We start from the raw sequence: 72,089 nt of genomic DNA on the forward strand, positions 1-72,089 counted from the left end.
CGTTGCTGATAGTCAGTGGGTAAGTCATGTCCATTGTGTCCCTAAGAAGGGAGGTATTACTGTCATTCCTAATGATAAATATGAATTGATTCTGCAAAGAATTATTACAGGTTATAGGATGGTAATTGATTTCCGCAGATTAAATAAAGCTACTAAAAAGGATCATTACCCCTTGCCATTCATTGATCAAATGCTAGAAAGATTGTCCAAACACACACATTTTTGCTTTCTAGATGGTTATTCTTGTTTCTCTCAAATACCCGTGTCAGCTGATGATCAAGCTAAGACCACATTTACTTGTCCTTTCGGTACTTTTGCTTATAGACGTATGCCTTTTGGTTTATGTAATGCACCTGCTACCTTTCAAAGATGCATGATGGCTATATTCTTTGGTTTTTGTGAAAGATTTGTGAGGTTTTCATGGACGATTTCTCCGTCTATGGATCCTCTTTTGATGATTGCTTAAGCAACCTTGATCGAGTTTTGCAAAGATGTGAAGAAACTAACCTTGTCTTGAATTGGGAGAAGTGCCACTTTATGGTTAATGAAGGCATTGTCTTGGGGCACAAAATTTCTGAAAGAGGTATTGAAGTTGATAAAGCTGAAGTTGATGCTATTGAAAAGATGCCATGTCCCAAGGACATCAAAGGTATAAGAAGTTTCCTTGGTCACGCCGGATTTTATAGGAGGTTCATTAAGGACTTCTCAAAAATTTCTCGGCCTCTGACTAATTTATTACAAAAGATATACCATTTGTCTTTGATGATGATTGTGTAGAAGCATTTGAAATACTTAAGAAAGCATTGATTTCTGCACCTATTGTTCAGCCACCTGATTGGAATTTACCCTTTGAAATTATGTGTGATGCTAGTGATTATGCTGTAGGTGTTGTTCTAGGAACAAGAGTTGATAAGAAATTAAATGTTATTCAATATGCTAGTAAAACTCTAGACAATGCCCAGAGAAATTATGCCACTACTGAAAAAGAATTTTTAGCAGTTGTATTTGCTCGTGATAAGTTCAGACCTTATATTGTTGATTCTAAAGTAACTATTCACACCGATCATGCTGCTATTAAATATCTTATGGAAAAGAAAGATGCTAAACCTAGACTTATTAGATGGGTTCTCTTGCTGCAAGAATTTGATTTGCATATTATTGATAGAAAGGGAGCTGAGAACCCCGTTGCAGACAACTTGTCTAGGTTAGAAAATGTTCTTGATGACCCACTACCTATTGATGATAGCTTTCCTGATGAACAATTAAATGTCATAAATGCTTCTCGTACTGCTCCTTGGTATGCTGATTATGCTAATTACATTGTTGCTAAATTTATACCACCTAGTTTCACATACCAGCAAAAGAAAAAGTTTTTCTATGATTTGAGACATTACTTCTGGGATGACCCACATCTTTATAAAGAAGGAGTAGATGGTGTTATTAGACGTTGTGTACCTGAGCATGAACAGGAACAGATCCTACACAAGTGTCACTCCAAGGCTTATGGAGGACACCACGCTGGAGATAGAACTGCACATAAGGTATTGCAATCTGGTTTTTATTGGCCTACTCTCTTCAAGGATGCTCGTAAGTTTGTCTTATCTTGTGATGAATGTCAAAGAATTGGTAATATTAGTATACGTCAAGAAATGCCTATGAATTATTCACTTGTTATTGAACCATTCGATGTTTGGGGCTTTGATTATATGGGAGCGTTTCCTGCATCTAATAGATATACACATATTTTAGTTGCTGTTGATTACGTTACTAAGTGGGTAGAAGCTATTCCAACTAGTAGTGCTGATCATAACACCTCTATTAAGATGCTTAAAGAAGTTATTTTTCCGAGGTTTGGAGTCCCTAGATATTTAATGAATGATGGTGGTTCACATTTTATTCATGGTGCTTTCCGTAAAATGCTCGCTAAATATGATGTTAATCATAGAATTGCATCTCCTTATCATCCGCAGTCTAGTGGTCAAGTAGAATTGAGTAATAGAGAACTCAAATTAATTTTGCAAAAGACTGTTAATAGGTCTAGAAAGAATTGGTCCAAGAAACTTGATGATGCATTATGGGCCTATAGAACTGCATATAAAAATCCCATGGGTATGTCTCCGTATAAAATGGTTTATGGAAAAGCTTCTCACTTACCTCTCGAACTGGAACATAAGGCATATTGGGCAATTAAAGAACTCAATTATGATTTCAAACTTGCCGGTGAGAAGAGGCTTTTTGACATTAGCTCACTTGATGAATGGAGAACCCAAGCCTATGAAAATGCCAAGTTGTTTAAAGAAAAAGTTAAAAGATGGCATGACAAAAGGATACAAAAGCGTGAGTTTAATGTAGGTGATTATGTGTTGCTATACAACTCTTGTTTAAGGTTTTTTGCAGGAAAATTTCTCTCTAAATGGGAAGGTCCTTATGTTATCGAGGAGATCTATCGTTCCGGTGCCATAAAAATCAACAACTTCGAAGGCACAAATCCGAAGGTGGTGAACGGTCAAAGAATCAAACATTATATTTCAGGTAATCCTATAAATGTTGAAACCAATGTTATTGAAACCGTAACCCTAGAGGAATACATAAGAGACACTTTCCAGAACGTTTCAGACTCCGAAAAGAAATAGGTACGTGGTACGGTAAGTAAACCGACTCCAAAACAGTTCTAATGGCAATTTTTCTCCGTTTTGGAATATTTAGAAAAATAGAAAAATAAGAAGCAGTCCGGGAAGGACATGAGGGCTCCAGGAGGGTGGAGGGCGCGCCCTACCCCCCTGGGCACGCCCCCTACCTCGTGGGCACCTCCTGCGCTCTCCGGACTCTGTTTTCTTGCACGTTACGTATTTTGGTCGGTAAAAATTCATTATATAATCTCTCGAAGGTTTTGACTCCTGTATCATGCAAATATCCTCTGTTTCCGTTTCGAGCTGTTTTTCTGACAGATCTAGATTATCATGACGTCTCCAAGTGCCCCCAAGGACAAGTTCTTCGAGAAGGTCATCAACCCTTACCTCGCGGAGGTGCTGCGACACCCTCAAACCATTGAGATGCGTGATGGGTTGCTGCACATCCGCGATGTTGAGGGACCGAAGGGGACCGGAAGCGTGGAGACGAGGCTCGAAGCAATGGAGCAACAAGTTTTCAAGTGCCAGGGGATGGTGGAACGTGGACTCAACTCCAACCACATGATGATCACGGAGTTCACCAACAACCACAAGCTGGATGCCAAGAACATTGGGGAGACCATCTTCAAGCTTCACGAGAAGATCGAGCACCTCCAAGCCCAAATCTATGACCTGCAAAACCAAAACTGTGAGTATGAATATAGATTTAAGAGGATGAGTTTGGCTGCAGATTTGAGGATCCCAGAGACTCGATCATCCTTCTATGATGGTGAGCCTATGCCTTGGAAGATGGACGACAAACCCACATCATCAACAACTCCACCACCTTCCTCACCAACAAAGGAGACATAATCACATGGGTATGGGCACTCCCCTTGGCAACTGCCAAGCTTGGGGGAGGTGCCCCGGTATCGTATCACCATCACATCTCTATCTTTACCGTTTTTCTTAGTTCGATCCTTTTAGTAACATCTTGATCTAGTAGAATAATGTTTTTGGTATGATCTAGTTTTGAGTTTTGCTTTATGAACCCTTTATGTAGTCAAGTCCATGAGTTATATAATAAATATTAGTGTTGAGTCAAGGGCTTGATTATTTTGCTATGATCTTGAGGGAATAAAAGAAAGAGAAAGAATAAAAAGAAACAAAGAGATCATATTGATCTTATGGAGAGTAATGACTTCACATAGAAGGAGTTTGATGATTAAAAGTTGTTGAGAGTTGACAAATTTAGTTTTGATCATCGTTGCAATTAAGAGGAAGTAATAAAGAAAGAGAGGTTTCACATGTAAATATACTATCTTGGACATCTTTTGTGATTGTGAGCACTCATTAAAATATGACATGCTAAAGAGTTGATGTTGGACAACGAAGACAACGTAATGGGTTATGTTTTCTTATATCTGAAATAAAGTATATTATCATGGATCATCCAACATGTTGAGCTTGCCTTTCCCCCTCATGCTAGCCAAATTCTTTGCACCAAGTAGAGATACTACTTGTGCTTCCAAATTCCCTTAAACCCGGTTTTGCCATGAGAGTCCACCATATCTACCTATGGATTGAGTAAGATCCTTCAAGTAAGTTGTCATCGGTGCAAGCAATAAAAATTGTTCTCTAAATATGTATGATTGATTAGTGTAGAGGAAATAAGCTTTATACGATCTTGTGATGTGGAAGAAATAAAAGCGACGGACTGCATAATAAAGGTCCATATGACAAGTGGCAATATAAAGTGACGTTCTTTCGCATTAAGATTTTGTGCATCCAACCCTGAAAGCGCATGACAACCTCTACTTCCCTCTGCGAAGGGCCTATCTTTTACTTTTATCTTCTACCCTATGCAAGAGTCATGGTGATTTTCACCTTTCCTTTTTACATTTTATCCTTTGGCAAGCACAGTGTGTTGGAAAGATCCTGATATATATATATATATATATATATATATATATATATATATATATATATATATATATATCTAATTGGATGTGAGTTAGCATGAACTATATATATATATATATATATATATATATATATATATATATATATATATATCTAATTGGATGTGAGTTAGCATGAACTATTATTGTTGACATTACCCTTGAGGTAAAAGGTTGGGAGGCGAAACTATAAGCCCCTATGTTTCTCTGTGTCCGATTAAAACTCCGTAACCACAAGTATTGCGTGAGTGTTAGCAATTGTGAAAGATTAAATGATAGTTGAGTATGTGGGCTTGCTGAAAAGCTCTGGCATAGACTCTTTCTGATGTTATGATAATTGCAATTGCTTCAATGACTGAGATTATAGTTTGTTGGTTCTCAATGAAGTTTATGATTCATACTTGACACTGTGAATAGATTATTACTTGAGCATAAGAAATCATATGACAATATCCATATATGTTGTTCTTATAAGAATGATCATGATGCCCTCATGTCCGTATTTTATTTTATCGACACCTCTACCTCTAAACATGTGGACATATTTATCGTTATCGGCTTCCGCTTGAGGACAAGCGAGGTCAAAGCTTGGGGGAGTTGATACGTCCATTTTGCATCATGCTTTTATATCGATAGTTATTGCATTATGGGATGTTATTACACATTATGTCACAATACTTATGCCTATTCTCTCTTATTTTACAAGGTTTACATAAAGAGGGAGAATGCCGGCAGCTGGAATTCTGGGCTGGAAAAGGAGCAAATATTAGAGACCTATTCTGCACAACTCCAAAAGTCCTAAAACTCCACGGAAGTTGTTTTTGGAAATAATAAAATATACTGAGCGAAGAAAATACCAGAGGGGGCCCACACCCTGGCCACGAGGGTGGGGGCGCGCCCTACCCCCCTGGGCGCGCCCCCTGCCTTGTGGGCCCCCTGGTGGCCCTCCGGTGCCCATCTTCTGCTATATGAAGTCTTTCGTCCGAGAAAAAAATCATAAGCAAGCTTTCGGGACGAGACTCCGCCGCCACGAGGCAGAACCTTGGCGGAACCAATCTAGGGCTCTGGCGGAGCTGTTCTGTCGGGGACACTTCCCTCCGGGAGGGGGAAATCATCGCCATCGTCATCACCAATGCTCCTCTCATTAGGAGGGGGCCAATCTCCATCAACATCTTCACCAGCACCATCTCCTCTCAAACCCTAGTTCATCTCTTGTATCCAATTCTTGTCTCTAAGTCTGGGATTGGTACGTGTAGGTTGCTAGTAGTGTTGATTACTCCTTGTAGTTGATGCTAGTTGGTTTATTTGGTGGAAGATCATATGTTCAGATCCTATATGCATATTAATACTCCTCTGATTATGAACATGAATATGCTTTGTGAGTAGTTACGTTTGTTCCTGAGGACATGGGAGAAGTCTTGCTATTAGTAGTCATGTGAATTTGGTATTCGTTCGATATTTTGATGAGATGTATGTTGTTTCTCCTCTAGTGGTGTCATGTGAACGTCGACTACACGACACTTCACCATTATTTGAGCCTAGAGGAAGGCATTGGGAAGTAATAAGTAGATGATGGGTTGCTAGAGTGACAGAAGCTTAAATCCTAGTTTATGCGTTACTTCGTAAGGGGCTGATTTGGATCCATATGTTTCATGCTATGGTTAGGTTTACCTTAATACTTATTTTGTAGTTGCGGATGCTTGCAATAGGAGTTAATCATAAGTGGGATGCTTGTCCAAGTAAGGACAGCACCCAAGCACCGGTCCACCCACATATCAAATTATCAAAGTACCGAACGCGAATCATATGAACGTGATGAAAACTAGCTTGACGATAATTCCCATGTGTCCTCGGGAGCGCTTTCCTTTATATAAGAGTTTGTCCAGGCTTGTCCTTTGCTACAAAAAGGATTGGGCCACCTTGCTGCACTTTATTTACTTTTCTTACATGTTGCTCGTTACAAATTATCTTATCACAAACTATTTGTTACCTATAATTTCAGTGCTTGCAGAGAATACCTTGCTGAAAACCGCTTATCATTTCCTTCTGCTCCTCGTTGGGTTCGACACTCTTACTTATCGAAAGGACTACGATAGATCCCCTATACTTGTGGGTCATCAGGGATTTGCAGAGGTGCCAGAGCTCAAAGCTAAAACAGAGATGAAAATAATTTTGAGAGGTATGCTTTCATTGTCAACATAACGACCAAGAGTTCCCAATATCTTCCATACTACATACATTATAGGCGGTTCCCACGCAGAAAGGTGAAGTTTTTACTCCCCCTCCACCAACATTCACACTCCACGGCTTGTCCGAAACAACGGGTGCCGTCTAACTATCAACATTCCTGGGGGAGTTTGTTTAAATTATTTGCGATTTTGTTTTTGGTCTTTTGATCATAGGACTGGGCATCCCAGTTACCAGCCATTTTCTCGTGAATGATGAGCGGAGTCCACTCATCGTGAGAATAACCCACCTAGCATGGAAGATACTGACAGCCCCTAGTCGCTACATGAGCGATTCGGACATACAAAACAGATTATTATTTGAAGGTTTAGAGTTTGGCACATGTAAATTTACTTGGAACGGCAGGTAAATACCGCATATAGGTAGATATGGTGGACACTCATGGAAGAAACTTGGTTCAAGGAATTTGGATGCACAAGCTGTATTCCCGCTTAGTACAGATATTTTGGCTAGCAAAGGATTCTAAATAGCAAGCACCACATGTTAGAGGATCCATAACAACATACCTTCTATACAGATATACCCAAGCATAACTCATTATGTTGTCTTCCTTGTCCAACTTCAACTAATTTGCTCAGGTTTGAAAATAATTAATGGGGCTCACAATCATAGAAGATGTCCAAGATAGTATTATATGTGAAATCTCTCTTCCTTCGATATTCTTTCATGAATTGTTCAAGTGACCAACACAACGTTTGCTAACCTTCAAAAAATTTACCACCTCTACTTCTTATATGTGAAGGCATTACTCCCCATGGGAAAGGCATATGAAACATATATAATTTAAGATTTATGACATTCAAATCATTCAACCATTTACTCATAGGATATAAGTGAAGCACACGAGTAAATGACAAACTACTCCAAAAAGATATAAGTGAAGATCAATGAGTAGTTAAATAATTATGTAGCTATGTGAAGACTCTCTCTCATTTAAGAATTTCAGATCTTGGTATTTTATTCAAACAGCAATCAAAACAAAATAAAACGACATTTCAAGGATAGCACTCATCATGTGAAGAAGCAAAAACCTAGGCTCAACCGATACTAACCGATAATTGTTGAAGAAGAAAGGTGGGATGCCTACCGGGGCATCCCGAAGCTTAGATGCTTGAGACTTCTTGAAATATTATCTTGGTGTGCCTTGGGCATCCCCAAGCTTGAGATTTTGTGTCTCCTTAAGTCCTCTCATATCACGGTTTCCTAAATCTCGAAAGCTTCATCCGCACCAAACTCAACAAGAACTCATGAGATAAGTTAGTATAAACCAATGCAAAAAAACTTATCATTTTCTACTGTAACAAATCACTAAAATTATTATTCAACATTGCATACTAAATGCCTCTGCATATTTAATACTCCTATCCTCAAATAGAATCATTAAACAAGCAAACATATGCAAACAATGCAAACATAACAGCAATCTGCCAAAACAGTATAGTCTGTAAAGAATGCAAGATTAATCATACTTCCCTAACTCCAAACATTATGAAATTCTACCACACTGTAGAAAATTTATCAGAGCTTATTATGCAAAAAGTTTCAACATTTATCATATTCTGGATTTTCTAGGGAATTTTTGCAGCAGCGATAAACTTTCTGTTTTGAAACAGCAACATGTATACTTGCAAAATAAGCATGGTAAAGGCTATCCTTGATATTTTTATTTAAAATAGAGATGCAATACATTATTCTAAATAAAATCAAGCAAATACTAACAAAATAAAATGATGCTCCAAGCAAAACACATATCATGTGGTGAATAAAAATATAGCTCCAAGTAAAGTTACCGATGAACGTAGACGAAAGAGGGGATGCCATCCGGGGCATCCCCAAGCTTAGGCTTTTGGTTGTCCTTGAATATGACCTTCGGGTGCCTTAGGCATCCCCAAGCTTAGGCTCTTGCCACTCCTTATTCCATAGTCCATCTAATCTTTACCCAAAACTTGAAAACTTCACAACACAAAACTCAACAGAAAATCTCATGAGCTCCGTTAGCATAAGAAAATAAATCACCACTTAGGTACTGTTGTGAACTCATTCTAAATTCATATTGGTGTAATATATACTGTATTTCAACTTCTCTGTGGTTCATACCCTCCGATACTACTCATAGATTCATCAACATAAGCAAACAACACAATGAAAACAGAATCTGTCAAAAACAGAACAGTCTGTAGTAATCTCTATCAAACGCAAACTTCTGGAACTCAGAAAAATCTGCCAAAATAGGAAGACCTAGATAATTTGATTATTGATCTACAGAAATTGGAATCAGTATTTTATCACTTTCTGGTGATTTTTAACAATTGTTTTCGTGAGCAGAAAGTTTATGTCTTTTTCAGCAAGATCAAATAACTATCATCCAAGAAGATCCTATAGGTTTTACTTGGCACTTTATTGAAAAAAAAGATATAAAACATGATTACTACAGTAGCTTAATCATGTGAACACACAAAAACAGTAGGGGTAAATATTGGGTTGTCTCCCAACAAGCGCTTTTCTTTAATGCCTTTTTAGCTAGGCATGATGATTTCAATGATGCTCACATAAAAGATAAGAGTTGAAACATAAAGAGAGCTGTTGGAAATATGCCCTAGAGGCAATAATAAAATGGTTATCATTATATTTCCTTGTTCATGATAATTTTCTATTGTTCATGCTATAATTGTGTTATCCGGAAATCGTAATACATGTGTGAATACATAGACCACAACATGTCCCTAGTGAGCCTCTAGTTGACTAGCTCGTTGATCAATAGATGGTTACGGTTTCTTGACCATGGACATTGGATGTCATTGATAACGGGATCACATCATTAGGAGAATGATGTGATGGACAAGACCCAATCCTAAGCATAGCACTAGATCGTGTAGTTCGTTTGCTAAAGCTTTTCTAATGTCAAGTATCATTTCCTTAGACCATGAGATCGTGCAACTATCGGATGCCGTAGGAATGCTTTGGGTGTACCAAACGTCACAACGTAACTGGGTGGCTATAAAGGTGCACTACAGGTATCTTCGAAAGTGTCTATTGGGTTGGCATGGATCGAGACTGGGATTTGTCACTCCGTATGACAGAGAGGTATCTCTGGGCCCACTCGGTAATGCATCATCATAATGAGCTCAATGTGACCAAGTAGTTGGTCACGGGATCATGCATTACGGAACGAGTAAAGTGACTTGCTGGTAACGAGATTGAACGAGGTATTGGGATACCGACGATCGAATCTCGGGCAAGTAACGTACCGATTGACAAAGGGAATTGTATACGGGATTGCTTGAATCCTCGACATCGTGGTTCATCCGATGAGATCATCATGGAACGTGTGGGAGCCAACATGGGTATCCAGATCCCGCTGTTGGTTATTGGCTAGAGAGGTGTCTCGGTCATGTCTGCATGATTCCCGAACCCGTAGGGTCTACACACTTAAGGTTCGATGACGCTAGGGTTATAAGGAAGGTTTGTATGTGATTACCGAATGTTGTTCGGAGTCCCGAATGAGATCCCAGACGTCACGAGGAGTTCCGGAATGGTCCGGAGACGAAGATTTATATATGGGAAGTCCTTATTCGATCGCCGGAAGTGTTCGGGGGTATATCGGTATTGTACCGGGACCACCGAAAGGGTTCCGGGGGTCCACCGGGAGGGTCCACCTGCCCCGGAGGGCCCTATGGGCTGAATATAGAGGGGAACCAGCCCCTAGGTGGGCTGGGCGCCAAACCCCCCTAGGGCCCATCCGCCTAGGGTTTGGGGGAAACCCTGGAGGGGGCGCCCCCTTGGCTTGGGGGGCAAGCCTCCCCCCCTTGGCCGCCGCCCCCCCTCTAGATCCATATGGAGGGAGCCGGCCCCCCTCTCCCTTGTCCCTATAAATAGAAGGGGGGTGGGAGGGCAGCCGCACCACATCCAAGGCGCAGCCCCTCCCCTCCCCAACACCTCCTCCTCCTCCGCGTGAGCTTGGCGAAGCCCTGTCGGAGAACTGCCACTCCACCACCACCACGCCGTCGTGCTGCTGTTGGAGCCTTCTTCCTCAACCTCTCCCTCCTCCTTGCTGGATCAAGGCGCGGGAGACGTCATCGGGCTGCACGTGTGTTGAACGCGGAGGCACCGTTCTTCGGTGCTTGGATCGGATTCTGCCGCGATCTGAATCGCTACGTGTACGACTCCTCCAACCGCGTTCTTGCAATGCTTCCGCATCGCGATCTTCAAAGGTATGAAGATGCAGTCCCCTCTCGTTGCTAGTAAACTCCATAGATTGATCTTGGTGATGCGTAGAAAATTTTTAATTTCTGCAACGATCCCCAACAGTGGCATCATGAGCTAGGTCTATGCGTAGTTTCTATGCACGAGTAGAACACAAGTTGTTGTGGGCGTCGATTTTGTCAATTTACTTGTCGTTACTTGTCTTATCTTGATTCGGTGGCATCGTGGGATGAAGCGGCCCGGGCCGACCATACACGTACACTTACGTGAGACAGGTTCCACCAACTGACATGCACTAGTTGCATAAGGTGGCTAGCGGGTGTCTGTCTCTCACACTTTAGTCGGATCGGATTCGATGAAAAGGGTCCTTATGAAGGGTAAATAGAAATTGGCATATCACATTGTGGTTTTGGCGTAGGTAAGAAAAGTTCTTGCTAGAAACCTATAGCAGCCACGTAAAAATTTGCAACAACAATTAGAGGACGTCTAACTTGTTTTTGCAGCAAGTGTCATGTGATGTGATATGGCCAGAATGATGTGATGAATGATATATGTGATGTATGAGATTAATCATGTTCTTGTAATAGGAATCACGACTTGCATGTCGATGAGTATGACAACCGGCAGGAGCCATAGGAGTTGTCTTAATTTATTTATGACCTGCGTGTCAACTGGAACGTCATGTAATTACTTTACTTTATTGCTAACCGTTAGCCATAGTAGTAGAAGTAATGGTTGGCGAGACAACTTCATGAAGACACGATGATGGAGATCATGGTGTCATGCCGGTGACGATGATGATCATGGCGCCCCGAAGATGGAGATCAAAAGGAGCAAAATGATATTGGCCATATCATGTCACTATTTGATTGCATGTGATGTTTATCATGTTTTACATCTTATTTGCTTAGAACGACGGTAGCATAAATAAGATGATCCCTCGCTAAAATTTCAAGAAAGTGTTCCCCCTAACTGTGCACCGTTGCGAAGGTTCGTTGTTCCGAAGCACCACGTGATGATCGGGTGTGATAGGTTCTAACGTTCGCATACAACGGGTGTAAGCCAGATTTACACACGCAATACACTTAGGTTGACTTGACGAGCCTAGCATGTACAGACATGGCCTCGGAACACAAGAGACCGAAAGGTCGAGCATGAGTCGTATAGCAGATACGATCAACATGAAGATGTTCACCGATGATGACTAGTCCGTCTCACGTGATGATCGGACACGGCCTAGTTGACTCGGATCATGTATCACTTAGATGACTAGAGGGATGTCTGTCTGAGTGGGAGTTCATTAATAATTTGATTAGACGAACTTAATTATCATGAACTTAGTCTAAAACTTTTACAATATGTCTTGTAGATCAAATGGCCCACGCTAATGTCAACCTCAACTTCAACGCGTTCCTAGAGAAAACCAAGCTGAAAGACGATGGTAGCAACTATACGGACTGGGTCCGGAACTTGAGGATCATCCTCATAGCTGCCAAGAAAGCATATGTCCTGGAAGCACCGCTAGGTGAAGCACCCGTCCCAGCAAACCAAGACGTTATGAACGCCTGGCAAACACGTGTTGATGATTACTCCCTGGTTCAGTGCGGCATGCTTTACAGCTTAGAACCGGGGCTCCAAAAGCGTTTCGAGCAGCACCGAGCATATGAGATGTTCTAAGAGCTGAAAATGGTTTTCCAAGCTCATGCCCGGGTCGAGAGATATGAAGTCTCCGACAAGTTCTACAGTTGTAAGATGGAGGAGAATAGTTCCGTCAGCGAACACATACTCAAAATGTCTGGGTTGCACAACCGCTTGTCTCAGCTGGGAGTTAATCTCCCGGATGACACGGTCGTTGACAGAATCCTTCAGTCGCTCCCACCTAGCTACAAGAGCTTTGTGATGAACCTCGATATGCAGGGGATGGAGAAAACCATTCCTGAGGTGTATTCGATGCTGAAATCAGCAGAGGTGGAGATCAAAAAGGAACTCAAGTGTTGATGGTGAATAAAACCACTAAGTTCAAGAAAGGCAAGGGTAAAAAGAGAGCTTCAAGAAAGACGGCAAGGGAGTTGCCGCTCCCGGTAAGCAAGCTGTCGGGAAGAAGACAAAGAATGGACCCAAGCCTGAGACTGAGTGCTTTTATTGCAAGGGAAACGGTCACTGGAAGCGGAACTGCCCCAAGTACTTAGCGGACAAGAAGGCCGGCAACACCAAATGTATATGTGATATACATGTTATTGATGTGTACCTTACCAGTACTCGTAGTAGCTCCTGGGTATTTGATACCGGTGCGGTTGCTCATATTTGTAACTCAAAACACGAGCTACGGAATAAGCGGAGACTGGCGAAGGACGAGGTGACGATGCGCGTCGGGAATGGTTCCAAGGTCGATGTGATCGCCGTCGGCACGCTACCTCTACATTTACCTACGGGATTAGTTTTAAACCTCAATAATTGTTATTTAGTGCCAGCTTTGAGCATGAACATTGTATCTGGATCTCGTTTAATGCGAGATGGCTACTCATTTAAATCTGAGAATAATGTTTGTTCTATTTATATGAGAGATATGTTTTATGGTCATGCCCCGCTGGTCAATGGTTTATTCTTATTGAATCTCGAACGTGATGTTACACATATTCATAGTGTGAATGCCAAAAGATGTAAGGTTGATAATGATGGTCCCACATACTTGTGGCACTGCCGCCTTGGTCACATTGGTGTCAAACGCATGAAGAAACTCCATGCAGATGGACTTTTGGAGTCTCTTGATTATGAATCATTTGACACGTGCGAACCATGCCTCATGGGCAAAATGACCAAGACTCCGTTCTCCAGAACAATGGAGCGAGCAACCAACTTATTGGAAATCATACGTACTGATGTGTGCGGTCCAATGAGCGTTGAGGCTCGCGGTGGTTATCATTATGTTCTCACCCTCACTGATGACTTAAGTAGATATGGGTATGTCTACTTAATGAAACACAAGTCTGAGACCTTTGAAAAGTTCAAGGAATTTCAGAGTGAGGTTGAGAATCAACGTGACAGGAAAATAAAGTTCTTACGATCAGATCGTGGGGGAGAATATTTGAGTCACGAATTTGGCACGCACTTAAGGAAATGTGGAATTGTTTCACAACTCGCGCCGCCTGAAACACCTCAGTGTAATGGTGTGTCCGAACGTCGTAATCGCACTCTGCTGGACATGGTGCGATCTATGATGTCTCTTACCGACCTACCGCTATCATTTTGGGGATATGCTTTAGAGAATGCCGCATTCACTTTAAATAGGGCTCCGTCGAAATCCGTTGAGACGACACCGTATGAATTATGGTTTGGGAAGAAACCTAAGCTGTCGTTTCTGGAAGTTTGGGGATGCAATGCTTATGTCAAGAAACTTCAACCTGAAAAGCTCGAACCCAAGTCGGAAAAATGCGTCTTCATAGGATACCCTAAGGAAACTATTGGGTATATGTCACGCCCAATATGCGACCCTATCCGAGAGGAACTCGAAGGTCCCACCAAGGATAGACCCGCATATTGAAACGCTTTTGCAAGGTGGATATCATTACATCAACATTACATAATAGAGGGGGGAACATACAAAAGGCACAAACGCCCCAAGAATACACCGATACATCATACATAAGATCAACATCCGACTACGGATGAAACACAAAGAGAAACTCAAACGACATCCACCCTGCTAGCCCAGGCTGCCGACCTGGAACCTATCCCCTAATCGAAGAAGAAGCAGAAGAAGAACTCCAAAACAAGTAACATCGCTCTCGCGTCATGATCATCGCAAAACCTGTACCTACAACTGGTGTTGTAGTAATCTGTGAGCCACGAGGACTCAGCAATCCCATTAGGGTATCAAGACTAGCAAAGCTTAATGGGTAAGGAAGGGGTAAAGTGGTGAGGTTGCAGCAGCGACTAAGCAAGTATGGTGGCTAACATACGCAAATAAGAGCGAGAAGAGAAGCAACGGAACGGTCGTGAAACTAGCAATGATCAAGAAGTGATCCTGAACTCCTACTTACGTCAAACATAACCCAAAAACCGTGTCCATTTCCCGGACTCCCCCGAAAAGAGACCATCATGGTTACACACGCGGTTGATGCGTTTTATTTAAGTCAAGTGTCACGTTCTCTACAACCGGACATTAACAAATTCCCATCTGCCACATAACCGCGGGCACGGCTCTCGAAAGTTTATACCCTGCAGGGGTGTCCCAACTTAGCCCATTATAAGCTCTCACGGTCAACGAAGGATATTCCTTCTCCCGGGAAGACCCGATCAGTCTTGGAATCCCGGTTTACAAGACATTTCGACAATGGTAAAACAAGACCATCAAAGCCGCCCGATGTGCCGACAATCCCGATAGGAGCTGCACATATCTCGTTCTCAGGGCAACATCGGATGAGCACTACGTACAACTAAAACCAGACCTCAAGTTTCCCCGAGGGGGCGCTGCAAGTGGCTCTAGTTCGGACCAACACTTAGAGAAGCATTGGCCCGGGGAGGGTTAAAATAAAGATGACCCTCGGGAGCGCGACTCCCAAGGGAAAAGAAATAGGTGATAGGCAAATGGTAAAACCAAGGTTGGGCCTTGCTGGAGGAGTTTTATTCAAAGCGAACTGTCAAGGGGTCCCCATAACACCCAACCGCGTTAGGAACGCAAAATCAAGGAACATAACACTGGTATGACGGAAACTAGGGCGGCAAGAGTGGAACAAAACACCAGGCATAAGGCCGAGCCTTCCACCTTTACGAAGTATATAGATGCATTAATTAAATAAGAGATATTGTGATATCCCAACATAAACATAATCCAACATGGAGCAAACTTCATCTTCACCTGCAACTAACAACGCTATAAGAGGGGCTGAGCAAAAAGCGGTAACATAGCCAGACAATGGTTTGCTAGGAAGGGTGACAAAGGTTAGAGGTGGTTTCATGGCAATTTAGGAGGCTTGAAGAGCAAGTGATAGGTAGCGCAGCATAGCGATTGAACGAAGCAACTAGCATAGCAATGATAGTAGTGAGATCCAGGGTAACGGTCATCTTGCCTGAAATCCCGCTAGGAAGAAGAACGAGTCCGTGAAGAAGATGAAGCCACGAAGACGAACCAAGCATAGACGAACGAATCCTCACGATCGCAACAAAACGGGAACTATCGAGAAGGAGCACAACATGGTAAACACACCACACATGAACAAGGCATGATGCTCAACCAAGTATGATGCATGACAAAGCTACATGACGCTACTCATGGCAAGAGATGATGCATACAAGAGCAACACATCAAAGCAAGTTTAAATGAGGCCGGAAACAACATATAACAAATCCGGTAAGTCCTCATATGCAAGCTTCAAAATTGGTCCAGATCTGAATAAGCCTTATGTTCAAGTTGTTAAACAGCAAGTTAAGATGCACCAAGATGATCTACATGAAATTCTAGTCAAGTTACATATAAAGTTCATTAGATTCGGAGCTACGGCCTAGAAGATATGAGCAAAACAAGTTAAACATGTCATTGATGCAAAATGCATACAAACACCAAGCAAACACCTCAAAATAAGGATGCAATAAGGTAACATGAAACTACATGCAAAACTAAGCAAGTTTCATATAGAGCATGCTCAAAACGGAGCAACGGTGCAACACATACACTCCAAACAAGATATAACACAATATGTCCAAAACAGCAACTAGGCACCTTGCAAGCATCAAAACAATATGCTATAGCACCTCAATATGAAAACAAATGACATGTACGTGAAGTACAGGTAAAGTATTGCAAAACATGAACACTGAGCTATCTCTAAAAACCACTACAACATGCTCAAAAGGACATGGCAAGATTGCAAATAATAACAGTTTCACAGACTTGGCAGAAATAACATCAGGTTGCTAAGTTTAGATCTTTCAAACTACATGCTACAGGAATAGATTATAGCAAACAAAGGAATGGCATGAACCTACTAATTGCATAGAACAAAAGTCTCTTACTGATAACGAGCCAAAAAGGCACAGGAGATATGATGGCACCCATGTAAACATAGCAAGTTTCATAAACAGATTCAAACTTAGCAGAAAAACTGAGCAAGGCATAAACAGAATTATGAAGGCATCTTTGCGAGCTCAAATCACTCATCACAAAGCATTTCATGGCATGTGAAGGCATCCAACAGTAATATGGCATAATTATTAAGCTAATCATGGCAAGAGCAAGTTCATAGGGTGCATGGATCACTAGCAAAACACATGTCAAAACTGAACTTCATGTTAACAGGCTGACAGCGACATTATTTAGCAATTTTAGAGCAAGTTTGCAACAAGTTAAAGCAGGCTATAAATGCAAACAAGGGCATGGATGGATAGAGCATAACATGTATAACAAAACATCCTTAGTTAACATCTCCATATTATGCATAGAACTCATGGTGACAGCAGGTTTACATGGCATCACAATGATACAGCTACATACTTAGCAGAAATGACCAAGTCACAAAAATCAGCAACATCAGGGAGGCTACTTGGCATGCTTGTGTTAGTCACCACATAGATCACAAAAATATAAGACAAGCACCGCTGTAAAGATGGCATGATGTAGTTCAAAACACATGTAGAGCTCATGCTCATAGGATGCACACACAAAATGCAATGAAAAAGACAAATCACCAAGTTCTGTTAGCAGACAGCAGTTAACATCATATAGCACTCTTGCAACAATGATTATGGCATCAAGATCGACTCAAACAAGCATGGCACAGTGGAATGAAATGAATAGCATCTCATGATGAACATTTTTACATATTATGCACGCACAACGGAGCAGCACACATGAAGCTATGATGCGATGAATAATGCACCCGAATGTCAAGTTCTTGGGCTAATGATATATGTCTAAGTGCATCGGGTTATCTAAGCCGCTGGTGTGCTTGAGAGTAATTCAAATCATCTACAGCCTTGTTGTAAGTAAGCCAGAAAATTTTTACGGCGCGTGGTTTCCTTTGAGCCGGAAGGTTCTACGGCGCGTGATTTCTTTAAACCGGAAATGTAAACCGCCATGACTCAACGAGTGCAGTTTTTTACTAAGTATGGTGAAAACAGGTTTCACACATTGCGGTAAATAATTTGGATCAAAATGGTCGGTCAAAAGAAAAGTTCCTAGACCTAAAAACAGACGCAGGGGAAGTTCTTGGGCTAGAACGAGGCCTTTATGCAGTAAAAAGAGGTCTACTTGCATTTGAAATGAGTACTAAACAGCCGCCGCATTGGTTCTATACTATCCTAAGATCAAGAAGAGGCAGTAAAAATTAAATCTACCGAGTGCCGCGAAGAATGGCGAAGAACATGGGAAGAACAGGAAGAAGCTCCACGGCGGATCTGTTCTACGGGGCTGCAAGAACTTACAGGGGCTGGAGAGTCGCGGAGGTCGCTGCCGTTCTCTGGACACAACAGGTTGATGCAGCGGCCGGAGTCGGTGAGGACGAGAAGACCCGCGGCGGCGATGGCGACAGAGCTCGAGCGGAAGAACAGTGGCGCGAGGAGGAAGACGGGTGGCTGAAGGCCCGTCGTGCCGGACTATTTATAAGGGCGAGCTCATAAGTGGGCGCGAGAAACGAGGAGGCCACGGCGCGGTTATCTCGCCCGAGAGGCGCCTCGATTTTCGGGACGGCAGTAAAGATAAGATCCGTTGCGGATCTGGTGGAGTAAAAATGGACTTAATGGAAGATGACGTCATGGCGGATTACACGGAGACCAGAGGATGACGTCACGCCAGGTTATGGCCTTCATACAATTGTAAGCCGGAGAATTTCTGTCAAAAGAATTGAAGATTGACATGAGCCGGCTCAAATCAATCTGGGGCCTAATGTTGAGGATATAGACCTTAGAGTCACCCGCCAGGAGGGGCCGGGTTACTCATAATGGTCATCGCCAGAAGCCCGGCGCCAAGCAAGAAGACGGTGGGCCAAAGATGGGCTTAAGACCCGGATATGGCTTAAGGCCCGTAGTTACAATCATCATTATGGTAGAACTTGTAGTGTAAGGAAAGAATAGTTGAGAGTCCGAGCCGGACACTCTTATGAGCCGGCCGGGACTCTGAGAGCTGCTGGGCGTCTGCCTCCCTATATAAAGGGACGACCCGGCAGCGGTTTAGGGACAGAAAAGATCTCGTCGAGAGCCAGGCATAGTAGTTAAGCTCCCTGGTCATCGAAACCCTAATCAATACCATCTCAACTGGACGTAGGCTTTTACCTTCACCGTAAGGGGCCGAACCAGTATAAACCCTCGTGTTCCTTATCCCGTTTAACCCCTTCAAGCTTCCTAGCGGCGATGGCTCCACGACTAAGTCCTAGCTTGAGGACATCTGCCGTGACAATTCCACGACAGTTTGGACCCGAAAATGGAGAGGGAGGCACTTATTTATAGGTAGGGGGCTAGGAGACTCCAAATGGGGAGCGGTTTTCGCCCACACGATCGTGATCGAACGACCGAGAGCATGGAGGGAGTTTAGATGGGCTAGGTGGGCTGTGTGAAGGGGTGCTGGGCTGCCAAAGAAAAGGGGGTTTCGGGGTTACACGGTTAACCGTTGGGGCATCAAACGACCTCCAAATGGAACGAAATTTGACGGGCGGTCTACCGGTGATATACCAAGTCCACTCGGCAAATCTCGGCCCATTCCAAGAACGTTTTTCTCCCGCTCACGAAATAAGGTCTGAGAGGGGCGACGGGCGCATGTGGGAGCGTGTCGGATCGCGAAACGGACAACGGGAAAAAGGACTGGATGCAAGTTTTGAAAGACATGCAGATGAAATGCAGATGATGACATGGCAAAATGCAACACGCAAGCAAATGACATGGCAACAACGACGAATAACTGGCGGACACCTGGCGCATCGAATCCGGGGTGTTACAGTATACCTTCTACCTCATATCCGAAGGCAAGATCTTTGTTGCCAAGAATGGATCCTTTCTAGAGAAAGAGTTTCTCTCGAAAGAAGTAAGTGGGAGGAAAGTGGAACTTGATGAAGTACTGCCTCTTGAACCGGAAAGTAGCGCAGCTCAAGAAAATGTTTCTGTGGTGCCTGCACCGACTAGAGAGGAAGTTAATGATGATGATCAAGGAACTTCGGATCAAGTTACTACTGAACATCGTAGGTCCACAAGGACACGTTCCGCACCAGAGTGGTACAGCAACCCTGTCCTGGAAATCATGTTGTTAGACAATGGTGAACCTTCGAACTATGAAGAAGCGATGGCGGGCCCGGATTCCGACAAATGGCTTGAAGCCATGAAATCCGAGATAGGATCCATGTATGAAAACAAAGTATGGACTTTGACTGACTTGCCCGATGATCGGCGAGCCATAGAAAATAAATGGATCTTTAAGAAGAAGACAGACGCAGATGGTAATGTGACCATCTATAAGGCTCGACTTGTCACTAAGGGTTATCGACAAGTTCAAGGGGTTGACTACGATGAGACTTTCTCACCCGTAGCGAAGCTGAAGCCCGTCTGAATCATGTTAGCAATTGTCGCGTTCTATGATTATGAGATATGGCAAATGGACATCAAAACGGCATTCCTTAATGGTTTCCTTAAGGAAGAATTGTATATGATGCAGCCAGAAGGTTTTGTCGATCCTAAGAATGCTGACAAGGTGTGCAAGCTCCAACGCTCAATCTATGGGCTGGTGCAAGCATCTCGGAGTTGGAACATTCGCTTTGATGAGATGATCAAAGCGTTTGGGTTTATGCAGACTTATGGAGAAGCCTGTGTTTACAAGAAAGTGAGTGGGAGCTCTGTAGCGTTTCTCATATTATATGTGGATGGCATACTATTGATGGGAAATGATATAGAATTCTTGGAAAGCATACAGGCCTACTTGAATAAGTGTTTTTCAATGAAGGACCTTGGAGAAGCTGCTTATATATTAGGCATCAAGATCTATAGAGATAGATCGAGACGCCTCATTGGTCTTTCACAAAGCACGTACCTTGACAAGATATTGAAGAAGTTCAATATGGATCAGTCCAAGAAGGGGTTCTTGCCTGTATTGCAAGGTGTGAGATTGAGCACGGCTCAATGTCCGACCACGGCAGAAGATAGAGAAAAGATGAGTGTCATCCCCTATGCCTCGGCCATAGGGTCTATTATGTATGCCATGCTGTGTACCAGACTTGATGTAAACCTTGCCGTAAGTTTGGTAGGAAGGTACCAAAGTAATCCCGGCATGGAACACTGGACAGCGGTCAAGAATATCCTGAAGTACCTGAAAAGGACTAAGGATATGTTTCTTGTTTATGGAGGTGACGAAGAGCTCGTCGTAAAGGGTTACGTCGACGCTAGCTTCGACACAGATCTGGATGACTCTAAGTCACAAACCGGATACGTGCATATTTTGAATGGTGGGGCAGTCAGCTGGTGCAGTTGCAAGCAAAGCGTCGTGGCGGGATCTACATGTGAAGCGGAGTACATGGCAGCCTCGGAGGCAGCGCATGAAGCAATCTGGATGAAGGAGTTCATTACCGACCTAGGAGTTATTCCCAATGTGTCGGACCCGATGACTCTCTTCTGTGACAACACTGGAGCTATTGCCCTGGCCAAGGAGCCCAGGTTTCACAAGAAGACCAGGCATATCAAGCGTCGCTTCAACTCCATTCGTGAAAATGTTCAAGATGGAGACATAGATATTTGTAAAGTGCATACGGACCTGAATGTCGCAGATCCGTTGACTAAACCTCTTCCACGAGCAAAACATGATCAACACCAAAACACTATGGGTGTTCGATTCATCACAATGTAACTAGATTATTGACTCTAGTGCAAGTGGGAGACTGTTGGAAATATGCCCTAGAGGCAATAATAAAATGGTTATTATTATATTTCCTTGTTCATGATAATTGTCTATTGTTCATGCTATAATTCTGTTATCCGGAAATCGTAATACATGTGTGAATACATAGACCACAACATGTCCCTAGTGAGCCTCTAGTTGACTAGCTCGTTGATCAATAGATGGTTACGGTTTCCTGACCATGGACATTGGATGTCATTGATAACGGGATCACATCATTAGGAGAATGATGTGATGGACAAGACCCAATCCTAAGCATAGCACTAGATCGTGTAGTTCGTTTGCTAAAGCTTTTCTAATGTCAAGTATCATTTCCTTAGACCATGAGATCGTGCAACTATCGGATGCCGTAGGAATGCTTTGGGTGTACCAAACGTCACAACGTAACTGGGTGGCTATAAAGGTGCACTACAGGTATCTTCGAAAGTGTCTATTGGGTTGGCATGGATCGAGACTGGGATTTGTCACTCCGTATGACAGAGAGGTATCTCTGGGCCCACTCGGTAATGCATCATCATAATGAGCTCAATGTGACCAAGTAGTTGGTCACGGGATCATGCATTACGGAACGAGTAAAGTGACTTGCCGGTAACGAGATTGAACGAGGTATTGGGATACCGACGATCGAATCTCGGGCAAGTAACGTACCGATTGACAAAGGGAATTGTATACGGGATTGCTTGAATCCTCGACATCGTGGTTCATCCGATGAGATCATCATGGAACGTGTGGGAGCCAACATGGGTATCCAGATCCCGCTGTTGGTTATTGGCTAGAGAGGTGTCTTGGTCATGTCTGCATGATTCCCGAACCCGTAGGGTCTACACACTTAAGGTTCGATGACGCTAGGGTTATAAGGAAGGATTGTATGTGATTACCGAATGTTGTTCGGAGTCCCGAATGAGATCCCAGACGTCACGAGGAGTTCCGGAATGGTCCGGAGACGAAGATTTATATATGGGAAGTCCTTATTCGATCGCCGGAAGTGTTCGGGGGTATATCGGTATTGTACCGGGACCACCGAAAGGGTTCCGGGGGTCCACCGGGAGGGTCCACCTGCCCCGGAGGGCCCTATGGCTGAATATAGAGGGGAACCAGCCCCTAGGTGGGCTGGGCGCCAAACCCCCCTAGGGCCCATGCGCCTAGGGTTTGGGGGAAACCCTGGAGGGGGCGCCCCCTTGGCTTGGGGGGCAAGCCTCCCCTCCTTGGCCGCCGCCCCCCTCTAGATCCATCTGGAGGGGGCCGACCCCCCTCTCCCTTGTCCCTATAAATATAAGGGGGTGGGAGGGCAGCCGCACCACATCCAAGGCGCAGCCCCTCCCCTCCGCAACACCTCCTCCTCCTCCGCGTGAGCTTGGCGAAGCCCTGCCGGAGAACTGCCACTCCACCACCACCACGCCGTCGTGCTGCTGTTGGAGCCTTCTTCCTCAAAATCTCCCTCCTCCTTGCTAGATCAAGGCTCGGGAGACGTCACCGGGATGCACGTGTGTTGAACGCGGAGGCACCGTTGTTCGGTGCTTGGATCGGATTCTGCCGCGATCTGAATCGCTACGTGTACGACTCCTCCAACCGCGTTCTTGCAACGCTTCCGCATCGCGATCTTCAAAGGTATGAAGATGCACTCCCCTCTCGTTGCTAGTAAACTCCATAGATTGATCTTGGTGATGCGTAGAAATTTTTTAATTTCTGCAACGATCCCCAACAAGAGCATCATGAAGAATATGACTAGCACTTTTAAGTCTAACCCACTTCCTATGCATAGGGATTTTGTGAGCAAACAACTTGTGGGAACAATAATCAACTAGCATAGGAAGGAAAAACAAGCATAACTTTAAAACTTTAAGCACATAGAGAGGAAACTTGATATTATTGCAACTCCTACAAGCATATATTCCTCCCTCATAATAATTTTCACTAGCATCATGAATGAATTCAACAATATAACCAGCACCTAAAGCATTCTTTTCATGATCTACAAGCATAGAAATTTTATTACTCTCCACATAAACAAATTTCTTCTCATGAATAGTGGTGGGAGCAAACTCAACAAAATAACTATCATGTGAGGCATAATCCAATTGAAAATTAAAATCATGATGACAAGTTTCATGGTTATATTTATTCTTTATAGCATACGTGTCATCACAATAATCATCATAAATAGGAGGCATGCTTTCGTCATAATAAATTTGCTCATCAAAACTTGGGGGACAAAAAATATCATCTTCATCAAACATAGCATCCCCAAGCTTGTGGTTTTGCATATCATTAGCATCATGGTATTCAAAGAATTCATACTGACAACATTGCAATCATGCTCATCATTCAAATATTTAGTGCCAAACATTTTAATGCATTCTTCCTCTAGCAATTGAGCACAATTATCGGAATCCTTATTTTCACGGAAGACATTAAAAAGATGAAGCATATGAGGCAACCTCAATTCCATTTTTTGGTAGTTTTCTTTTATGGACTAAACTAGTGATAAAACAAGAAACAAAAAGATTCGATTGCAAGATCTAAAGATATACCTTCAAGCACTCACCTCCCCGGCAACGGCGCCAGAAAAGAGCTTGATGTCTACTACACAACTTTCTTCTTGTAGACGTTGTTGGGCCTCCAAGTGCAGAGGTTTGTAGGACAGTAGCAAATTTCCCTCAAGTGGATGACCTAAGGTTTATCAATCCGTGGGAGGCGTAGGTTGAAGATGGTCTCTCTCAAACAACCCTGCAACCAAATAACAAAGAGTCTCTTGTGTCCCCAACACACCCAATACAATGGTAAATTGTATAGGTGCACTAGTTCGGCGAAGAGATAGTGATACAAGTGCAATATGGATAGTAGATATAGGTTTTTGTAATCTGAAAATATAAAAACAGCAAGGTAACAAGTGATAAAAGTGAGCGTAAATGGTATTGCAATGTGTAGAAACAAGGCCTAGGGTTCATACTTTCACTAGTGCAAGTTCTCTCAACAATAATAACATAATTGGATCATATAACTATCCCTCAATATGCAACAAAGAGTCACTCCAAAGTCACTAATAGCGGAGAACAAACGAAGAGATTATGGTAGGGTACGAAACCACCTCAAAGTTATTCTTTCTGCTCGATCTATTCAAGAGTCCGTAGTAAAATAACATGAAGCTATTCTTTCCGTTCAATCTATCATAGAGTTCGTACTAGAATAACACCTTAAGACACAAATCAACCAAAACCCTAATGTCACCTAGATACTCCAATGTCACCTCAAGTATTCGTGGGTATGATTATACGATATGCATCACACAATCTCAGATTCATCTATTCAAACCAACACAAAGTACTTCAAAGAGTGCCCCAAAGTTTCTACCGGAGAGTCAAGACGAAAACGTGTGCCAACCCCTATGCATAGGTTCATGGGCGGAACCCGCAAGTTGATCACCAAAACATACATCAAGTGGATCACGTGATATCCCATTGTCACCACAGATAAGCACGGCAAGACATACATCAAGTGTTCTCAAATCCTTAAAGACTCAATCCGATAAGATAACTTCAAAGGTAAAACTCAATCCATTACAAGAGAGTAGAGGGGGAGAAGCATCATAAGATCCAACTACAATAGCAAAGCTCGCGATACATCAAGATCGTATCATCTCAAAAACACGAGAGAGAGAGAGAGAGAGAGAGATCAAACACATAGCTACTGGTACATACCCTCAGCCCCGAGGGTGAACTACTCCCTCCTCGTCATGGAGAGCGCCGAGATGATGAAGATGGCCACCGGTGAGGGATCCCCCCTCTGACAGGGTGCCGGAACAGGGTCCCGATTGGTTTTTGGTGGCTACAGAGGCTTGCGGCGGCGGAACTCCCAATCTATTCTGCTCCCCGATGTTTTTAGGGTATATGGATATATATAGGTGAAAGAAGTCGGTTAGGGGAGCCACGAGGGGCCCACGAGGGTGGAGGGCGCGCCCAGGGGGTGGGCGCGCCCCCCTGCCTCGTGCCTTCCTCGTTGCTTCCCTTATATACACTCCAAGTCTTCTGGATTGCTTCCGTTCCAAAAATAACTTTCCCAAAGGTTTAATTCCGTTTGGACTCCGTTTGATATTCCTTTTCTGCGAAACACTGAAACAAGGAGAAAAACATAAACTAGCACTGGGCTCTGGGTTAATAAGTTAGTCCCAAAAATCATATAAAATAGCATATAAATGCATATAAAACATCCTAGAAGGATAATATAATAGCATGAATACTTCATAGATTATAGATACGTTGGAGACGTATCAATGCATTATGGGCCTATAGAACTGCATATAAAAATCCTATGGGTATGTCTCTGTATAAAATGGTTTATGGAAAAGCATGTCACTTACCTCTCGAACTAGAACATAAGGCATATTGGGCCATTAAAGAGCTCAATTATGATTTCAAACTTGCCGGCGAGAAGAGACTATTTGACATTAGCTCACTTGATGAGTGGAGAACCCAGGCCTATGAGAATGCCAAACTGTTTAAAGAAAAAGTTAAAAGATGGCATGACAAAAGGATACAAAAGCATGAGTTTAATGTAGGTGATTATGTTTTGTTATACAACTCTCGTTTAAGATTTTTTGCAGGAAAACTCCTCTCTAAATGGGAAGGTCCTTACGTTATCGAGGAGGTCTATCGTTCCGGTGCCATAAAAATCAACAACTTCGAAGGCACAAATCCAAAGGTGGTGAACGGTCAAAGAATCAAACATTATATCTCAGGTAATCCCATAAATGTTGAAACCAATGTTATTGACACCATAACCCCGGAGGAGTACATAAGGGACACTTTCCAGAACGTTTCAGACTCCGAAAAGGAATAGGTATGTGGTACGCTAAGTAAACCGACTCCAAAACAGTTCTAATAGCAATTTTTCTTTGTTTTGGAATATTTAAAAAAATAGGAAAATAAGAAGTAGTTCGAAAGGGACACGAGGCATCCACGAGGGTGGAGGGCGCGCCCTACCCCCTGGGTGCGCCCCCTTGCCTCGTGGGCACCTCGTGTGCTCTCCGGACTCCGTTTTCTTGCACGATACTTCTTTTGGTCGGCAAAAATTCATTATATAATCTCCCGAAGGTTTTGACCACCGTACCATGACACAATCCTCTGTTTTTGTTTTGAGTTGTTTCTACAGCAGATTTAGAGCAAGATGTCTTCTCAAGAGTCAGTCGGGGAGAGTCGGGTGTCTCATCCGACACCGGGGCCAGGAGAAAACAGTGATGCTGACCACTTTGGGCCATCAATGGAGGAGGAGATGGAGGCCGACTTGAAAAGGATAGATGCCATGGAGGAGGATCAAGAAATTACCTCTCGTCTCCAAGCCAGATTCACGATGGAGAAACTTCAGAGCTCAGCAATTCCAAACTCGGTCATCCCTCCCAATGCTAGATTTCTTTCTTATGAAAATATGAAAAGAAGTGTTACTTGTTCTCCCGCGGCTATGCAACATCCATGGGTGAAAGGAGCTTTAGCCGTCACGGGTAAGCTCCGTAGGGAAATAATGGATCTCAAGCAGCAAGTCAATAAGCTCGAGGAAGAGAATCATATCCTAAGGGGCATCATCGCCAAGAATATCACATCACCACCTCCGAAGAAAGAGACATAAATACATGGGTAAGGGCACTTTTCTTGGCAACTGCCAAGCTTGGGGGAGGTGCCCGGTATCGTATCACCATCACACTTCTATCTTTACCATTTTTCTTAGTTCGATCCTTTTGGTTATATCTTGATCTAGTAGAATAAAGTTTAGTATGATCTAGCTTTGAGTTTTTGTGTTTATCCTTATCTATGTAATCGAGTTCGTGAGCTATATATAATAAAGATTAGTCTTGAGTCGAGGGCTTGGTTATCTTGCTATGATCTTGAGGGAATAAAAAGAATAAAAAGAAATAAAGAGATCATATTGATCATATGGAGAGTAATGACTTCACATATAAAGAGTATGATGAATAAAAGTTGTTGGGAGTTAAGAAACATAGTTTTGGTCATCGTTGCAATTAATAGGAAGTAATAAAGAAAGAGAGGTTTTCACATATAAATATACTATCTTGGACATCTTTTATGATTGTGAGCACTCATTAAAATATGACATGCTAAAAAGTTGATGTTGGACAAGGAAGACAACGTAATGGGTTATGTTTTCTTATATCCGAAATAAATTATATTGTCATGGATCATCCAACATGTTGAGCTTGCCTTTCCCCCTCATGCTAGCCAAATTCTTTGCACCAAGTAGAGATACTACTTGTGCTTCTAAATATCCTTAAACCCAGTTTTGCCACGAGAGTCCACCATATCTACCTATGGATTGAGTAAGATCCTTCAAGTAAGTTGTCATTGTTGCAAGCAATAAAAATTTCTCTCTAAATATGTATGATCTATTAGTGTGGAGAAAATAAGCTTTATATGAGCTTGTGATATGGAAGAAATAAAAGCGACGGACTGCATAATAAAGGTCCCTATCACAAGTGGCAATATAAAGTGACGTTCTTTTGCATTAAAATTTTGTGCATCCAACCATAAAAGCACATGACAACTTCTGCTTCCCTCTGCGAAGGGCCTATCTTTTATTTTCGTCTTATACCTTATACAAGAGTCATGGTGATCTTCACCTTTCCTTTTTACACTTTATCCTGATATATATATATATATATATCCAATTGGATGTGGGTTTTCATAAAGCATTATTGTTGATGTTACCCTTGAGGTAAAAGGTGGGAGGCAAAACTATAAGCCCCTATCTTTCTCTGTGTCCGATTAAAACTTCATACCCATAAGTATTGCGTGAGTGTTAGCAATTGTGAAAGACTAAATGATAGTTGAGTATGTGGACTTGCTGAAAAGCTCTTATATTGACTCATTCCGATGTTATGATAAATTACAATTGCTTCAATGACTGAGATTATAGTTTGTTAGTTTCCAGTGAAGTTTCTGATTCATACTTTACATTGTGAATAGATTGTTACTTTAGCATAAGAAATCATATGACAATGTGAATAGATTGTTACTTTAGCATAAGAAATCATATGACAATATATATATATATATATATATCTATATATATATATATGTTGCTATTCTAAGAATGATCATGATGCCCTCATGTCCGTATTTTATTTTATCGACACATCTATCTCTAAACATGTGGACATATTTTTCGATATCGGCTTACGCTTGAGGACAAGCGAGGTCTAAGCTTGGAGGAGTTGATACGTCCATTTTGCATCATGCTTTTATATTGATATTTATTGCATTATGGGCTATTACTTCACATTATGTCACAATACTTATGCCTTTTCTCTCTTATTTTACAAGGTTTACATGAAGAGGGAGAATGCCGGCGGTTGGAATTCTGGGCTGGAAAATGAGCAAATATTAGAGACCTATTCTGCACAACTCCAAAAGTCCTGAAACTCCACGAAAGTCAGTTTTGGAATATATTAAAAATATTGGGCGAAGAAAGCACCAAAGGGGGACCACCACTGTCCACGAGTGTGGAGGGCGCGCCCTACCCCACTGGGCGCGCCCCCTACGTCGTGCCACTTGGAAGCCCCCCGATGCCCACCTTCTGGTATAAGGTGTCTTTTGCCCTGAAAAAAATCAGAAGGAATCTTTCGGGACAAAGCGCCGCCGTCTCAGGGCGAAACCTTGGCGAAACCAATCTAGGGCTCCGGCGGAGCTGTTCTGCCGAGGAAACATCCCTCCGGGAGGGGGAAATCATCACCATCGATCCTCTCATCGGTAGGGGGTCAATCTCCATCAACATCTTCACCAGCACCATCTCCTCTCAAACCCTAGTTCATCTCTTGTATCCGATCCTTGTCTCAAAACCTCAGATTGGTACGTGTGGGTTGCTAGTAGTGTTGATTACTCCTTGTAGTTGATGCTAGTTGGTTTATTCGGTGGAAGATTATATGTTCAGATCCTTTATGCACATTAATACCCCTCTGATTATGAACATGAATATGATTTGTGAGTATTTATGTTTGTTCCTGAGGACATGGGAGAAGTCTTGTTATAAGTATAGTCATGTGAATTTGGTATTCGTTCGATATTTTGATGAGATGTATGTTGTCTTTCCTCTAGTGGTGTTATGTGAACATCGACTACATGACACTTCAACATTGTTTGGGCCTAGGGGAAGGCATTGGGAAGTAATAAGTAGATGATGGGTTGCTAGAATGACAGAAGCTTAAACCCTAGTTTATGCGTTGCTTCGTAAGGGGCTGATTTGGATCCATATGTTTCATGCTATGGTTAGGTTTACCTTAATTCTTCTTTCGTAGTTGCGAATGCTTGCGAGGAGGGTTAATCATAAGTGGGATGCTTGTCCAAGGAAGGGCAGTACCCAAGCACCGGTCCACCCACATATCAAATTATCAAAGTAACGAACGCGAATCATATGAGCATGATGAAAACTAGCTTGACGATAATTCCCATGTGTCCTCGGGAGTGCTTCCTTTATATAAGAGTTTGTCCAGGCTTGTCCTTTGCTACAAAAAAGATTGGGCCACCTTGCTGCACCTTGTTTACTTTTGTTACTTGTTACCCGTTACGAATTACCTTATCATAAAACTATCTGTTACCGATAATTTCAGTGCTTGTAGAGAATACCTTACTGAAAACTGCTTGTCATTTTCTTCTACTCCTCGTTGGGTTCGACACTCTTACTTATCGAAAGGACTACGATAGATCCCCTATACTTGTGGGTCATCAACCTCGTCCTGGAAAGAATATTTAGTACGGGGAACTTTCACACCATTTGATGCAGAAGCTATATTGAGCATTCCCTTGTATAATAGGAGGGTGGAGGATTTTTGGGCTTGGAGCAGGGAAACCCGTGGAAATTTTACTGTTAGGTCTACGTACAGGATGATTCAGAAGACAAAACTACAACGTGAGAGTTGGCTGTATGAAGTAGGAGGAACTTCAAACTTGGACGAGAGCAATGGCTGGTCGTCCCTTTGGCATACATAGGTTCCCAACAAGATTCGGCTTTTCTTGTGGCGACTTGCAAGGGAGTCAATTCCTACATGTGATCTACTACACCACCGTAACATGGCGAGCTCGCCGGCGTGCATGTTGTGTGGAGCGGCCGACTCGTGGAGGCATGCGCTGCTCTAGTGTAACATGTCGAGGAGTGTCTGGGCGTTATCATCAGAGTCTCTTGTGGATCAGATGAGCATGGATGCTAATCTGTGTGCCAAGCAATGGCTTTTTAATATGCAGACACTATTATCGCATGCGGATTTTACAAAGCTGGGAGTTACACTTTGGGCAATATGGAGTTCGAGGAGGAAAGTGATACACGAGGATATACACCAGACACCATTCGCCACCATGTCCTTTGTAAATTCTTTCATTAACGATTTGCAGACTCTCAGCAAGCCACTGAGTGAGCAAGCAAGGACGGCCCTGGTTCGGCCAGATGGGTGGATTCCACCACCGGTGAACGTGAGCAAAATTAATGTAGATGCACCATTAGTGAGGAACACTTCGGTTCGCTCAGTGGCAGCTATATGCAGGGATCAGAATGGACTATTCATCGTTGCATCGGCTATTACTCTCATTGGAATAGATGATCCCACAACGCTGGAAGCCTTGGCAGTACGGGAATCACTCGCTTTGGCGGAGGATCTCTATGAACGAAGTGTCTTTGTAGCGTCTGATTGCAAGATTGTCATCGACGATATTAAGAAGAGGAGTGCTGTTGTGTATGGAGCTATCATTAGGGAGATTTTAGACCGATCTAGTTCTTTTAATTGTTGTTCTTTTAGCCATGAATTTAGGAGCTCGAATTTCGAAGCTCACAAACTAGCGAAGCATACTCTCTCACTTGGGATTGGCCCCATGTTTGGTTAGGCAATCCGGGTGATCTGTCTTTTGTTCCTGTAAACATTGTGACGACTTAAATAAAGAGCTTCGTGAGTTTGTCTAAAAAAAAAGCTGTGAATTCTTCCTTGGCTCAAAAAAGAAGCTGTGCTATACTAGTACGTGTGATTCCCTTGGAACCTGTAGTTTGCGTACTCGAACGTGTTCCCGCTCGCGTAGTTTTGGCCTCGTCGTTTGCTCAGCAAAAGCGTTGCACGTCTGCGATTTCCTTCAAACGCAAAGTGCCAGGGCAGGCCAGGATTCCCGTGGTGCATCTCCACGCAAGGGTGCGCAAACAGCTGATTCCGCATGGGACCCGCGCGGCTAGAACAAATCAAAAGGGCGCAGAGATTCCGAGTGCAAGCAAATCGCGTGGCCCCAGTCCAGCAGAAAAGTGAAGGGGGTGCAGTGTGGGGTGGTGCCCGCCACGTTGATTCCACGGCCCTTTCCTGCGGCTATATCAACGGCTGGTCCTCCTCCCGTGCTCTTGTGCTAGGTGTACACCAGTCCTTCCCACGTTTTTTATTGATTAGAGAGAATCTCTCTTATACCATGGCTCTCCTATCAGATGGCAAATATATTATTTTACAAATGATGTTTTTTTCGGCGGCATTTTAGTTTAAGATAAATCACGTCACATGTTTTAATTTAACAAGAGTTTACACACATTGCATGCCTCGGATAGGCTTCTCGAGTAAAAAGAAATGGTTTGTTGTGTTTTTCTCTAAACAAGATAAACAACCGTATTATGAATTACATTCATACGACATGATGTGTTTTGAGCTATATGATCATGAAACATGGAGCACTATGTGAATCTTTTTTTTTCAAGATAACAGAAGATGATCCTCCTCAATCTCCAAACCCAATAATACAGACAAATGTCTATGAAATATACAGTTTCAAAGTAAAAAAGAAAATCCACTAGTTTAATGCATCCCAAACACTTCCTATTGAGTATCCTAGAATTTCTCATGTCACATGCATCTAGGGTTATACACGTGTACATGTTTTTAACTTAACCTTTTTTATAAGCTCACTGCCCCTCTCTCCCTCCCTCCCTCCCTCCCTCCCTCTATCTATCTCCACACACATGCGCGCGCGCGATTGTGGGAGATCGTGATGAGTTATCAGGCTATGGATGCCCATTATGCTCCAGAAGTGTGTGGGCCGGAGGGTGTTAGCACTCGTCTCTTCGACCTGGATTGAATTGTTACGGCACGGGCAATGGAAATAAATTTAAATTAATTAGGCCTTAGGCTTATAGTTTCACTTAGAGTTTAGGCAGTATTTTTCCCTTGCGTCTGAAAAACGAGTCAAGAAACACTAATGACAACCCTTCAAGTCAATGAAATTCATAAAAGCAGGGAGGTGAATAGGATATTGTTCTCATGGCAAAGTTGGACGAACGGCTTTCGCGGGACTAGCCACACACATTTTGCAAGACATCTGGGCCAATCCTATGATTGAAAACCACACACACTAGAAGAATTTTCCAACGTAACACCGCGGTGAAACAAACCCAAGCTAGATTTTGGCATAACCAAATGCAAAAAATCATCTCCACATCCAACCAACTCAAGGCTGTTGGGAATAAATGACCACTGCAAAATTATCAAAAGCCAATAACTACCCTAGTACGCACGCATACCCCTTGGCGGTTGTCCTCTAGGCCTCTAGCGTCTCGGGCGGCTAGGGTTGCTCGCCTCTTGTCGGCGCCGGCAGGTCTACTCCGTCTACTATGGCCTTAGGCCATGGAGGCGTGGTGGATCTCGGTCCTTGCAGGCGGAAGGGCTTCATTTTCTTTTCAGATATCTTTATGTGCTTGTTTAGGGTTTGTGTCATGTTCAGGAAGGAGAGACGACAGCGGCTCCCTGAAGATGGAATAATGTTCGCCCCACCTAGCCCCCGTCCCAACGGTGCGTCTAGCCTTGTCGGAGGGCGTGTGGAGGTGTGTCTTCGGTGGATCACGTGGGATTTTGTCGACACTTGTCTTCGGTGCATCTGCTTGGATCCAGTCTTTGTTCGCCTGCAGTCTTTGTTCGCCTGCGTTTGCGTGTCTGCCGGTTGGATCCTTCCAATCTATACTTCTCTTCATCAACGGACAATGGTGGTTGTTGTTATGGTGCATTGGCCCTATGGAGCGTTAGCACAACGACTTTCGGATTGTCTACCACAACAAGATTTGCACAACTATGGTGAGGGAGGCGTAATGAAGGCGGCGTGCCTTCGGCTCGCTACAGCGATGGTAGTCGTCACTAGGTGTAATTTTTTACTTTTAGTGCGCTCTGTACTATCTTGACGGTTGATGAATGATCGAAAGTTTTCAAGAGTAGAGAAAAAAAAGGCAATAATAACTTCCCAAAATCCATGTCCACGGTTCACCAAACCTACTGGAGTACTTGCTTGTGGATTTTGGTTTTCCTTGTGTGCTCGTGTACACGAAGCATTTTCTTCAAACTCTACCAGGGGACATGTTGGTCCGTGGCAAAAGCACCCCGCCGTCCACCCCGAGTCCTCACCCCGCCCGCTCTCCACCGTCCAATCCAAATCCAACGTCCCCGATCTTCCGATCAGACCTAAACCCCATCGCATCTATAAAACCCCACCACGCTAGAAATCCTCCTCCCCCGCATTCTCTTCCCCCTCAACTCCCACGCGCACCGGCACCACCCCTTTTCTTGCGGAGCAGCGTGAGGGTTTCGGAAAGCTAAGCTATGGCGGAGCAGCCGCACGCCGAGGACGCGGGCCACAAGCCGGAGACCCTGATGGAGAAGATCGCCGACAAGCTCCACGTCGGCGGCGGCGACCACTCCTCCTCGTCCTCCGACTCCGACAAGGAGGAGCACCCGCGCCCCTCGGCGCCGCCCGCTCCCGCCCCCGCCCCCGCCGCCTCCGAGGTCACCACCGCCTCCTTCGCCGCCTCCGCCTCCGCGGCGGCGGCCGATGCCAAGAACAAGATGTTCCGCCTCTTCGGCCGCGAGCAGCCCATCCACAAGGTCCTCGGCGGAGGCAAACGTATGGCCCCATTACCGATCTAACTGATGCTCGTTTTTTAGTGCTTTTGCTTGAAACGCGTAGATCGGATCGGAGTGGGTGGATCTGGACGGGCTTGGACCTTGGGTTTCGTACTAGATCTGGTATAAGGCACTGATTGGGCAGTGCAGGTGAGGTTTAAGCCTTCCTTTTTGGGCGGCTGGGTTTGTTCAGATCCACAGGGGCGGTGCGTCGCCAAAGCCAACGCTCCAGTAGCGACCTGATTTACGCTGGTGGTTTCGAATTTGGTCAGTGCAAGCTGTCTCCATATGAGTTTTGCCGTGGTTGTGCGATCTGATCTTTAAGATTCCCCCCTTGTATTTATGGTGCTAAAATGGACACTGTCCATATGTCTGGGCTGCTAAAATAGGATTTTAATATTCCATATGGCTGGGCTTCTAAAATAGGATATTACTATTAATAGTACCATTGAGTATTACCCGCGCTTGAATGTATGTTTGTCAGTTTGTGGCAGAATCATCCTCAGGCGCTCAGTGAATTCTCTGCTGTGTCCTTGCCAAGTCGCTAGTGTATAGAAACATTGTTTCTTGTATGAGAATTATCACCATATATGTCTCTTAGGTTTGTTTTCTCTGAATTTTAAATAAAGAAACAATAAACCTTGTGGTGTTATTGCTATTTCCTCCCTTTCTCAAACTTACAGACATTTTGGAATTATTGAAGTTCAGCTTAAGATTCTCTATAGAATTACCATGATTTTGGAGGACCTATGCGCCATTAGTCGTTACACATTGCAATATAACTAATACTCATGGACTAAAGAAATAGAACTACGATGTGGTTTCTGTGTATGGTACATTTGTGTCTTTTTTTTTGCTTTGAACTTGAGCTGTTAACCATAGGCTGAAAACATGCAAATCTAGAGGGCATCCTTACTCTGTTGTGAATCCTTAACGGGTAGCAGAGGTTAAACAACTAGTTGTGTTTTTTTGCCTTCCATTGTCACTCCATAAATTTTCGCAGACCATCCTGCAACATTTTTGAACTGTTATATTCTGTTTCTACTCCTTAAGCACTGCCAAATTTTATCTCCGTCTTGTATTATATCGTGACTAAGATGTCATTTGTGAGCACATGTTATGTAATTTCACGATCTGCCAATCTTGCTGTTGTATTCACTTTGTTTCTCTATTCTGCAGCTGCTGATGTGTTTATGTGGAGGAACAAGCACATCTCTGCTGGAGTACTAGGTGGTGCAACTGCAATCTGGATCCTTTTTGAATTGCTTGGCTACCATCTTCTGGCTTTCCTTGGCCATGCTCTCATATTCTCTCTGGGTGTTCTCTTTCTCTGGTCTAATGCCTCATCATTCATTAACAAGTAAGCTATCTTCATCCCAGTATCACAGATTACATGTGCGTACCCTTGCACGTTCAAGAGCTAGTATTTAAAAATGAGTTCTAAATTCTGCAACCATTTCAGGTCTCCCCCAAAGATTCCCGAGGTGATCATTCCTGAAGATCTGGTTGTCAACATTGCGCTATCTACGCGTCATGAGATCAACAGAGCCTTCGCAAACCTTCGTCAGATTGCTCTTGGCCGCGACATAAAGAAGTTCCTTATTGTATGTCTGTTCTGCCATTGTTTACCAAGCGTTGTTCCTACATCAATCTGGATTTGTCTCGTTTAACTTATTTTTACAAAACTGTAGGTGATTGCTGGTCTATGGCTGCTTTCCATTCTCGGCAGTTGCTGCAACTTCTTGACGCTGTTCTACATTGGTAAGGGATCTCAACTGAGCATACCATTTTTAGCACCTCTTCTTCCCAATATGGATTTGGCTAACAGTGGATCTTTCTCTTCTATGTCAAACAGTTTTTGTGGTTCTGCACACAGTTCCCGTAATCTATGAGAAGTATGAAGATCAGATTGATACCTATGGTGAGAAGGGGTGGATTGAGGTTAAGAAACAGTATGCTGTGTTTGATGCCAAGGTTCTGAGCAAAGTGCCGAGGGGCCCCTTGAAAGACAAGAAGAACTAGAAACGAGTGATACCGTGTGCCATCGGTATGGAATGATGGCGACTGGTTCGTGGCTGCCCTTGTGGTATGAGCACCAAATTTCTCACCAGTTGTCTTGTGTTATGTGTAAGACTGTTTTCGTTGTTTGCGACTTTGATGAGAGTAGCCTGGGTAGCTTACCCTCCAACAGTAATGCAGAGGCAGCACTTGTTTCGCTGTACCGCTGTTTGATTTTTGATCTGTTAAGGTGTCGCATGGGTACGGTTTCTAGACGCTGATTTTGCTGCTTGCATTGCTGCAGTTTGGAGTATTGATGATGTTTTATCAACTCGTTGGGCTTTAGATGTCATGCACTACTCGTTTCTATTGTACCACTATCACTGTTATTACTGAAATCAAACAAACGATGTTAGCATTTAATTGCTTGCTTACTTTTGAAGGCAGAGCTACTAATAGCGATGTCGACAGGTTAGCCAAGTTTGCTCATTCACTAGATCAGGGTCGCCACATGTGGCTTGATGCTCCCCATGACCCTTTTTGTATCCCACTACATGTGGAATTTGAGTAATAAAGCTTGGTTTAACCCCTAAAAAAAACCACTATCACTGTTGAAAAACAACTTTTTGTGCTATTAAAGCCCAGTCTGCGTATGTGCTATATATTCAGAGTGCATCGTTGGCACATAATCGCTGGAGTTTCTCTACCACATCAAGTAGGAGTGGAAACTTACCGACTAGTGTCAGTACTCACAAATTGTACTGTAGTGAACTTCAGACATCAAAGGGACCGCTCATTCACATTACAAGGATTAACTATAAATCTTTGAGAGATTTATTATTTACAGTACACGATGAAATCCTAGAAATCTCTGACATTGCATTATTTTAAACAAAGAAACATAACTAAGGAGTTTCACTAGATTCATGAGAGAAGCATACTGATACAGACTGGCACGCTGATACTGTTTTGTGGCCAACCACAACCTACCAAGTAGTATGAACTACCTATACACAAGACATGGTAGATTGAGAGATGCACACAAAGGAGCAAAACTAAAAGAAAGAACAAAATCAAAAGGATCTGCCCTGCAGATTCATTATTAGTGTAGTGGTACAACAACCGAACACAGGCAAACTACAGTTTTACGTGGCGATAGGCTGTCCTTTCATGTGTTTGACAAAAGAAACCGGGCCTATTTTCTCGTACTTGTTCGCCATCTATTCTACTTTCCGAATTATGTTCATACACTTGTGTTCACAGGAAGTACGTCAACTGCTCCTTCTTCCTCGACCCGCCTTCACCATACAAATCATTCCATTGCTTCAACTCACCCATTATGGAACCTTCAGCAGCAAAGCTCGCCGCCACCTGCAATTCCAAGTTTGTGAGACATTAGCACGTTCTAATGTATCGAAGTTATCAGCTTTCAGATCCACTGTTATATATTAACGGCTTCTACTACATGCTTGCATTTGCGAATACTATTTGCATTGTACTAGAAAACCAGTTCACCTGGGTCTTTGCTTCTTTCAAATCTGCCATGTTTAATGGCCTTAGAATGACCTCCTTGTCTTTTTCTTTCATCTTTGAAGGATCTAGTGGAGTGCCGCCTTTTTCCAGTTTCTTCTTCTCCTGGAGATATTTGAGTGTTAGCTTCAGAAATTTGACAGGTTTTTTCATCGATACAATGCTTAGTATGGTGATGATTAGATTACCAGTTCCTTCTTCCTTTCCTTCTGTATCAGTTCCCTCACAGGGCGATATGCCGCCGTTGTGCAAAGGTTCTGTGCAGAGCAAACTGAGTTAGCCAAGAAGTGTTTTAAGTGGAGAAAGATTCATGTCTCATGATACTAACCTTGAGATCACTGCCACTGTATCCTTCAGTCATGGTTGCTAGTTCCTTATAATCTAGACCTTCATCAACTTTCTCCTTTGACAGAAGCCTCTTCATGATCATTTCCCGATTTTGCACTGATGGTAAGCCAACCATGATTCTATGAAACCAAAGGAGCATGCGCTTCAGGCAAAATGGTAAACAAAAAACAACGCTAGGGATCGATTTCAAGGAAGGGATGCCAACCTGCGCTCAAACCTTCTGATGATAGCCTCGTCAAGATCAAAAGGACGGTTGGTCGCAGCAAGAACAAGAATTTTTTGATCGGGTCTTGATAGGAGACCGTCCCAGTGTGTCATAAACTCATTCTTAATCTTCCTCATTGCCTCATGCTCTCCAGCTCTGTTTCGCTGCCCAAGCATGCTATCAACCTCATCGACGAAAATGATAGTGGGCGATACTTTAGCAGCTAAAGTGAACAGTGCTCTAACATTCTTTTCGTCTTCGCCAAACCACTTTGATGTGATAGTCGACATTGATACATTGATGAAACTTGCTTGAGCTTCATTTGCAATAGCCTTGGCTAGCATCGTCTTGCCAGTTCCAGGAGGACCAAAGAGTAATATACCTCTACAGGGCTTAAGAAGACCCCCCTTGAAGAGATCTGGCCGTCGGAGGGGTAGCATGACAAGCTCTTGAAGGGATTCTTTGATATCTTCCAATGCACCGATATCATCAAATGAAACTCCAATTTCATTCGCGGGTATCACTTCTGGTCTGATGCGCTTTTCAAACTCATTATCTGGGGGCACTTCCTAAATGCAATAAAAGAGGAATTGCAGATGGGTAAATTAGTTTCCTGGAACTTGCACAAAGTAACATTAAAGTGGCCAATAGTTATCTTACTGGTAGTTTTGCAGGTGGAGGTGGATTCTCTGGTTTCTTTGGTTCTGTTTTGCTCTCAAGAGGAGGAGCTGGAGTAGCGGCAGCAGGAGCTGCTGGTGGCAGCAAAGTTGCAGGTTTTGTTTCCAATTTTGCAGCAGTCGGTACAATTCCCTTTCGAGCGTCAGTATGCCTTTCCAACTTCATGGTGTCCTTATCGCTCATCTTGTTCTCTTGAAAAATTTCCAATGCATGGGACAAGCTGCACAATTGAAGAGTCATAAACCAAGGCAGAGATGATGAAGCCAACAGACAACTATACCAAAATGCAATTACCTTTTAGCAGATAGAATTAGTTTTCCGTTCCGGTACTCTGGGTCTTTATGATTCATCAAGTGGTAAGAAACTGCAGATACCACAATCTCCTCAATATACTTACTGAGGCCCATTGTATCGGATAGACATATTGAGCCTAAATCAAGACACTCGAGATCATTCTCTGCAAGGACTTCCGTGATATGGTTCCGATTATCTTGAAACTGAATAATCTTCATATCTTCTTCTAACTGGGAGTTCCAGCTTACAAGGCAATTCTCATTTTCGGGCGGCTTGATGTCTATGCTATATGGGAACAAAGCAGATAGCCTGTCATCCAGCTCGTCATCATCAAAGTCCATATCCACAATTCTTGAGCCGAGAAGTAGCACTGGCCCTTCAAGCTTGGTCAGTAGTTTCTCAAATAAGAGATACATTTTGGGGGACTTGTGAAGAAACTTCTCGACATCTCTTATGTAGAGGACAATAGGGCTCTTCTTAGATACTTTATGCAGAATCTTGTACAACGCTTGTACCAACATTTTCTCATCAAAAGTCCAGCTACTAGCACGTCTGAGAGGAGCTGCAGCGCAAAAAGAAAAAAATATATGCATAGTGTGAAGCAGCAGCGCAACAAGAAATAGTGAAGTTAACCTACAGCAGGAGAAGCAGTGGAAGTGTGGAACAAACTTGGCAACAAAGTGATACAGCTCATATATTCTTCTCTGTTCATTTTGATTCCAACTTTGTGCATGAGATAAGTGTTACTGATCTGAAGGGTACTAGACATGCAAGCATGTGTGTCCATACCTTCCAAGTAAAAATGTTGAGTGTGTATCACTGAACACTGAGGTACATCGACAGAAAGAACATAAACAAACTACTTCTCGTCGATTTGTGCATCACTTCCATTGTGGCAATAGTTGCCCTTAGATCTAATTCACTACCTTGCAAGTCGGAAATTAATAACAGATCACCATTTGACATGCTAAGCAAGTAAACAGCATAATGAGGAAATGCTCAAATACACACAAGGCATAAATACATGAAAACTAATAGTTTCCTCAGGGTCACGAAATTTATTTTGTGCCACTGCAAGTCTTTCAAAAGGACATGCTATGACCTGAATTACTTGGAGGGCCTTGCGATGCCAGGCTACTCATATCGGATGAAGTAGATGCATTTCTTCTGAGCCTGGGTATGCTGTTTGTACTTTCAGAGCTCCTGGAAATTTTATAAGGAAATAAGTAAATGCTTTTTGTTTCTGTAATGGGTCCACTATAGTGAAATTTTCTCACACCTTAATTTCATGTCGGTCATACTGTTTTGCCTACGCATACCTCCTGCAACATAAAATGAAAGTACATCAATGAATATACAGATACAAATTCTGCAAGTAGATACACACAATGGGAATCATGTTCTACAGTGCATGCATGCAACTGAATTTAGTTATGCCCAAGAGCGAGTATTGATATTCCTTCACAGCATTCAGTCTAAATGAAGGCCAAGTTAGGTAAAGTCAGTATAGTGGTCAATGCTTTATTCGCAGGAACTGCACCGGGTGAGGAACTTCATTTATGTTCTAAGATAAAACATGAAGTTCATTTATTTTTCAAGTAAATTCAGGAACTTAATTTAGTCTATCAGTTCCACAGATCTTCTGATCGTCTAGAACTCTGCTGTTTGAGTACTTGTTTTATTAATCAATGAATTCAAATGCACACGACATACATAGTGTCAATATATGAGAAAAAGGCATACACCCTCTTTTTCTTCTATGAATAAGAATGGACTCATGATTTGAGGCTTCTAGTATGTGTGGAATCACTAAATCAGTGTAATATTGATATGAAAATACATGTTCCATCCAGTTTGCATAAATAGGATTGTACATGGATGTTCTCATCAACTGTTAATCATTGACCTGAGTTGAACATATTTAGATAAAAACTGAAGTAGGTTACTACCACTACAGAAGAACGAATACAAACTAAATGCTGAAGCATCACCTCTGGATTGCTCCTTCTGTGGAGTCATCGTAAAAGACTGGAGTAATCCAGACATCTTTTCAAGAGTCGTCTCAGAGATGGATCTTGTAACAGACTGATGAGAAGAAAAATACTCTCCAGTTAGCAGCTATTAGATAAAATTTACCAATATTTTCCGTCGACAGACTAAAAAGAATCAGTGAATGATGCAGAACAAATTGTGCCGACGTATCAAAAATAAGCTCATGGGAGCACCAAATATTCAGAAATGGAAACATCGGAAACAGTATGCAACTATGGCAAATTTGAAGATCAAAAGCAGAACCAGTGGTATGCTAACGTCTTACCTGTTCGCTGCCTCCGGTGCCGTATTTGCCGTGAAGCTGCAAGGAACACCACTGCATTACAACATATCCAGAGATGCGTAAGGACTCAAATGCTCCGGTGAAACTCACCTTTATGAGAAAATCTGTAGGATCCAGCAGGAGGATTTTCGCCTCGAAATAGTGCGCGAGCGCCTTGGCGAGCATCTGCTGGTAAAGCTCTTCAAGAGAGGAACTTGGCCTTAGATTACTTGGTCCGAAGCAGCGGAAGTATGGTCAAGCAAAGTCCTTGAGCTGCTGTGATGAAGATGGTTTTTACCTGCAGGGCCTGACAGCAGAATCGCACGGCTAGCCGGAGCAAGATTCCTGGTGTATTTGGAGATCTCTGCTTGCTTCAGGTGAACGTATGCGGCGCTCGTCAGCACGACGCGTGTTTGCTCACTGCAAAGGGGCGATTGAGGGGGAAAAAAGACAGGCATGGATGAGGACTGCATGAGGTGAAAAGCAGAATTGTACACGCGAAAACAGAGCTTAGGGCGTGTAGTCTATCAGTGAGCTAGTGTCGTGCATGGTTGGCTGATCCAAGCAGGTTTTGCTCATAAAACTGACAACTACTCCCTCCGTTCCCAAATATAAGTCTTTCTAGAGATTCCAATAAGTGACTATATACGGAGCAAAATGAGTGAACCTATACTCTAAAATATGTCTACATACATTCGCGTGTTGTTGTCCATTTGAAATGTCTAAAAAGACTTATATTTAGGAACGGAGTGAGTAGCTGTCACCACCTTTCATGGACATTTCAGAAAGGAGAAAGAGAAGATATTTCACTTCTTTCAGAGACGCAAAGCTCCATGAGGCCGAAAATTACACCCAAACTCCGGATTTCTCTTCTTTTACATGCAAAATATGCAGTTCATATGTAAATCTAATTCATGCACATCTCACAGAAATGAAGGGATTTTCCCCACCAAAAGATCAGCCCAAAAAAATCCGAGACGATGGAAGGTGACGGGACAGCTTCTACAGTCCCATGAAAGGAACAGCCGAGAGTCTCACTCACATCGTTGAGAGATGAACGTTTTTGCGACGGAAGGAGAACGTTTACCTGAGGTAGTAGGGGAACTCGTCGAAGGTGACCTTGCTGTCCCTGCCGTCGACGACGAGGCGGCGGAGCTCGTGCTCCACCCGCTCCAGCGTGACCCCGGCCCGCGCCGGGCCTCCCGACCCTCCGCCCGACCACGGCGCGGACGCCAGCCCCAGCCCCACGCCGACGCCTATCCCGATCCCCACCGCCGACATCACCATGTGCTTCCCCTCCATGCCGGCCGGCCGACTGAGCCGGGTCTCCCTCCGACGGCGATGCGAACCAACGTTGAGCTAGCGTCTCCTCCTCCGCGGACCGCGCGCGGTGTCTGCACGAGAGTGGCTAAAAGAGATTGGAGAGATCAACGGGGGACGGACGACGACGACGACAGCATCTGGCTAATAATGGATGGTTTTGGCGACATGGATGGGAGGGGGAGCGGGAGGGGGTGGCGCAAGTGTCGGGCCTCTCTGCTCGTTGCGGGTGTGTTTGTGCAGCGCTGTGCAGGTTTCTCGTATGTTCTTGGCTGCTTAGCCGCGGGAGGGGCAATGGGGGCTGGGCACGCGGCCGCGTACGTGTGCAGTGTGCAGTGTGCTGGAGTATATGAAAGGAGGCGATGAGGATGGGCATGGGCGCGTGTGTATCATTGCTGCGATCGTTGGAGAGGTGGCAACGACATGCAGCATGGCGCTATTGGATACAGGGACTCTGGGTTTCACTGAATTATGCGCCGGTCTTCAGTTCCTCAAGCCTCATTTATTTGTAGGATTTTTAAAATAATTCTAAAGGATAGGATTTTTAAAGAAAAAAAAAATCTTTGGAGTCTTTGGTCTGTAGGAATATATTCCTATTCATACCTAGGATAGGAACTAATCCTTCACATTTAAAAAAATATTAGTCTAAACTCAATTGAAAAATTTCTATCCTATGCATCACATAACATCTCTTGCTCTATCGGAATTGAGACTTTTTCCGATTTTCCTGTTCCTATGATACCTCTATTGTGTGAACTAAAGGAGGCCTCACCCGCAAAAATAATAATAAAGGAGGCCTCAAACTTCAATGTAGTACTACCTTCATTCCTAATTACAAGATATTTTGGATATATAAAATATATACAGACCGAAAAGAGTGAACACTAAAACACATCTATATACAACCGGTTAAAAAGAAAGTTAGGACATCTTATAGTTTTGAATGGAAAGGGTAGTATTTTGGGTTGAACTTTGATCGTAGATTTAAGTAAAAAAATGCAAGTCATATGTATAACTAAAATAATATTGGTGGAAGTTCTTTTTTTTAGAAAATTTCCGATCTATTCAAGGTAGTATAGATAACGTCAGAAGCAAAATATTATGACCCTAAAAAATATATATTATATCCAGATCCGTGGACCACCGAGCGACGACTATAAGCACTAGAGCGAGCTGAAAGCTGGTGGACACGAAGTAAGATTTTAATCATCCATGCACACGTAACCAGCCAGTCGACCATTGCATCCAGAGAGCCGAAACTTGTAACCAAATGTTGTGCGTCTATTTTTGCTCAGCATGGCTGAAGGGGATGCACACAACCAAATTGGATGCAGAACATAGTTCAGAGGTTGTTTTTCCTAGTTAAAAAAAAGAGGTTGTTTTTTCTCAGACATAGTAACTTCATAAAATCTTAAAATACTATATCAACTCAGTTTCTCGGAGGTGCTCACAGGGGTAGGATTTGCATGTGCGCGTTCATAGTAATGAGTAAAAGTTGTTTTTCCTCATCCAATCTCCACCGAGCCAAGCTCATCAAAAACGTGAAAATGATGCGAGTAACCAAACAGACATTTACAGATCGGAAGGGAGGGAGTTCAAGTTAAACGTCTAGGATTCTTCTTAAGTGGATTGTTTTTCTTCTTCTTTAAAGTCTCAACTAATATAGAAAATATAATTTGAGTATATACTGTAAAAAACTGTGAATTTTGTACACTTTTTTGCGGGTTGAATTTGTACACTTTTACCTCGGTGCAAATTTTTGAATCAATTGAGACCGTGAATAATCTCAACCAATTGAGACGTAGCAAAATTGAAAAGTTTAAGTTTAGTACGGTGTCTTTACCAACTCAAGTAGTAGTATGTGCCATGTCCGTAACTCATATTTTGCGTTGACTTCTTCCAATATCCCGGGAGGAGAACGTGCGTTGCAATGGACGCACAACCTTGCGTTCCGGTGTATGCATCTTTGGTTAAAGAGAAAACAAACATGCACGCATCTCAACCTCGGTTCTGACTTTTGAGAGGCGGATGGTGCGGTCCGGATGCGGCGATGCCTGTGCTGCCGTGCTCCCCATCGTGCCGGCGTGGAGCAACTCGCCACTCCTCATCGAGCTGCTCTTGAGCGGCGAGTTGCTGAACCACGCGCTGGCTTGGGTCGACAACTGACTCCGTCGGGCTAGGAGGTGGAGCAACGAGTTGCCTCGCTCGTATCCGGCGGGTTCGGCGGGCCAACCAGTCGGCATGTATGCCGGAGAACTGCTATTCGGAAGCCGTCGGAAGAGTGAAAAAAATGGTGAAGGAGGAGATGGGGGAGCGGTGGAGGGGTGCGATACCCGACGTCTGGCCTCGTTTAAATAGAGGACAGGCGGGAGGAGCTCGACCTGTGTTGCGTTTAATGTCGGCCCGCTTATGAACTGACGTGTGGTCGGAGTAGGTTTCTCGGCTTTTACGCGGGTTTTATGGAGACATTTGAATGCAGCAAGGAGACGTGTTCAGCCGGGCGTGCAACGGGCGGCGCCCTCGACCGACGCGCCACTTCAGTGGCGGAGGCAGTGAGAGGCCGCGTCCGCCCTGAGCCGTCTTCATTGTGGAGCGGCGCGCTCTACAGTGGCATGAATACAGGCAGTTAGCGCCGGGTGAAAAGCGCGGAAGGGTTGTTTTTGGTGGGTCAATCAGAAACGGGCTTGGAATCAGTTCAGACTCCTATAAACCTCTCTCATATTTGTCTATGATTTGCGGGAGAAAACGTGTTCAGACTGCTTCGCGGATCAATACAGAATCACGTTAGATATTACCGCTGTTCGGACGATTGCGGGAGGTTCGAGGGTCCGCGTTGAAGATGCCCTCGTCTCATTGGCTCCAAATCGCAGCACGTACTAACGTGCGTGTAAACCCCTGCCATTTCGTTCTAGTAAAAATTAACTTTTTGAGGTGTCGATCGACTGGCCTCGAACGAAGGCACGAATTGACTGGCTCTGAGTTCTGACTGGCTGCAACCCGTACGCCCGTCGCCGGTCCTTGGACGTCCCGTCCCATCCCATGCACCGGTGAATCTGTTTTGCCTCCGTCACTGATGAGTGCAGCTCGCACAAGATACGAAGCAACAGTTCATGCCAATGGGTGCTGGTGGTGTGCCGCGCGCGTACTCGAGGTACGGCGCCCGCTGCGCCGCCGGCTATGTGCCACCACCAGAGGTGAACACGCGCACGATGGAGCTCGTGACGAGCACGGTTCCTGTGATCTGCCAGATTGAGCAATCGCCGGCTGGGTTTATCTAACTGCAGTGACCAACTGGTCCACGTTTCGTTTATTTTTTAGCTCACAAAAGCAGTGAGCAGCGACTTTGTTTTGGTTTTCAAGGACAGGGGTGACAGTGACCCGGTGCGACGTGGCCGCTCGGCACTGGCTGGAACGCCTACGCGGCGCGCATGCAGGGCGCGTTGGGCGGCGAGATGGACCTGCCGGTAAATACCTCACGTGCAGCGGGGCCCATATGCTGCTGCCCACGAAAATGTACGCACCGTCTGTTGCGTGGAGGCCCCTGAGAAAGGGAGATATGCCGCACGTAATACTCGTGAGCACCGGAAAGTTTCAAATCAGCGCGGTGCCCATGAGAAAGCAATATATTGTCTGAAATCACCTTCATCTATTTTTTTAACACAGTGCAAATAAAGTCGCTCTCTCTCACATACACGAGTATACGCTCACCCCTCAATGCGATTAATGAGATTGAATTTTTTCTAAATACATGTCCAAATATTTTCAAACTTTATATAGACACATTATTGCTTGATGTATAGCCTTAAAAAGTTCCAGCTCCTAAGTCAACTTACATTAAAAAGAAAAGAAACAGAAAATCGGATGTGAATAGTGTCAAAGTACTTTTCACTCCAAGCTGCCGCTATTCACATTTGAATTTGTATTTTTTTAATCCCTAAATGTCCGACGAGTTTGGTTCAGGAACAAAGTGTAATGGAATGTCATGGGTTCCGTTTCACAAGAACGGAATGGCTTCATCTCCGTGTTTGATATGAATAATGAGGTGGAATGTAACGGTTACGTCTCACTGTTTGATTGGTGGAATGGAATGAAAACTATTCAAATTGGTGTTTACTCTTCAGTTAATGTATGCAACATTGATTGTATTTTCAGAAGCATTTTATTTAAATTCCAAAACAACATTTTTATTTGTCTTTCATCACCACTAATTTGTAATTTGCTTCACAATCATTCCAAATAAATGACATCATTAGTCTATATATAACATACATGCACAAATTTACAATTGCAAAAGGCAACACAAAACATGTACAAATAGACAAAAAAAATTGTCATCAATCTCAACAAGCATGAACAAACATGTCCAAATAGGCAAGAACAATTGCAAAAGGAAAGAACCTCCGCTAGCACCCAAGCCGGCCGCTGTCGCCCGCCTCTCCAACTGCAGCCTGAGCGTTGGATGCCGGCACCCCTCTTCCTGGCCATGCCCACGGTGCCACCCACATCTGCCACTGTCGCCTGCCTCTTTCAGTTGCCGATTGAGCGCTAGACGCTACCGTCATCTTCCCGGCCATGAGCCGCGCGACCGTTGCCGCTCGTCTTCCCGACCGTGAGCCGAGCACCCGCCGCCTCTCTGTCGGCTGAGCGCTGGATGTCGGCGCTAGTCTTCACGCCCGCGAGCCACGCATCCGCCACCCTGAAGCCAATTGAGGAGGAGACGGCGAAGAGGAGCAGAGGACGGCGTGGAAGAAGGAAAGGAGAAGAGGACGACGCGAGGGAAGGAGATGATGAAGGAAATATGCCCTAGAGGCAATAATAAAGTTGTTATTTTATATTCCCTTATATCATGATAAATGTTTAATATTCATGCTAGAATTGTATTAACCGGAAACTTGATACATTTGTGGATACATAGACAAAACACAGTGTCCCTAGTAAGTCTCTACTAGACTAGCTCGTTAATCAAAGATGGTTAAGTTTCCTAACCATAGACATGTGTTGTCATTTGATGAACGGGATCACATCATTAGGAGAATGATGTGATGGACAAGACCCATCCATTAGCTTAGCATAATGATCGTTAAGTTTTATTGCTATTGCTTTCTTCATGACTTATACATATTCCTTTGACTATGAGATTATGCAACTCCCGGATACCGGAGGAATACCTTGTGTGCTATCAAATGTCACAACGTAACTGGGTGATTATAAAGATGCTCTACAGGTATCTCCGAAGGTATTTGTTGGGTTGGCATAGATCGATATTAGGATTTGTCACTCCGAGTATCGGAGAGGTATCTCCGGGCCCTCTCGGTAATGCACATCATAATAAGCCTTGCAAGCAATGTAACTAATGAGTTAGTTATGGGATGATGCATTACGGAATGAGTAAAGAGACTTGCCGGTAACGAGATTGAACTAGGTATGAAGATAACGACGATCGAATCTCGGGCAAGTAACATACCGATGACAAAGGGAATACCGTATGTTTTCATAACGGTTTGACCGATAAAGAGCTTCGTAGAATATGTGGGAGCCAATATGAGCATCCAGGTTCCACTATTGGTTATTGACCGGAGAGGTGTCTCGGTCATGTCTACATAGTTCTCGAACCCATAGGGTCCGCACGCTTAACGTTCGATGACGATTTGTATTATATGAGTTATGTGATTTGGTGACCGAATGTTGTTCGGAATCCCGGATGAGATCACGGACATGACTAGGAGTCTCAAAATGGTCGAGAGGTAAAGATTCATATATAGGACGATAGTATTCGGACATCGGAAGTGTTCTGGGGTTATCGGGTACGTATCGGATCACCGGAAGGGGTTCCGGGCTACCCCCGACAAACTATATGGGCCTTATGGGCCAAGAGGGGAAACACACCAGCCACTAAGGGGCTGGTGCGCCCCCACCATATGGGCTGGCCAAATTGGAGAAGGAAAGGGGAAGGGGGAAAGGAAAAAGGGAATAGGATTCCCCCTTCCCCCTCTTCCCTTCCTACTCCGAATAGGAATAGGAAAGGGGGGAGGCCGAATTGGGAGGTGCCCAAGTAGGATTCCTCCTACTTGGGGCGCCCCCTTGGCTGCCTCTCCTCCCCTCCAACCTATATATATGAGAGGGGGCAGGGGCACCGCTAGAACACACAACAAACATTATTAGCCATGTGCGGCGCCCCCCTCCACAGTTTACAACTCCGGTCATATTCACGTAGTGCTTAGGCGAAGCCCTGCGTGGATCAATTCACCATCACCGTCACAATGCCGTCATGCTGACGGAACTCTCCCTCGACACTTTGCTGGATCAAGAGTTCGAGGGACGTCATTGAGCTGAACGTGTGCAGAACTCGAAAGTGCCGTACATTCGGTGCTTGATCGGTCGAAACGAGAAGAAGTTCGACTACATCAACCGCGTTGTCAAATGCTTCCGCTTTCGGTCTACGAGGGTACGTGGATACACTCTCCCCCTCTCGTTGTTATGCATCTCCTAGATAGATCTTGCGTGAGCGTAGGATTTTTTTTTAAAATTGCATGCTACGTTCCCCAACAGTGGCATCCGAGCCAGGTCTATGCGTAGATGATATGCACGGGTAGAACACAAAGAGTTGTGGGCGGTGATCATCATACAGCTTACCACCAATGTCTTATTTTGATTCGGCGGTATTGTTGGATGAAGCGGCCCAGACCAACCTTACATGACCACGTTTGTCATGGAATTGTCACGGCAGATGTCCTCGTGCTAGGACTTAGTCGTGGAGCCATCGCAGCTAGGAAGCTTAAAGGGGTTAAACGGGACAAGGGACACGATGATTATACTGGTTCGGCCCCTTACGGTGAAGGTAAAAGCCTACGTCCAGTTGAGGTGGTATTACTTAGGGTTTCGATGACCAGGGAGCTTAATCGCTAAGCCTGGCTATCGATCTGTTGTCTCTCGTCCTGAACCGCCGCTGGGTCATCCCTTTATATAGAGAGGTTGACGCCCCCGGCGGCTCTCAGAGTTCCGGCCGGCTTATAACAGTGTCCGGCTCGGACTCTTAGCTATTCTTGCCTTACACTACAAGTCTTGCCATAACGGCGGTTCATCACTACGGGCCTTGAGCCGCCTCCGGGTCTTAAGCCCATTACTGACCCGCCTTCCGCAAACTTGGTACTGGGATTCGCGTGATGATCATTATAACGTAACCCGGCCCCTCCTGGGCGGGTGACTCTAATGGTTATATCCTCAACATTAGGCCCCAGATTGATTTGAACCGGTTCACGTCAATCTTCAAAATCTTTCGGCTTCTACTTGTGCAAAAGTTATAACCCGCCATGACGTCATCTTCTGGATTCTTGGTAACCCGCCATGATGTCATCTTCCATTAAATTCATTTTTTTATTCTGTCATATCTCAATGGATCTTATCTTTAATGACCATCCCGAAAATCGAGGCGTTTCTGCGGCAAGATAATCATGTCTTCCGCCTCCTCTTTTCCCGCGCCCATTTACCAGTCGGCCCTTATAAATAGGCCCGGCCCATAGGTCTTTGTCACTCTTCTCGATCCATCGTCTTCCTCCTCTGACGCCCCAGAGCCCGAGCTCCGCCGCCGCCGCCGCGCACCTCGTCTTCACCGACCAAGGCCGCTGCATCAACCTGTCTTGACCAGAAACCTGCGGCGCGCCTCCGCTGCTCATCAGCACCAGTAAGTCCTCACCGTCCCGTACCTTAGATCCGCATTAGGGCTCGCAAGTTCTCTGTGTTCTTCGTAGTTCATCGCGATTTCTTCACAGTTCCGCCACCGAGGTTCCTTTTGATCCAAAGCGGTACAGACTCCCCGCGGTAGTAGTTTCTCACCCATTTTTATGCTAGTAGATCCCTTTTGTCCGCAAAAGACCTCATTTAGAGCTTATGAACTTCTCTGTATCAGTTTTTAGGTCTTGAAATTTTTCCTTTCCAGACGATCGTTTGATCCAAAATAATCCCTGCAATCTGTGAAACTTGTTTGTGCAACACTTAGGCAAAAAACTGCATCTGTTAGCTATGGCGGCTCATATCGCCGGCTCAAAAGAGGCCATGCCTTGTGAAATTTCCGGCTCATTCATAATAGAGTTTTAAACAACTTGAATTACTTATGATATCCACAGCGGCTTAGATAACCCGACACAATTAGCCATATATTATTAGGCCCCTTCATAAGCTGCCATCGTGAATACTGAACTGAGATCTTCCTCCGGCTTAAATTTGAACCGGAAATTTTCTTTTGTCATAGGCTTCCGTCTTTCACAATGCCGCCCAAGGCTCCCAAGGCGCCCATTACGTGCAACTGGGTGAGATCCAACGTTACTGATAATACCTTAAATGACTTCGTGAAAACGGGTTACCTGCCTAAGAAGGAGGTCATGTCCTATCGTGCCCCTGACCCGTCCGAAGAAAGACCTCAACCAAGAGACGGAGAGGTTGTTATATTTGCTGATCACATGAGCCGGGGTTTTGCACCTCCCGGCTCAAAATTCTTCAGAGATGTTCTGCACTTTTTCGATCTGCGACCTCAAGACATTGGACCCAATTCCGTGTCGAACATTTGTAACTTCCAAGTGTTCTGTGAGGTGTACCTTGGAGAAGAGCCCAGCCTACTGCTCTTTAGGGAGCTGTTTTATCTGAACCGCCAGAACGAGTGTGCCAACGGGCCTAGCTTGGAACTTGGCGGAATCTCAATTCAACGACGGAGAGATTGTCTCTTTCCTTATGCTGAGCCGCCAAGCCACCCAAAGGACTGGAACCAGACATGGTTCTACTGCCAGGATACTTCTCCGGCTGATGAGAACCCTCTGCACGGCTTTCGCGCCCTGCGTCTGGAGTCAAATCACCCCCTGCCAGACAAATTATCTCAAGCTGAGCGTCAACCACTTATCCCCACCATCAACAAAATCAAAGCTCTTCTGGGAAACGGCCTTAACGGCGTTGATCTGGTCCGGGTCTGGATTGCTTGGCGGGTGATTCCTCTAAGCCGCCGCCCCGGCTTAATGTGTGATTACACGGGCCGGAAGGATGATCCTCTTTGGCACAGCCCCAACGAATTACCTGAGGACATCATTGATGACATGACCAAGTCCCTTCTGAACGAGAGCTTAGCAGATTGCGGGAGGACAGGCTTAAGTCCCTTCTGCAAAGCTAACCCGGCTCCGGCGGTAAGCTACTGATCTGAACACCTTACTTTCCATTTTAACAATTTTCGTCTTAACTTCAAGAAACCTTTGTTGTATTTTTCAGGCTAATGATAATTCTGGAAGGTCAGGTATGACCATGAGGCTGCTAAAAAAGCCAGGAAGGTTAAAAAAGCCGCCAGGAGAGCCGCTCCCCACAAGAAGGGGAGTAAGCCTAGCGCCTCAGACCTGCTTCAGCTGGATGACACCTCCGAGTCAGAGGTAGCCCTTGATTCTTTAGGCTCTTCTTTTGTTTTTTGTTTGTTTTTAACCACCTTATTGACACTGATTATCAGCAGGAGGATACCGGAGCGAGTAACCCGGTGATTGAAGAGGTAACTATACTTTCCTCCGACTCGGAGCCCTTGCCAAGGCTGAAAGTCCGAAGAGTAACCCGGAAAGTAAGATTTTCACATCCTTTAGCTTATCAAGATCCTCAATTTCTTTTGAAGCGACAGATTCATGAGAGCCGGAGGCAAACCCGGACCAACAAGGATGCAGACCTCTCCTCCGGCTTACCTGAAGCATCAAGGAAGCGCCGGACCGAGGTTATCTCCAACTTATATCCTTTTCACCCTTTGGCGGGCGTCACTCGTCAACCACTCAATTCTTCTGATTCAAACTATCAGGAAACTTCACCTTCCTCCGGGGACTCCATGCAATCTAACTTGCCAGCTTTCAAGACCGCACCCGGGTAATGATGATCAGCTTGTTTTGTGCCTATCTTACTCATGTTTTTGCACTAACCTTTTGACTTTCAGTGCACAAGCAAAGCTCAGCAAGAAGGCAAAGAAAAGTAAACCGGTCGAAGAGCCGGTCTTAACTGAACCGGAGGCTTCTACTCATGAGCCGTCGTCTGCCTCAGCTCCTGAAACCACTGTTCCAACCGAAGAACAAGCCATGGAGGGTTCTGATAACCCGGAGATCCCCAGCCCAGCTCAACCGGCCGATGACCCGGACGTTGTAATCACCCGGACAGAGTTTGTCGAGCCGGGAAGACCCACTGTGCTGGCTAGATGCTCTGCCAAGGAAGAACTGCTGGAGCGCCACAGGGCCAGGCTGGATATCACTGGCTATGCTAACTTGAGCATTGGAGATATTGTCGCTGGTTATATTGGTCAAGTGCACAACAGCCGAGACCTGGAAATTGACATGGTGAAGCAGATACAACAAAAATCTGAGGTACAACTCTCTTGCTTACTCCATAGTCATCCTTACCATGCTAGCCCCCAAGTCTATTACTTATGATAGAATATGTTGTAGACTTAATACCGGCTTAATAACTACTGCAAGAAAACCGGCTTACCTGGTACCACTCAAGGGCCGGCTTAAACAGCATAGTTCACCTGATTCTTTCCTTACTTTAACCAAGTAGTTGAGCAACTTGACACATTAGCCCCCAAGTGCCAAGTACCTTTGCCTGCAAAGTGCTTGGGACTTTATTTGCATGAACCGGCACTGTAAATAGAGCTTCTCAGCCTACATTAGCCCCCAAGTGCCAAGTGTCCTTGCTTGCAAAGTGCTTGGGACTTTGATGTTGCATGATAATCACTCAAACTGTAACCCGGAATTTGTACAGGCTGCCTGCAAGAAATTTGAATCGGAAATCTCTGATCTGAAGAACCGCCTGAAGACTCAGGAAAATGAGACCCAGAAGGCCAATGCCAAATTTGAGTTCAGTGTCTCTGCACAAGAAAAACTGAAGAAAAAATTTGAAACAGAAAGAAAAGCCTGGGCCGATGAGAAGACTGCCTTGCTCAGCCGGGCCGAACAAGCGGAGGCCACTCTTAATGAGAGAACCGCCGAGCTGTCCGGCTTAAAACGCCATGTCTCCCAGATGGTCTCCGCAATCTTTGGTAAATTTCTAATCAGCTTACATCATTTAGTTCCCAGAAACATCTCAATTGCCAACAGTTCACTTGACTTTGTAATGCAGGTCCCAGGAGTTCCAACCTCAACCAGAGCGTGCTGACCAAGTTGAAGGCGGTTTACACTTTGGTGGAGCAACTTTACACCGGGTCACAACGTGCTTTAGCCGTTGTGGCTCTGTCCAATGAAGTTCCCACTCACCTGGCAGATGTACTCAGGCGGCTTGCCGTACTTCCTCAGCGCTTCCAAGAACTGAGACGGGCTTCTGCGAGAGCCGGAGCTATAGCTGCTCTGAGCCGGGCCAAGGCGTTTCTACCGGAGCTAGACCCGGCCGACATCGCTCTTGGATACCCCAGCCTGAAGGAAGACGGCACCCCCTTTGACCAGAAAGACTTCGCCGCCTGTGTGAAGAGCGTACGCCCGGTGGCCACCTTGATTGGGAATGATACAGACCTTACCAAGTATCAACCAGGCTATGACGCGGAAACTTAGAGGATCCCAACTCCACGCTATGAAGCAGTCAGCCTGATCCCTCCGACTCGTAAGCATACCTTCGCCCCAGAAGTTGACCCGGCCGGGTTAATTGATGATGAGGCTCAATTTGAAGCCTTGAGTGGCATTGATTGGAAATCATCAACCTTCCAGGTCATGGAAACAGCCGGAGGAGCGGAGAGGGATGAGCCGGGAGCTTCAACCCAACAAGCACCTTGATTTCTTAGGCGGCTCATGGGTACGCCTTAAAAACAATGCCTCACCTTTTGGACTCGGGGAGTCATGTAATAGAGTAGGACAAACACTTAATTTTGTCGTGCCATCGTGCACGTGTGCAGCGCTTAACTCCGTTGAAGCTGCTCTTTTATATTCCTCCGGGTTATGTTTGATCATTTACTTTCCTTAAGCTTAAAGAGCTGTCTTTAATTGTCCTGCATAGGAAAACAAATCATAAGTCTTTAGGCGGCTTACTGCATGGAGAGTCATATATTTTACATATAACCCGGAATATGAATCAAGGTCATAAAAGACCGGCTCTCAATTATGTCTTCAAGATAACCATAATAGCATACCTGTAAGCCTTCAAGTACACTTCCGGTTTATGTAACCCAAATAATGAGGTTGAGAACTCAACTCCGGTTCACCAGCACCCATAATGCTTATTGTGTGCTCTCAACATTATTAATCAAAGTTAAGCCGGTGGAGTAAGAACCACCCGTGCATACTTTTGATATGATCAAAAGAACTTGTTGCAAACCAAAAGATCAAAAATTTAGGGGCTTCTGATTCGAATACGACCAGAGAACCGTCCCAAAGGGGTTAAGCTAAGATTCGAATGCGATCATATAGCCCCCTGTGGCTTTGGCGTTGCCGATCAAGAGGGTACCAACAGCTATGTTCTCTTAGGTTCGAATACGACCTATGTTTGAACAGGAAGCCTCCAAATGACCTTGAGAATTGTTTAACGAGCTGATTCGAATACGATCCACGTCGGTTCCCAAAGGGGGTTGAGCTATGATTCAAATATGATCAAGAAAAACTCCCCAATGAGCTCGGCAATTTGCCAATCAAATGGGTATCGACAGCTATGTTCTCTTTGGTTCGAATACGACCTATGTTTTAACAGGAAGCCCCCAAGTGATCACATTGTTTAATGGCTAGATTCGAATACGATCATAAGCCGGATCAACCTCCAAGTGACCATGTAATGTTGTAATGGAAATAACAATAACACATTTACCTTTGGAGGAGAAAAGGACAGAGGTCCTGCTTTATTATTTATCATAATATATACATGGCTATAGAAATATGTACATTATGAGAGCCGGTGGCTCAAGTGTAATAAGGCCGAAGCTGAGCTATGTTCCACGGCCGACGGGTCTCTTCCTCCGACTTACGTGAATCTTTGTGCTCCCGAACATCGATAAGGTAGTATGACCCGTTGTGCAAGTTCTTGCTGACCACAAAGGGCCCTTCCCAAGGCGGGGATAACTTGTGTGCATCTGTTTGATCTTGGATAAGCCGGAGCACCAGATCACCTTCCTGGAAGACCCTGGACTTAACCCGGCGGCTGTGATAGCGGCGCAGGTCTTGTTGGTAAATCGCCGAGCGAGCTGCTGCCACATCACGCTGTTCGTCCAACAAGTCAAGAGCATCTTGACGCACCTGCTCATTATCCGCCTCAACATAAGCCGCCACTCGAGGCGAATCATGACGGATGTCGCTAGGGAGGACCGCCTCCGCTCCGTAAACCATGAAGAAACCCATAGACCTGTTAGGAGTAGTATTGATGCTCCATAACACGGAGGGTAGCTCCTCCACCCAACAACCCGGCGTCCGTTGCAAAGGGACCAAAAGCCGGGGCTTGATGCCCTTCAAGATTTCCTGATTGGCTCTCTCAGCTTGACCATTGGATTGCGGGTGAGCCACTGATGAAACATCAAGCCGAATATGCTCTCGTTGACAAAACTCCTCCATGGCGCCTTTAGACAGATTGGTACCATTGTCAGTTATAATGCTGTGTGGAAAACCAAAGCGAAATATCACCCTTTTCATGAACTGAACCGCTGTGGCTGCGTCACACTTACTAACTGGCTCTGCTTCAACCCACTTTGTGAACTTGTCGACCGCCACCAAGAGGTGGGTCTTCTTATCCTTGGACCTTTTAAAAGGCCCAACCATATCAAGCCCCCAGACCGCAAATGGCCAAGTGATTGGAATCATCCTCAACTCTTGAGCCGGCACATGAGCCCGTCGCGAGAACCTCTGACAACCGTCACATTTACTGACCAAGTCCTCTGCATCAGCATGAGCCGTCAACCAATAAAAACCATGACAAAAAGCCTTGGCCACGAGGGATTTTGAGCCGGCATGATGGCCACAATCCCCCTCGTGGATCTCACATAAAATTTCTTGACCTTCCTCCGGGGAAACACAACGCTGGAAAGTTCCAGTGACACTGCGATGATGCAGCTCGCCATTGATAATTATCATTGACTTAGACCGCCGGGTTATTTGTCTGGCCAAAGTTTCATCTTCAGGCAATTCCCCCCGGGTCATGTAAGCCAAGTATGGTACTGTCCAATCTGGGATAATGTGGAGAGCCGCCACCAACTGGCTTCCGGGTCAGGAACAGCCAAGTCTTCTTCTGTAGGCAACTTAACAGAAGGATTATGCAGAATGTCCAAGAAAGTATTTGGCGGCACCGGCTTTCGCTGAGAGCCCAGACGGCTTAATGCATCAGCCGCCTCGTTCTTCCTGCGATCGATGTGCTCTACTTGGTAACCCTGAAAATGTCCAGCAATGGCATCAACTTCGCGGCGATAAGCCGCCATGAGGGGTCCTTGGAATCCCACTTGCCTGACACTTGTTGGGCCACTAAATCTGAATCGCCAAAGCACCTTACCCGGCTTAAGCTCATCTCCTTAGCCATCCGAAGACCATGGAGCAAGGCCTCGTACTCAGCTGCATTGTTAGTACAGGGAAACATCAACCGTAGCACATAGCAAAACTTGTCACCTCGAGGGGAAGCTAATACAACTCCAGCCCCCGAGCCCTCCAATTGCCTGGACCCGTCGAAGTGAATAGTCCAGTATGTATTATCCGGTTTCTCTTCAGGCACCTGCAACTCTGTCCAATCGTTGATGAAATCCACCAATGCTTGAGATTTGATAGCAGTGCGTGGCACGTACTTTAGACCATGAGGCCCAAGCTCTATAGCCCACTTAGTAACTCTTCCTGTGGCTTCTCTGTTTTGGATGATATCTCCTAGGGGAGCAGAACTAACCACAGTGATAGGGTGACCCTGGAAATAATGCTTAAGCTTCCGGCTTGCCATGAATACCCCATACACAAGCTTCTGCCAATGTGGATACCGTTGTTTGGACTCAATGAGTACTTCGCTGACATAGTAAACCGGCCGCTGAACCGGATACTCCTTACCCACTTCCTTACGCTCCACCACCACAGCCACTGACGGCTCGTGTGTTAGCGGCTACATACAGCAATAAGGGCTCCTTGTCAACAGGAGCAGCAAGGACTGGGGGCTCAGCCAGCTGTCTCTTCAAATCCTCAAAAGCTGCATTAGCAGCATCATTCCAGATAAATTCATCTGTTTTCTTCATCATCTGGTACAGTGGCATGGCCTTTTCACCCAAACGGCTTATAAACCGGCTCAAAGCAGCGATGCGACCCGCCAGACGCTGGACGTCGTTTATGCACACCGGCTTAGCCAGAGAGGTGATTGCCTTGATCTTTTCCGGGTTAGCTTCAATGCCTCTCTGAGAAACCAGAAAACCCAAGAGCTTGCCTGCGGGAACACCAAAAACACACTTGGCCGGGTTAAGCATCATCTTGTAAACCCGGAGATTATCAAAGGTTTCTCTCAGGTCATCTATCAAGGTCTCCTTCTCCCTGGATTTAACCATGATATCATCCACATAGGCATGAACGTTGCGCCCAATCTGGTTATGAAGACAATTCTGCACGCAACGCTGGTAAGTCGCCTGTGCACTCTTGAGCCCGAAAGGCATAGACACATAACAGAAGGCTCCAAAGGGAGTGATGAACGATGTCTTCTCCTGGTCCTTAACTGCCATTTTAATCTGATGGTATCCAGAATAAGCATCCAAAAAACTTAGACGCTCACAACCCGCCGTAGCATCAATAATTTGATCAATACGGGGGAGAGCAAAAGGATCAGCCGGACAAGCCTTGTTTAAATCCGTATAATCCACACACATCCGCCAGGTGCCGTTCTTCTTGAGCACGAGCACCGGGTTAGCTAACCATTCTGGATGAAAAACTTCAACAATAAACCCGGCCGCCAAGAGCCGGGCTACCTCCTCACCAATGGCTTTCCGCCTCTCCTCATTAAACCGCCGGAGGAATTGCCTGACCGGCTTAAATTTCGGATCAATATTGAGAGTGTGCTCAGCGAGTTCTCTAGGTACACCCGGCATGTCAGAAGGTTTCCATGCAAAGATGTCCCTGTTCTCACGGATGAACTCGATGAGCACGCCTTCCTATTTCGGATCCAGATTGGCACTGATGCTGAACTGCTGAGATGAGTCACCTGGAACAAAATCAACAAGTTTAGTCTCATCAGCTGATTTAAATTTCATCACCGGCTCATGCTCCGTGGTTGGCTTTTTCAAAGACGTCATATCTGCCGGGTCAACATTGTCCTTTTGGAACAATTCTTTATTTTCTTGTTGGTTCCTTCTTTATTATTTATTCCAAGTTTTTGTAAAACTTCAACTCCTCTGTTGCACAAACAGATTCCGCGTAAGCCGCGTCACCTTCCTCACACTCCAAGGCTATCTTTCGGCTGCCATGAACCGTAATGGTCCCATTGTGACCCGGCATCTTGAGCTGCAAATACACGTAACACGGCCGTGCCATGAACTTGGCGTAAGCCGGCCGCCCAAATAAAGCATGGTACGGACTTCTTATCTTAACCACCTCAAAGGTTAGTTTTTCCGCCCTATAGTTGTACTCATCTCCAAAGGCCACTTCCAGCTTGATCTTACCGACCGGATACGCCGACTTACTGGGCACCACCCAATGGAAAATAGTATTAGACTGGCTGAGGTTCTTATCAGTTAATCCCATACGACGGAAGGTCTCATAATAGAGGATGTTGATGCTACTGCCTCCGTCCATGAGCACCTTAGTGAATTTATACCCCCCGACCTGAGGAGCCACCACCAAGGCCAGGTGACCCGGATTATCAACCCGGGAGGATGATCTTCCCTACTCCACACAATAGGCTGCTCAGACCATCTTAAATAGCGTGGAACCGCCGGCTCAACAGCATTCACAGCCCTCTTATGAAGCTTCTGGTCTCGCTTGCACAGACTGGTGGTAAACACATGGTACTGTCCACCATTGAGCTGCTTTGGATTGGTCTGGTATCCCCCTGCTGCTGCTGCTGATTACCCTGGCCAGATTGCTGATTAAAGCCCCCTTGAACATTCTGAGAATTGGAATTTGAGCCGCCACCCGGGCCATGAAAGCCGCCGGCGCCTGAGCCGCCGCCCGGGCCATTGAAAGAATTGGAATTTTTAAAGGCCTTCATGATTGCGCAGTCCTTCCATAGATGAGTGGCCGGCTTTTCCCTAGAGCCATGCCTTGGGCAAGGCTCATTCAACAACTGCTCAAGCGTCGGGCCTGACCCGCCGGCTCGGGGAGGTGGTCTCCCCTTGCGCCGGTGGTTGTTACCCTGTGAATTGGCGCTGGCCACAAATTCCATACTGCCATCAGCCTTATGCTTGTTACCTCCCTGGTTCGCCGGGTTATGCTGGGGGCCCTTGCCATTGCCATTCCGTTTTCCCTTCCATGTCCTTTCATCATCCGATGCGGGATCCTTGGTACTATCAGAGTCGGCGTACTTGACCAGAGCCGCCATCAGCGTACCCATATCATTGCAATCGCGCTTGAGCCGCCCGAGCTTCATCTTCAGGGGCGCAAAACGACAATTCTGCTCCAACATTAAGACTGCAGAGCCGGCATCCATCTTATCAGATGAATGTATTATCTCTTTGACCCGGCGAACCCAATGGGTTGTAGACTCACCCTCCTGCTGCTTGCAGTTAGTCAAATCCACAATTGACATAGATTGCCTACATGTATCTTTGAAGTTCTGGATGAACCGGGCTTTTAGCTCCGCCCATGACCCGATAGAATTAGGCGGCAGTCCTTTCAACCAAGTGCGGGCGGTCCCATCTAACATCATGGTGAAGTACTTGGCCATTGCCGCTTCACTGACCTCCAGCAACTCCATAGCCATCTCGTAACTCTCGATCCATGCTCCGGGTTGTAAATCAGCCGTGTAATTAGGCACCTTCCTAGGCCCTTTGAAATCCTTGGGCAGACGTTCATTACGGAGAGCCGGCACCAGACAAGGAACACCTCCAGTCCTCGTAGGTATACCCGCATCGATAGAAGCCGTCGGATAAGCCGGGAGTGGCTGGTAAGCCGTCAACTGAGGCACCTGCTCTGCCTCTTGCCGTGCTCTGTCTTGGTCTATCACATTAAAGGATCCATTATGAGCCAGGCCGTGGCCCGCTGGCAAGTCACGGCGCCGGACGTTGCTTGAGCCGGTCGCTGAGACCATGTGTCTGCTGTAACTTGGGCTCCGGCCTGGACGAGGGGTTGAATGAATCCTGTCCTGGCTATATAAATATGCCTCCTGTTGCGCCAGAGCCGTCTGAAGAAGTTCTCTGACTCGGCGGGTTTCGACTGCCGTTGGAGAGTCGCCATCGATTGGGAGAGCCGCCAGTCGCGCCGCCGCGGCGACCATGTTTTCCAACGGGTTGGCATAATGACCCGGTGGTATTGGCACGTACTGAGGCGGGGCAGTGTTCACCCGGGGAGGCCCCATCACTTGGGGCTGAATTGGCGTTCCAGCCCCGGGCGCCGTGATCTCTGGCGGGTTACTGGGCCCTACACCAGGCGTGTTGAAGAGGTTTCGAGGATCGTAAACCGGAGGGAGTCGAGATTGAGCCTTTTGATGCCTCCTTCTCATGATCTCATTGGACGTGTTCTGATCCATCGTGAGCCGGAAAGACTGCGCCTGAATCAGCTGAGTCTGGGCGTCGAGAGCCGCCCTCTCTGCAGCCATCCTGATCCCTTCCGCCGCCAGATCCTCCTTGGCTTTTGCTAGATCCAGCTTTAACTGTGCCACCTCCGCGTCATGCTGAGTTTGATCCGCTGGGGCGACCGTAGCGGTTAACAGAGCCGTCATCTTGTCTGTGAGATCCATCAGCACCTGAGCCGGCGAGTGCACCGGGCTTCCTGCCCCGGCGGCGGGGTTTTGAATAGGTTGTGCGCCGGCCATAAAGATACCAACCCGGCTTGGCGGCTCAAAGGGGTCCGGAATACTGTCGCCATCGGAACAATCCCTGGGCCTGCCATCTTGAAGTTGGTATAACGAGTCAGTCTCCTCTGTGGATGACTCGCTGTCAGAGCGAGCGGCCGTCTCATCGCCAGATCCAGATCCTTCAGAGAGTCCTCCATGGACGCATCCCACGAAAGCACGCTTCAAGGCAGGCAGAGTCCGGGCGGGTCGTGCACGCTGAGCCGTCTCGATGAGATCGGCGCAGAGGTCCGGCTCAGGGCCCGGCTCACCAATCTTGCCAATGAAGACATGGATTCCGCCGAAGGGGACCCGATACCCGTACTCGATTGAGCCGACGTCGGGGCCCTAGTTTGCATCGTCGATGTAGAGCTTGCCGCGACGACTCTTGGTCATCCGGCCCACAGCGTATCCCTTGAGCCCTTCGAAGCTGCCCTTCAAGAACTCAAATCCACCGTGCGCTGGCCCCACGGTGGGCGCCAACTGTCGTGGAATTGTCACGGCAGATGTCTTCGTGCTAGGACTTAGTCGTGGAGCCATCGCAGCTAGGAAGCTTAAAGGGGTTAAACGGGACAAGGGACACGATGATTATACTGGTTCGGCCCCTTACGGTGAAGGTAAAAGCCTACGTCCAGTTGAGGTGGTATTACTTAGGGTTTCGATGACCAGGGAGCTTAATCGCTAAGCCTGGCTATCGATCTGTTGTCTCTCGTCCTGAACCGCCGCCGGGTCGTCCTTTTATATAGAGAGGTTGACGCCCCCGGCGGCTCTCAGAGTTCCGGCCGGCTTATAACAGTGTCCGTCTCGGACTCTTAGCTATTCTTGCCTTACACTACAAGTCTTGCCATAACGGCGGTTCATCACTACGGGCCTTGAGCCGCCTCCGGGTCTTAAGCCCATTACTGACCCGCCTTCCGCAAACTTGGTACTGGGCTTCGCGTGATGATCACTATAACGTAACCCGGCCCCTCCTGGGCGGGTGACTCTAATGGTTATATCCTCAACAACGTTCATGAGACCGGTTCCACCGACAGACATGCAACTAGTTTTGCATAAGGGTGGCTGGCGGGTGTCTGTTTCTCCAACTTTAGTTGAATCGAATTTGACTGCGGCCGGTCCTTGTTGAAGGTTAAAACAGCAAACTTCATAAATCACCGTTGTGGTTTTGATGCGTAGGTAAGAACGGTTCTTGCTAGAAGCCCGTAGCAGCCACGTAAAACTTGCAACAACAAAGTAGAGGACGTCTAACTTGTTTTTGCAGGGCATGTTGTGATGTGATATGGTCAAGACATGATGTGATATACGTTGTTGTATGAGATGATCATGTTTTGTAAAAGTTATCGGCAATTGGCAGGAGCCTTATGGTTGTCGCTTTATTGTATGAAATGAAAACGCCATGTAATTGCTTTACTTTATCACTATGCGTTAGCGATAGTTGTAGAAGCAATAGTTGGCGAGACGACCACGACGCTACGATGGAGATCAAGGTGTCAAGCCGGTGACGATGGAGATCATGACGGTGCGTTGGAGATGGATATCAAAGGCACAAGATGATGATGGCCATATCATGTCACATATTTTGATTGCATGTGATGTTTATCTTTTTATGCATCTTATTTTGCTTAGTACGGCGGTAGCATTATAAGATGATTCCTTACTAAAATTTCAAGGTATAAGTGTTCTCCCTAAGTATGCACTGTTGCGACAGTTCTTCGTGCTGAGACACCACGTGATGATCGGGTGTGATAAGCTCTACGTTCACATACAACGGGTGCAAGACAGTTTTGCACATGCGGAATACTCGGGTTAAACTTGACGAGCCTAGCATGTACAAACATGGCCTCGGAATACTAGAGACCGAAAGGTCGAACGTGAATCATATAGTAGATATGATCAACATAGAGATGTTCACCATTGAAGACTACTCCATCTCACGTGATGATCGGACATGGTTTAGTTGATATGGATCACGTGATCATTTAGATGATTCGAGGGATGTCTATCTAAGTGGGATTTCTTAAGTAATTTGATTAATTGAACTTAATTTATCATGAACTTAGTCCTGATAGTATTTGCATATCTATGTTGTAGATCAATACTCGTGTATAGCTCTCCTGTTTTATTTTTGATATGTTCCTAGAGAAAACTAAGTTGGAAGATGATAGTAGCAATGATGCGGACTGGGTCCGTGATCTGAGGATTATCCTCATTGCTGCACAGAAGAATTATGTCCTTGATGCACCACTAGGTGACGAACCTGTTGCAGGAGCAGATGCAGATGTTATGAACATTTTGCAAGCTCGGTATGATGACTACTTGATAGTTTAGTGCACCATGCTTTACGGCTTAGAACCAGGACTTCAAAAATGTTTTGAAACGCCACGGAGCATATGAGATGTTCCAAGAGTTGAAATTGGTATTTCAGACTCATGCCCGTGTCGAGAGGTATGAGACCTCTGACAAGTACTTTGCCTACAAGATGGAGAAGAATAGCTCAGCCAGTGAGCATGTACTCAGAATGTCTGGGTACTACAATCGCTTGAATCAAGTGGGAGTTAATCTTCCAGATAAGATAGTGATTGACAGAATTCTCTAGTCACTATCACGAAGCTACTAGAACTTTGTGATGAACTATAATTTTCAAGGGATGAAGAAAATGATTCCTGAGCTCTTCGCGATGCTGAAATCGGCGAAGGTAGAAATCAAGAAAGAGCATCAAGTTTTGATGATTAACAAGACCACTAGTTTCAAGAAAAAGGGAAAGGGAAAGAAATGGAACTTCAAGAAGAATGGCAAGCAAGTTTCCACTCCCATGAAGAAGCCCAAAGCTAGGCCCAAGCCTGAAACTGAGTGCTTCTACTGCAAAGGAAATGGTCACTGGAAGTGGAACTGCCCTAGATACTCGGCGGATAAGAAGGATGGCAAAGTGAACAAAGGTATATTTGATATACATGTTATTGATGTGTACTTTACTAGTGTTCATAGTAACCCCTGGGTATTTGATACCGGTTCAGTTGCTAGGATTAGTAACTCAAAATAGGAGTTGCAAAATGAACAGAGACTAGTGAAGGGCAAGGTGATGATGTGTGTTGGAAGTGATTCCAAGGTTGATAAGATCACCATCACACACTCCCTATACCTTCGGGATTAGTGTTGAACCTAAATAAATGTTATTTGGTGTTTGCGTTGAGCATAAATATGATTTGATCATGTTTATTGCAATAGGTTATTCATTTAAGTCAGAGAATAATTGTTGTTCTATTTACATGAATAAAACCTTCTATGGTCATACACCCAATGTGAATGGTTTATTGAATCTCAATCGTAATGATACACATATTAATAATATTGATGCCAAAAGATGCAAAGTTGATAATGATAGCGCAACATATTTGTGGCACTGCCCTTTAGGTCATATTGGTGTAAAGCGCATGAAGAAACTCCATGCGGATGGACTTTTGGAGTCACTTGATTATGTATCATTTCATGCTTGCAAACCATGCCTCATGGGCAAGATGACTAAGACTCCGTTCTCCGGAACAATGGAGCGAACCACTGACTTATTGGAAATACTACATACCGATGTATGCAGTCCGATGAATGTTGAGGCTTGCGGCAGGTACCATTATTTTCTAACCTTCACAGATGATTTAGCAGATATGGGTATATCTACTTAATGAAACACAAGTCTGGAACATTTGAAAAGTTCAAAGAATTTCAGAGTGAAGTAGAGAATCATCGTAACAAGAAAATAAAGTTTCTATGATCTGATCGCAGAGGCAAATATTTGAGTTATGAGTTTGGCCTTCATTTAAAACAATGTGGAATAGTTTCACAACTCACGCCATCTGGAACACCACAGCGTGATGGTGTGTCCAAACGTCGTAACCATACTTTATTAGATATGGTGCGATCTATGATGTCTCTTACAGATTTATCACTATCATTTTGGGTTATGCATTAGAGACAGCTGTATTCACATTAAATAGGGCACCATCTAAATCCGTTGAGACGACACCGTATGAACTATGGTTTGGCAAGAAACCTAAGCTGTCATTTCTTAAAGTTTGGGGTTGTGATGCTTATGTGAAAAAGGTTCAGCCTGATAAGCTCAAACCCAGATCGGAGAAGTGCGTCTTCATAGGATACCCAAAAGAAACTGTTGGGTACACCTTCTATCACAGATTCGAAGGCAAGATCTTTGTTGCTAAGAATGGATCCTTTTTAAAGAAGGAGTTTCTCTCGAAAGAAGTGAGTGGGAGGAAAGTAGAACTTGATGAGGTAATTGTACCTTCTCTCGAATTGGAAAGTAGCTCATCACATAAAACCGTTACTGTGATGCCTACACCAACAAGATAGGAAGATAATGATAATGATCATGAAACTTTAGATCAAGTTACTACCGAACCTCGTAGGTCAACCAGAGCATGTTCCACACCAGAGTGGTACGGTAATTGTTGGGGAACGTATTATTTAAAAAAATTCCTACGATCACGCAAGATCTATCTAGGAGAAGCATAGCAATGAGCGGGGAGAGTGTGTCCACGTACCCTCATAGACCGAAAGCGGAAGTGTTTAGTAACGTGGTTGATGTAGTCAAACGTCTTCGTGATCCAACCGATCCAAGCACCGAACGTACGGCACCTCCGCGTTCAGCACATGTTCAGCTCGATGACGTCCCTCAAGCTCTTGATCCAGTTGAGGCCGAGGGAGAGTTTCGTCAGCACGATGGCGTGACGACGGTGATGATGAAGTTACCGGCGCAGGGCTTCGCGTAAGCACTATGACGACATGACCGAGGTGTGTAACTGTGGAGGGGGGCACCGCACACGGCTAGGAACAATTGATGTGTGTTCTAGGGGTGCCCTCCTCACGTATATAAAGGAGGGAGAGGGAGGGAGGCAGCTTAGGGCGCGCCCAAGTAGGAGGAATCCTACTTGGGCCCCTAGTCCAATTCGCCTGCCTTACCATATTTGGACAAGGGGGAAAGGAAGGAGGGGGGAGGGGATGGAAGTAGGAGTCCTACTTCATACTTTCCTTTTCCTCCTCTCCTTTCCCTTTCTCCCCACGTGGCTGGACCTATAGGGGGCGCACCTGCCCCTTGTGGGCTGATGTGTTCCCTTACTTGGCCCATTAAGCCCATATCTTTGCCAGGGGTTGCCCGGAACCACTTCCGGTGACCCGGTATCACTCGGAACACTTCCGGTGTCCAAATACCATCATCCTATATATGAATCTTTACCTCTCGACCATTTCGAGACTTCTCGTCATGTCCATGATCTCATCCGGGGCTCCGAACAAACTTCGGTCATCAAATCACATAAATCATAATACAAATCGTCATCGAACGTTAAGCGTGCGGACCCTATGGGTTCGAGAACTATGCAGACATGACCGAGACACATCTCCGGTCAATAACCAATAGCGGAACCTGGATGCTCATATTGGCTCCTACATATTCTACGAAGATCTTTATCGGTCAAACCGCATAACAACATACATTGTTCCCTTTTTCATCGGTATGTTACTTGCCCGAGATTCGATCGTCGGTATCCTCATACCTAGTTCAATCTCGTTACCGGCAAGTCTCTTTACTCGTTCCGTAATGCATCATCCTGTAACTAACTCATTAGTCACATTGCTTGCAAGGCTTATAGTGATGTGCATTACCGAGAGGGCCCATAGATACCTCTCCGATACTCGGAGTGACAAATCCTAATCTCGATCTATGCCAACTCAACAAACACTATCGGAGACACCTGTAGAGCATCTTTATAATCACCCAATTACATTGTGACGTTTGATAGCACACAAGGTGTTCCTCCGGTATTCGGGAGTTGCATAATCTCATAGTCAGAGGAACATGTATAAATCATGAAGAAAGCAATAGCAATAAAACTAAACGATCATTATGCTAAGCTGACAGATGGGTCTTGTCCATCACATCATTCTCTAATGATATGATCCCGTTCATCAAATGACAACACATGTCTATAGCTAGGAAACTTAACCATCTTTGATTAATGAGCTAGTCAAGTAGAGGCATACTAGGGACACTCTGTTTTGTCTATGTATTCACACATGTATCAAGTTTCTGGTTAATACAATTCTAGCATGAATAATAAACATTTATCATGATATAAGGAAATATAAATAACAACTTTATTATTGCCTCTAGGGCATATTTCCTTCAGTCTCCCACTTGTACCAGAGTCAATAATCTAGTTCACATCGCCATGTGATTTAACACCAATAATTCACATCGTCATGTGATTTAACACTCTATAGTTCACATCGCCGTGTGACCAATACCCAAAGGGTTTACTAGAGTCAATAATCTAGTTCACATCGCCATGTCATTAACACCCAAAGAGTACTAAGGTGTGATCATGTTTTTCTTGTGAGAGAGGTTTAGTCAATGGGTCTGCCACATTCAGATCCGTATGTATTTTGCAAATTTCTATGTCTACAATGCTCTGCACGGAGCTACTCTAGCTAAATGCTCCCACTTTCAATATGTATCCAGATCAAGACTCAGATTCATCCAGATTGGTGTCAAAGCTTGCATCGACGTAACTCTTTACGACGAACTCTTTATCACCTCCATAACCGAGAAATATTTCCTTAGTCCTCTAAGGATAATTTGACCAATGTCCAGTGATCTACTCCTAGATCACTATTGTATTCCCTTGCCAAACTCAGGGCAGGGTATACAATAGGTCTGGTACATAGCATGGCATACTTTATAGAACCTATGACTGAGGCATAGGGAATGACTTCATTCTCTCTCTATCTTCTGCCGTGGTCGGGCTTTGAGTCTTACTCAACTTCACACCTTGCAACACAGGCAAGAAATCCTTCTTAGACTGTTCCATTTTGAACTACTTCAAAAACTTGTCAAGGTATGTACTCATTGAAAAAACTTATAAAGCGTCTTGATCTATCTCTATAGGTCTTCATGCTCAATATGTAAGCAGCTTCACCGAGGTCTTTCTTTGAAAAACTCCTTTCAAACACTCCTTTATGCTTTCCAGAAAATTCTACATCATTTCCGATCAACAATATGTCATCCACATATAATATCAGAAATGCTACAGAGCTCCCACTCACTTTCTTGTAAATACAGGCTTCTCCAAAAGTCTGTATAAAACCATATGCTTTGATCACACTATCAAAGCGTACATTCCAACTCCGAGATGCTTGCACCAGTCCATAAATGGATCAATGGTTCTTATACATTTTGTTAGCACCTTTTGGATTGACGAAACTTTCTGGTTGCATTATATACAACTCTTCTTTAAGAAATCCATTAAGGAACGCAATTTTGACATCCATTTGCCAAATTTCATAAAATGCGGCAATTGCTAACATGATTCGGACAGACTTAAGCATCGATACGTGAGAAAATCTCATCGTATTCAACACCTTGAACTTGTCGAAAACCTTTTTTCGACAATTCGAGCTTTGTAGATAGTAACACTACTATCAGCGTTCGTCTTCCTCTTGAAGATCCATTTATTCTCTATGGCTCGCCGATCATCGGGCAAGTCCACCAAAGTCCACACTTTGTTCTTATAGATGGATCCCATCTCAGATTTCATGGCCTCAAACCATTTTGCGGAATCTGGGCTCATCATCGCTTCCTCATAGTTTGTAGGTTCGTCATGGTCAAGTAACATGACCTCCAGAACAGGATTACCGTACCACTCTGCTGCGGAATGTGCTCTGGTTGACCTACGTGGTTCGGTAGTAACTTGATCCGAAGTTTCATGATCATTATCATTAGCTTCCTCACTAGTTGGTGCAGGCATCATGGGAACGGTTTTCTTGATGAGCTACTTTCCAATTCGAGAGAAGGTACAATTACCTCATCAAGTTCTACTTTCCTCCCACTCACTTCTTTCGAGAGAAACTCCTTCTCTAGAAAGGATCCATTCTTAGCAACAAAGATCTTGCCTTCGGATCTGTGATAGAAGGTGTACCCAACAATTTCTTTTGGGTATCCTATGAAGACGCACTTCTTCGATTTGGGTTCGAGCTTATCAGGCTGAAGCTTTTTCACATAAGCATCGCAACCCCAAACTTTAAGAAATGACAGCTTAGGTTTCTTGCCAAACCACAGTTCATACGGTGTCGTCTCAACGGATTTAGACGGTGCCCTATTCAACGTGAATGCAACTGTCTCTAACGCATAACCCCAAAGTGATAGTGGTAAATCGGTAAGTGTAAGTGCATCTAGTGCCACCCCTAGTTGGTTTTGGAGTATTGACGACAAACCTGGTTGAGGGACTAATGTGTTTGTGAGAATTGCAGGATAACACAGGTAGTAGTCCCTCATTGATTCGGTTTACCTACCAGAGATGACCCCTAAAATTGTGTGAAGACATTGGAGACAATGGTGGCATGTGAAGATATTCACAACGAAGATTATGACTCGAGAAGACATTCACGTGAAGACTATGGAGTGCGAAGACATAGCTGTTTCATAGTTTCCTTTTCTTCTTTGTTTAGTCATAGGAACCACCGTACTGCTAAGTGGGGTCCAAGTGAACAAAGTCAGAGTGACTGAAGTGATGCTCAACCAAATCCTTTGTCTTCGAGCGAAGACAATGAGAGCAAATCTTATCCAGAGCTGGATGAGTCAGCTTTACTTGTAGCCCAAGTCAAGCTGTCGCGTGTGTTTAAAATCTGACCGTTGGACACATGTCAGTTCCTTAGTGACCCAGGGTCATTTCGGACAAATCAGGTCAGGTTGCCTCCTGGCTATAAATAGCCCACCCCCTACACCATAAATTGGTGGCTGCTCAGAGTTAGTGCACGACTTTTGTCATTTGAGAGCAACCCACCTCCGAAGCATTTAAGAGAAAGATCCTTGCGAGGACAAAGCCGAAAAACACCCAGAGCCAAAGAGTGTTAGGCATCACTGAAGTCTTTCTGTCCGTGTGACCTGAAGACTTGTTACACTTGAGGACTGTGAATCCTCCAGCCGGTTAGGCGTCGCGTTCTGAGCATCCAAGAGTCATTGTGGATTGCCGGTGAACGAAGTCTGTGAAGGTTCGGTAGTCTACCTTCAAGACTTACCAGAGTGATTGGGCGAGGACTAAGTGGTCTTAGCTCAAGGGGAATAAGGTGAAGACGCAGTCTTCTGAGTTGAATCTCAGCCTCCCTAACCAGACGTACAGTTGTCACAGCAACTGGAACTGGTCCAACAAATCCTTGTCCTCACCAAGCAACTGGTTCTATCTCCTTCCTCTCTTTATTTACCGTTTGTCTTCGTGAAGTCATTTGCCTGCTTGCCTGATCTGATTGACTTCACTATGTGATGACTATTGTTGTTTGGCTTCATACTATCTTCCATCCTGATCTATACTACCTAGCTGCTAATACTCTTCGTGCTTTCACCGCATTGCTTACTTGAATATGGCTTGTCTAGTGTAGTCTACCTTCCGCTGCATGTCAATAGGTTCATTTCTATCGTTTGTCTTTAAAGCCCCTGTGTTTTGAAGATTCTGATAAAAATCGCCTATTGACCCCCCTGTAGTCGATAACTAGCACTTTCCAATTGGTATCAGAGCTTGGTGCTCCCTTGTTCTGTGTGATTCGGTTTAACCACCTGGAGTTTTAGCTATGTCGACTGCAGGGATAATCAAAGTCTCTGCTGCGTGCCCTGTCTTTGATGGCACTGATTACCCCTACTGGAAGAATAAGATGCGC

The 72,089-nt window shown here is 44.8% G+C and overlaps 2 protein-coding genes across 2 annotated transcripts; one reads left to right on the plus strand and one right to left on the minus strand.

Moving 5' to 3' along the window:
• Positions 1-34,385: 34,385 nt before the first annotated feature.
• LOC123077848 (reticulon-like protein B1) lies at positions 34,386-37,117 on the plus strand. Its single transcript, XM_044500182.1, has 5 exons — positions 34,386-34,789; positions 35,968-36,148; positions 36,251-36,392; positions 36,480-36,549; positions 36,644-37,117. The coding sequence occupies exons 1-5, from the start codon at positions 34,489-34,491 to the stop codon at positions 36,808-36,810; spliced, it is 861 nt and encodes a 286-aa protein (XP_044356117.1). The 5' UTR covers positions 34,386-34,488; the 3' UTR covers positions 36,811-37,117.
• A 571-nt stretch (positions 37,118-37,688) lies between these two features.
• Positions 37,689-43,796, minus strand: LOC123077847 (uncharacterized). Its single transcript, XM_044500180.1, has 14 exons — positions 43,243-43,796; positions 42,454-42,575; positions 42,267-42,355; positions 42,159-42,194; positions 41,833-41,926; positions 41,121-41,163; positions 40,944-41,044; positions 39,842-40,403; positions 39,530-39,767; positions 38,870-39,438; positions 38,645-38,783; positions 38,505-38,573; positions 38,302-38,421; positions 37,689-38,157 (listed from the first exon to the last, which is right to left on the minus strand). Exons 1-14 carry the CDS (start codon positions 43,455-43,457, stop codon positions 38,044-38,046), a joined length of 2,511 nt encoding a protein of 836 aa, XP_044356115.1. The 5' UTR covers positions 43,458-43,796; the 3' UTR covers positions 37,689-38,043.
• Between the last annotated feature and the right edge of the window lie 28,293 nt (positions 43,797-72,089).

This window comes from Triticum aestivum, chromosome 3D (assembly GCF_018294505.1).
Source record: "Triticum aestivum cultivar Chinese Spring chromosome 3D, IWGSC CS RefSeq v2.1, whole genome shotgun sequence".
NCBI lineage: Eukaryota > Viridiplantae > Streptophyta > Magnoliopsida > Poales > Poaceae > Triticum > Triticum aestivum.

Excerpts from the sequence above, each read along its gene's own strand:
- LOC123077848 (XM_044500182.1), top strand. The coding sequence starts at position 34,489 with ATGGCGGAGCAGCCGCACGCCGAGGACGCGGGCCACAAGCCGGAGACC. Across the intron at positions 36,149-36,250 it reads GCCTCATCATTCATTAACAA|GTCTCCCCCAAAGATTCCCG; the intron begins GTAAGCTATCTT and ends CAACCATTTCAG. Across the intron at positions 36,550-36,643 it reads CTTGACGCTGTTCTACATTG|TTTTTGTGGTTCTGCACACA; the intron begins GTAAGGGATCTC and ends TATGTCAAACAG.
- LOC123077847 (XM_044500180.1), bottom strand. The coding sequence starts at position 43,457 with ATGGAGGGGAAGCACATGGTGATGTCGGCGGTGGGGATCGGGATAGGC. Across the intron at positions 41,164-41,832 it reads ACAGAAGGAGCAATCCAGAG|GAGGTATGCGTAGGCAAAAC; the intron begins GTGATGCTTCAG and ends TTTATGTTGCAG. Across the intron at positions 38,158-38,301 it reads TGAAAGAAGCAAAGACCCAG|GTGGCGGCGAGCTTTGCTGC; the intron begins GTGAACTGGTTT and ends TTGGAATTGCAG.